Here is a 72,089-nt window from a genome sequence, read left to right on the forward strand (position 1 = left end):
CACAGCCTGGTGTCAGGCTCCAGGCCGTGCTGAAGGAGGCGACACCGTTCTGTAACCAGCACCTTGTTATATCAGATTTGTCAGGACCATCCACAGCCTGGTGTCAGGCTCCAGGCCGTGCTGAAGGAGGCGACACCGTTCTGTAAACAGCACCTTGTTATATCAGATTTGACAGGACCATCCACAGCCTGGTGTCAGGCTCCAGGCCGTGCTGAAGGAGGTGACACCGTTCTGTAACCAGCACCTTGTTATATCAGATTATGACAGGGCCATCCACAGCTTTGTGTCAGGCACCAGGCCGTGCTGAAGGAGGTGACACCGTTCTGTAACCAGCACCTTGTTATATCAGATTTGACAGGACCATCCACAGCCTGGTGTCAGGCTCCAGCCCGTGCTGAAGGAGGCGACACCGTTCTGTAACCAGCTCCGTGTTATATCAGATTTGACAGGACCATCCACAGCCTGGTGTCAGACTCCAGGACGCGCTGAAGGAGGCGACACCGTTCTGTACCAGCTCCTTGTTATATCAGATTTGACAGGACCATCCACAGCCTGGTGTCAGGCTCCAGGCCGTGCTGAAGGAGGCGACACCGTTCTGTAACCAGCACCGTGTTATATCAGATTTGACAGGACCATCCACAGCCTGGTGTCAGGCTCCAGGCCGTGCTGAAGGAGGTGACACCGTTCTGTAACCAGCTCCTTGTTATATCAGATTTGACAGGACCATCCACAGCCTAGTGTCAGGCTCCAGGCCGTGCTGAAGGAGGTGACACCGTTCTGTAACCAGCTCCTTGTTATATCAGATTTGACAGGACCATCCACAGCCTGGTGTCAGGCTCCAGGCCGTGCTGAAGGAGTCGACACTGTTCTGTAACCAGCTCCGTGTTATATCAGATTTGACAGGACCATCCACAGCCTGGTGTCAGGCTCCAGGCCGTGCTGAAGGAGGCGACACCGTTCTGTAACCAGCTCCTTGTTCTATCAGATTTGTCAGGACCATCCACAGCCTGGTGTCAGGCTCCAGGCCGTGCTGAAGGAGGCGACACCGTTCTGTAACCAGCTCTATGTTATATCAGATTTGACAGGACCATCCACAGCCTGGTGTCAGGCTCCAGGCCGTGCTGAAGGAGGCGACACCGTTCTGTAACCAGCTCCTTGTTATATCAGATTTGACAGGACCATCCACATCCTGGTGTCAGGCTCCAGGCCGTGCTGAAGGAGGCGACACCGTTCTGTAACCAGCTCCTTGTTATATCAGATTTGACAGGACCATCCACAGCCTGGTGTCAGGTTCCACGCCGTGTTGAAGGAGGCGACACCGTTCTGTAACCAGCTCCTTGTTATATCAGATTTGACAGGACCATCCACAGCCTGGTGTCAGGCTCCAGGCCGTGCTGAAGGAGGCGACACCGTTCTGTAACCAGCTCCTTGTTATATCAGATTTGACAGGACCATCCACAGCCTGGTGTCAGGCTCCAGGCCCTGCTGAAGGAGGCGTTTCCGTTCTGTAACCAGCTCCTTGTTCTATCAGATTTGTCAGGACCATCCACAGCCTGGTGTCAGGCTCCAGGCCGTGCTGAAGGAGGCGACACCGTTCTGTAACCAGCTCCTTGTTATATCAGATTTGACAGGGCCATCCACAGCCTGGTGTCAGGCTCCAGGCCGTGCTGAAGGAGGCGACACCATTCTGTAACCAGCTCCTTGTTATAACAGATTTGACAGGACCATCCACAGCCTGGTGTCAGGCTCCAGGCCGTGCTGAAGGAGGCGACACCGTTCTGTAACCAGCTCCTTGTTATATCAGATTTGACAGGACCATCCACAGCCTGGTGTCAGGCTCCAGGCCGTGCTGAAGGAGGCGACACCGTTCTGTAACCAGCTCCTTGTTATATCAGATTTGACAGGACCATCCACAGCCTGGTGTCAGGCTCCAGGCCGTGCTGAAGGAGGTGACACCGTTCTGTAACCAGCTCCTTGTTCTATCAGATTTGTCAGGACCATCCACAGCCTGGTGTCAGGCTCCAGGCCGTGCTGAAGGAGGCGACACCGTTCTGTAACCAGCTCCTTGTTATATCAGATTTGACAGGACCATCCACAGCCTGGTGTCAGGCTCCAGGCCGTGCTGAAGGAGGCGACACCGTTCTGTAACCAGCTCCTTGTTATATCAGATTTGACAGGACCATCCACAGCCTGGTGTCAGGCTCCAGGCCGTGCTGAAGGAGGGGACACCGTTCTGTAACCAGCTCCTTGTTACATCAGATTTGACAGGACCATCCACAGCCTGGTGTCAGGCTCCAGGCCGTGCTGAAGGAGGCGACACCGTTCTGTAACCAGCTCCTTGTTATATCAGATTTGACAGGACCATCCACAGCCTGGTGTCAGGCTCCAGGCCGTGCTGATGGAGGTGACACCGTTCTGTTACCAGCTCCTTGTTATATCAGATTTGACAGGACCATCCACAGCCTGGTGTCAGGCTCCAGGCCGTGCTGAAGGAGGTGACACCGTTCTGTAACCGGCTCCTTGTTATATCAGGTTTGACAGGACCATCTACAGCCTGGTGTCAGGCTCCAGGCCGTGCTGAAGGAGGCGACACCGTTCTGTAACCAGCTCCTTGTTATATCAGATTTGACAGGACCATCCACAGCCAGGTGTTAGGCTCCGGGCCGTGCTGAAGGAGGCAACACCGTTCTGTAACCAGCTCCTTGTTGATTCAAATTTGACAGGACCATCCACAGCCTGGTGTCAGGCACCAGGCCGTGCTGAAGGAGGCGACACCGTTCTGTAACCAGCTCCTTGTTATATCAGATTTGACAGGACCATCCACAGTCTGGTGTCAGGCTCCAGGCCGTGCTGAAGGAGGCGACACCGTTCTGTAACCAGCTCCTTGTTCTATCAGATTTGACAGGACCATCCACAGCCTGGTGTCAGGCTCCAGGCCGTGCTGAAGGAGGCGACACCGTTCTGTAACCAGCCCCTTGTTATATCAGATTTGACAGGACCATCCACAGCCTGGTGTCAGGCTCCAGGCCGTGCTGAAGGAGGCGACACCGTTCTGTAACCAGCCCCTTGTTATATCAGATTTGACAGGACCATCCACAGCCTGGTGTCAGGCTCCAGGCCGTGCTGAAGGAGGCGACACCGTTCTGTAACCAGCACCTTGTTGTATCAGATTTGACAGGACAATCCACAGCCTGGTCTCAGGCTGCAGGCCGTGGTGAAGGAGGCGACACCGTCCTGTAACCAGCTCCTTGTTATATCAGATTTGACAGGACCATCCACAGCCTGGTGTCAGGCTCCAGGCCGCGCTGAAGGAGGCGACACCGTTCTGTAACCAGCTCCTTGTTATATCAGATTTGACAGGCCCATCCACAGCCTGGTGTCAGGCTCCAGGCCGTGCTGAAGGAGGCGACACCGTTCTGTAACCAGCTCCTTGTTGTATCAGATTTGACAGGACCATCCACAGCCTTGTGTCAGGCTCCAGGCCGTGCTGAAGGAGGCGACACCGTTCTGTAACCAGCTCCTTGTTATATCAGATTTGACAGGACCATCCACAGCCTGGTGTCAGGCTCCAGGCCGTGCTGAAGGAGGTGACACCGTTCTGTAACCAGCTCCTTGTTCTATCAGATTTGACAGGACCATCCACAGCCTGGTGTCAGGCTCCAGGCCGTGCTGAAGGAGGCGACACCGTTCTGTAACCAGCTCCTTGTTATATCAGATTTGACAGGACCATCCCCAGCCTGGTGTCAGGCTCCAGGCCGTGCTGAAGGAGGCGACACCGTTCTGTAACCAGCTCCTTGTTATCTCAGATTTGACAGGACCATCCACAGCCTGGCTTCAGGCTCCAGGCCGTGCTGAAGGAGGCGACACCGTTCTGTAACCAGCTCCTTGTTATATCAGATTATGACAGGGCCATCCACAGCCTGGTGTCAGGCACCAGGCCGTGCTGAAGGAGGCGACACCGTTCTGTAACCAGCTCCTTGTTATCTCAGATTTGACAGGACCATCCACAGCCTGGTGTCAGGCTCCAGGCCGTGCTGAAGGAGGCGACACCGTTCTGTAACCAGCTCCTTGTTATATCAGATTTGACAGGACCATCCACAGCCTGGTGTCAGGCTCCAGGCCGTGCTGAAGGAGGCGACACCGTTCTGTAACCAGCACCTTGTTATATCAGATTTGACAGGACCATCCACAGCCTGGTGTCAGGCTCCAGGCCGTGCTGAAGGAGGCGACACCGTTCTGTAACCAGCTCCTTGTTATATCAGATTTGACAGGAACATCCACAGCCTGGTGTCAGGCTCCAGGCCGCGCTGAAGGAGGCGACACCGTCCTGTAAACAGCTCCTTGTTCTATCAGATTTGACAGGACCATCCACAGCCTGGTGTCAGGCTCCAGGCCGTACTGAAGGAGGTGACACCGTTCTGTAACCAGCACCTTGTTATATCAGATTTGACAGGACCACCCACAGCCTGGTGTCAGGCTCCAGGCCGTGCTGAAGGAGGTGACACCGTTCTGTAACCAGCACCTTGTTGTATCAGATTTGACAGGACCATCCACAGCCTGGTGTCAGGCTCCAGGCCGTGCTGAAGGAGGCGACACTTTTCTGTAACCAGCTCCTTGTTATATCAGATTTGACAGGACCATCCACAGCCTGGTGTCAGGCTCCAGGCCGTGCTGAAGGAGGCGACACCGTTCTGTAACCAGCACCTTGTTATATCAGATTTGACAGGACCAGCAACAGCCTGGTGTCAGGCTCCAGGCCGTGCTGAAGGAGGTGACACCGTTCTGTAACCAGCTCCTCGTTGTATCAGATTTGACAGGACCATCCACAGCTTGGTGTCAGGCTCCAGGCCGTGCTGAAGGAGGCGACACCGTTCTGTAACCAGCTCCTTGTTATATCAGATTTGACAGGAACATCCACAGCCTGGTGTCAGGCTCCAGGCCGCGCTGAAGGAGGCGACACCGTCCTGTAACCAGCTCCTTGTTCTATCAGATTTGACAGGACCATCCACAGCCTGGTGTCAGGCTCCAGGCCGTGCTGAAGGAGGTGACACCGTTCTGTAACCAGCATCTTGTTATATCAGATTTGACAGGACCACCCACAGCCTGGTGTCAGGCTCCAGGCCGTGCTGAAGGAGGTGACACCGTTCTGTAACCAGCACCTTGTTGTATCAGATTTGACAGGACCATCCACTGCCTGGTGTCAGGCTCGAGGCCGTGCTGAAGGAGGCGACACCTTTCTGTAACCAGCTCCTTGTTATATCAGATTTGACAGGACCATCCACAGCCTGGTGTCAGGCTCCAGGCCGTGCTGAAGGAGGCGACACCGTTCTGTAACCAGCTCCTTGTTATATCAGATTTGAAAGGACCATCCACAGCCTGGTGTCAGGGTCCAGGCCGTGCTGAAGGAGGCGACACCGTTCTGTAACCAGCTCCTTGTTATATCAGATTTGACAGGACCATTCACAGCCTGGTGTCAGGCTACAGGCCGTGCTGAAGGAGGTGACACCGTTCTGTAACCAGCTCCTTGTTACATCAGATTTGACAGGACCATCCACAGCCTGGTGTCAGGCTCCAGGCCGTGCTGAAGGAGGCGACACCGTTCTGTAACCAGCTCCTTGTTATATCAGATTTGACAGGACCATCCACAGCCTTGTGTCAGGCTCCAGGCCGTGCTGAAGGAGGCGACACCGTTCTGTAACCAGCTCCTTGTTATATCAGATTTGACAGGACCATCCACAGCCAGTTGTCAGGCTCCAGGCCGTGCTGAAGGAGGTGACACCGTTCTGTAACCATCTCCTTGTTATATCAGATTTGACAGGACCATCCACAGACTGGTGTCAGGCTCCAGGCCGTGCTGAAGGAGGCGACACCGTTCAGTAACCAGCTCCTTGTTATATCAGATTTGAAAGGACAATCCACAGCCTGGTGTCAGGCTCCAGGCCGTGCTGAAGGAGGCGACACCGTTCTGTAACCAGCTCCTTGTTATATCAGATTTGACAGGACCATCCACAGCCTGGTGTCAGGCTCCAGGAAGCGCTGAAGGAGGCGACACCGTTCTGTAACCAGCACCATGTTATATCAGATTTGACAGGACCATCCACAGCCTGGTGTTAGGCTCCAGTCCGTGCTGAAGGAGGCGACACTTTTCTGTAACCAGCACCTTGTTATATCAGATTTGACAGGACCATCCACAGCCTGGTGTTAGGCTCCAGGCCGTGCTGAAGGAGGCGACACCGTTCTGTAACCAGCACCTTGTTATATCAGATTTGACAGGACCACCCACAGCCTGGTGTCAGGCTCCAGGCCGCACTGAAGGAGGTGACACCGTTCTGTAACCAGCACCTTGTTATATCAGATTTGACAGGACCATCCACAGCCTGGTGTCAGGCTCCAGGCCGAGCTGAAGGAGGTGACACCGTTCTGTAACCAGCACCTTGTTATATCAGATTATGACAGGGCCATCCACAGCTTGGTGTCAGGCTCCAGGCCGTGCTGAAGGAGGCGACACCGTTCTGTAACCAGCTCCTTGTTATCTCAGATTTGACAGGACCATCCACAGCCTGGTGTCAGGCTCCAGGCCGTGCTGAAGGAGCCGACACCGTTCTGTAACCAGCTCCTAGTTATATCAGATTTGACAGGACCATCCACAGCCTGGTGTCAGGCTCCAGGCCGTGCTGAAGGAGGCGACACCGTTCTGTAACCAGCTCCTTGTTATATCAGATTTGACAGGACCACCCACAGCCTGGTGTCAGGCTCCAGGCCGCGCTGAAGGAGGCGACACTGTTCTGTAACCAGCTCCTTGTAATATCAGATTTGACAGGACCATCCACAGCCTGGTGTCAGGCTCCAGGCCGTGCTGAAGGAGGTGACACCGTTCTGTAACCAGCTCCTTGTTATATCAGGTTTGACAGGACCATCCACAGCCTGGTGTCAGGCTCCAGGCCGTGCTGAAGGAGGCGACACCGTTCTGTAACCAGCTCCTTGTTGTATCAGATTTGACAGGACCATCCACAGCCTGGTGTCAGGCTCCAGGCCGTGCTGAAGAAGGCGACAGCGTTCTGTAACCAGCTCCTTGCTACATCAGATTTGACAGGACCATCCACAGCCTGGTGTCAGGCTCCAGGCCGTGCTGAAGGAGGCGACTCCGTTCTGTAACCAGCGCCTTGTTATATCAGATTTGACAGGACCATCCACAGCCTGGTGTCAGGCTCCAGGCCGTGCTGAAGGAGGCGACACCGTTCTGTAACCAGCTCCTTGTTATCTCAGATTTGACAGGACCATCCACAGCCTGGTGTCAGGCTCCAGGCCGTGCTGAAGGAGGCGACACCGTTCTGTAACCAGCTCCTTGTTATATCATATTTGACAGGACCATCCACAGCCTGGTGTCAGGCTCCAGACCGTGCTGAAGGAGGCGACACCGTTCTGTAACCAGCTCCTTGTTATATCAGATTTGACAGGACCATCCACAGCCTGGTGTCAGGCTCCAGGCCGTGCTGAAGGAGGCAACACCGTTCTGTAACCAGCTCCTTGTTGTATCAGATTTGACAGGACCATCCACAGCCTGGTGTCAGTCTCCAGGCCGTGCTGAAGGAGGCGACACCGTTCTGTAACCAGCACCGTGTTATATCAGATTTGACAGGACCATCCACAGCCTGGTGTCAGGCTCCAGGCCGTGCTGATGGAGGTGACACCGTTCTGTAACCAGCTCCTTGTTATATCAGATTTGACAGGACCATCCACAACCTGGTGTCAGGCTCCAGGCCGTGCTGAAGGAGGCGACACCGTTCTGTAACCAGCATCTTGTAATATCAGATTTGACAGGACCATCCACAGCCTGGTGTCAGGCTCGAGGCCCTGCTGAAGGAGGCGACACCGTTCTGTAACCAGCTCCTTGTTATATCAGATTTGACAGGACCATCCACAGCCTGGTGTCAGGCTCCAGGCCGTGCTGAAGGAGGTGACACCGTTCTGTAACCACCTCCTTGTTATATCAGGTTTGTCAGGACCATCCACAGCCTGGTGTCAGGCTCCAGGCCGTGCTGAAGGAGGCGACACCGTTCTGTAACCAGCACCTTGTTGTATCAGATTTGACAGGACCATCCACAGCCTGGTGTCAGGCTCCAGGCCGTGCTGAAGGAGGCGACACCGTTCTGTAACCACCTCCTTGTTATATCAGGTTTGTCAGGACCATCCACAGCCTGGTGTCAGGCTCCAGGCCGGGCTAAAGGAGGCGACACCGTTCTGTAACCAGCACCTTGTTATATCAGATTTGTCAGGCAATTCCACAGCCTGGTGTCAGGCTCCAGGCCGTGCTGATGGAGGTGACACCGTTCTGTAACCAGCTCCTTGTTATATCAGATTTGACAGGACCATCCACAGCCTGGTGTCAGGCTCCAGGCCGTGCTCAAGGAGGCGACACCGTTCTGTAACCAGCTCCTTGTTATATCAGATTTGACAGGACCATCCACAGCCTGGTTTCAGGCTCCAGACCGTGCTGAAGGAGGCGACACCGTTCTGTAACCAGCTCCTTGTTATATCAGATTTGACAGGACCATCCACAGCCTGGTGTCAGGCTCCAGGCCGTGCTGAAGGAGGCGACACCGTTCTGTAACCAGCTCCTTGTTATATCAGATTTGACAGGACCATCCACAGCCTGGTGTCAGGCTCCAGGCCGTGCTGAAGGAGGCGACACCGTTCTGTAACCAGCTCCTTGTTATATCAGATTTGACAGGACCATCCACAGTCTGGTGTCAGGCTCCAGGCCGTGCTGACGGAGGCGACACCGTTCTGTAACCAGCACCTTGTTATATCAGATTATGACAGGGCCATCCACAGCTTGGTGTCAAGCTCCAGGCCGTGCTGAAGGAGGCGACACCGTTCTGTAACCAGCTCCTTGTTATCTCAGAATTGACAGGACCATCCACAGCCTGGTGTCAGGCTCCAGGCCGTGCTGAAGGAGGTGACACCATTCTGTAACCAGCTCCTTGTTCTATCAGATTTGACAGGACCATCCACAGCCTGGTGTCAGGCTCCAGGCCGTGCTGAAGGAGGTGACACCGTTCTGTAACCAGCACCTTGTTATCTCAGATTTGACAGGACCATCCACAGCCTGGTGTCAGGCTCCAGGCCGTGCTGAAGGAGGCGTCACCGTTCTGTAACCAGCACCTTGTTCTATCAGATTATGACAGGGCCATCCACAGCTTGTTGTCAGGCTCCAGGCCGCGCTGAAGGAGGTGACACCGTTCTGTAACCAGCTCCTTGTTATATCAGTTTTGACAGGACCATCCCCAGCCAGGTGTCAGGCTCCAGGCCGTGTTGAAGGAGGCGACACCGTTCTGTAACCAGCTCCTTGTTATATCAGATTTGACAGGACCATCCACAGCCTGGTGTCAGGCACCAGGCCGTGCTGAAGGAGGCGACACCGTTCTGTAACCAGCTCCTTGTTATATCAGATTTGACAGGACCATCCACAGCCTGGTGTCAGGCTCCAGGCCGTGCTGAAGGAGGCGACACCGTTCTGTAACCAACTCCTTGTTATATCTGATTTGACAGGACCATCCACAGCCTGGTGTCAGGCTCCAGGCCCTGCTGAAGGTGGTGACACCGTTCTGTAACCAGCTCCTTGTTATATCAGATTTGACAGGACCATCCACAGCCTGGTGTCAGGCTCAAGGCCGTGCTGAAGGAGGCGACACCGTTCTGTAACCAGCTCCTTGTTATATCAGATTTGACAGGACCACCCACAGACTGGTGTCAGGCTCCAGGTCGTGCTGAAGGAGGCGACACCGTTCTGTAACCAGCACCTTGTTATATCAGATTTGACAGGACCATCCACAGCCTGGTGTCAGGCTCCAGGCCGTGCTGAAGGAGGCGACACCGTTCTGTAACCAGCTCCTCGTTGTATCAGATTTGACAGGACCATCCACAGCCTGGTGTCAGGCTGCAGGCCGTGCTGAAGGAGGCGACACCGTTCTGTAACCAGCTCCTTGTTATATCAGATTTGACAGGAACATCCACAGCCTGGTGTCAGGCTCCAGGCCGTGCTGAAGGAGGTGACACCGTTCTGTAACCAGCTCCTTGTTATATCAGATTTGACAGGAACATCCACAGCCTGGTGTCAGGCTCCAGGCCGTGCTGAAGGAGGCGACACCGTCGTGTAAACAGCTCGTTGTTCTATCAGATTTGACAGGACCATCCACAGACTGGTGTCAGGCTCCAGGCCGTGCTGAAGGAGGTGACACCGTTCTGTAACCAGCACCTTGTTATATCAGATTTGACAGGACCGTCCATAGCCTGGTGTCAGCCTCCAGGCCGTGCTGAAGGAGGCGACACCATTCTGTAACCAGCACCTTGTTATATCAGATTTGACAGGACAATCCACAGCCTGGTGTCAGGCTCCAGGCCGTGTAGATGGAGGTGACACCGTTCTGTAACCAGCTCCTTGTTATATCAGATTTGACAGGACCATCCACAACATGGTGTCAGGCTCCAGGCCGTGCTGAAGGAGGCGACACCTTTCTGTAACCAGCTCCTTGTTATATCAGATTTGACAGGACCATCCACAGCCTGGTGTCAGGCTCCAGGCCGTGCTGAAGGAGGCGACACCGTTCTGTAACCAGCTCCTTGTTATATCAGATTTGAAAGGACCATCCACAGCCTGGTGTCAGGGTCCAGGCCGTGCTGAAGGAGGCGACACCGTTCTGTAACCAGCTCCTTGTTATATCAGATTTGACAGGACCATTCACAGCCTGGTGTCAGGCTACAGGCCGTGCTGAAGGAGGTGACACCGTTCTGTAACCAGCTCCTTGTTACATCAGATTTGACAGGACCATCCACAGCCTGGTGTCAGGCTCCAGGCCGTGCTGAAGGAGGCGACACCGTTCTGTAACCAGCTCCTTGTTATATCAGATTTGACAGGACCATCCACAGCCTTGTGTCAGGCTCCAGGCCGTGCTGAAGGAGGCGACACCGTTCTGTAACCAGCTCCTTGTTATATCAGATTTGACAGGACCATCCACAGCCAGTTGTCAGGCTCCAGGCCGTGCTGAAGGAGGTGACACCGTTCTGTAACCATCTCCTTGTTATATCAGATTTGACAGGACCATCCACAGACTGGTGTCAGGCTCCAGGCCGTGCTGAAGGAGGCGACACCGTTCTGTAACCAGCTCCTTGTTATATCAGATTTGAAAGGACAATCCACAGCCTGGTGTCAGGCTCCAGGCCGTGCTGAAGGAGGCGACACCGTTCTGTAACCAGCTCCTTGTTATATCAGATTTGACAGGACCATCCACAGCCTGGTGTCAGGCTCCAGGAAGCGCTGAAGGAGGCGACACCGTTCTGTAACCAGCACCATGTTATATCAGATTTGACAGGACCATCCACAGCCTGGTGTTAGGCTCCAGTCCGTGCTGAAGGAGGCGACACTTTTCTGTAACCAGCACCTTGTTATATCAGATTTGACAGGACCATCCACAGCCTGGTGTTAGGCTCCAGGCCGTGCTGAAGGAGGCGACACCGTTCTGTAACCAGCACCTTGTTATATCAGATTTGACAGGACCACCCACAGCCTGGTGTCAGGCTCCAGGCCGCACTGAAGGAGGTGACACCGTTCTGTAACCAGCACCTTGTTATATCAGATTTGACAGGACCATCCACAGCCTGGTGTCAGGCTCCAGGCCGAGCTGAAGGAGGTGACACCGTTCTGTAACCAGCACCTTGTTATATCAGATTATGACAGGGCCATCCACAGCTTGGTGTCAGGCTCCAGGCCGTGCTGAAGGAGGCGACACCGTTCTGTAACCAGCTCCTTGTTATCTCAGATTTGACAGGACCATCCACAGCCTGGTGTCAGGCTCCAGGCCGTGCTGAAGGAGCCGACACCGTTCTGTAACCAGCTCCTAGTTATATCAGATTTGACAGGACCATCCACAGCCTGGTGTCAGGCTCCAGGCCGTGCTGAAGGAGGCGACACCGTTCTGTAACCAGCTCCTTGTTATATCAGATTTGACAGGACCACCCACAGCCTGGTGTCAGGCTCCAGGCCGCGCTGAAGGAGGCGACACTGTTCTGTAACCAGCTCCTTGTAATATCAGATTTGACAGGACCATCCACAGCCTGGTGTCAGGCTCCAGGCCGTGCTGAAGGAGGTGACACCGTTCTGTAACCAGCTCCTTGTTATATCAGGTTTGACAGGACCATCCACAGCCTGGTGTCAGGCTCCAGGCCGTGCTGAAGGAGGCGACACCGTTCTGTAACCAGCTCCTTGTTGTATCAGATTTGACAGGACCATCCACAGCCTGGTGTCAGGCTCCAGGCCGTGCTGAAGAAGGCGACAGCGTTCTGTAACCAGCTCCTTGCTACATCAGATTTGACAGGACCATCCACAGCCTGGTGTCAGGCTCCAGGCCGTGCTGAAGGAGGCGACTCCGTTCTGTAACCAGCGCCTTGTTATATCAGATTTGACAGGACCATCCACAGCCTGGTGTCAGGCTCCAGGCCGTGCTGAAGGAGGCGACACCGTTCTGTAACCAGCTCCTTGTTATCTCAGATTTGACAGGACCATCCACAGCCTGGTGTCAGGCTCCAGGCCGTGCTGAAGGAGGCGACACCGTTCTGTAACCAGCTCCTTGTTATATCATATTTGACAGGACCATCCACAGCCTGGTGTCAGGCTCCAGACCGTGCTGAAGGAGGCGACACCGTTCTGTAACCAGCTCCTTGTTATATCAGATTTGACAGGACCATCCACAGCCTGGTGTCAGGCTCCAGGCCGTGCTGAAGGAGGCAACACCGTTCTGTAACCAGCTCCTTGTTGTATCAGATTTGACAGGACCATCCACAGCCTGGTGTCAGTCTCCAGGCCGTGCTGAAGGAGGCGACACCGTTCTGTAACCAGCACCGTGTTATATCAGATTTGACAGGACCATCCACAGCCTGGTGTCAGGCTCCAGGCCGTGCTGATGGAGGTGACACCGTTCTGTAACCAGCTCCTTGTTATATCAGATTTGACAGGACCATCCACAACCTGGTGTCAGGCTCCAGGCCGTGCTGAAGGAGGCGACACCGTTCTGTAACCAGCACCTTGTAATATCAGATTTGACAGGACCATCCACAGCCTGGTGTCAGGCTCGAGGCCCTGCTGAAGGAGGCGACACCGTTCTGTAACCAGCTCCTTGTTATATCAGATTTGACAGGACCATCCACAGCCTGGTGTCAGGCTCCAGGCCGTGCTGAAGGAGGTGACACCGTTCTGTAACCACCTCCTTGTTATATCAGGTTTGTCAGGACCATCCACAGCCTGGTGTCAGGCTCCAGGCCGTGCTGAAGGAGGCGACACCGTTCTGTAACCAGCACCTTGTTGTATCAGATTTGACAGGACCATCCACAGCCTGGTGTCAGGCTCCAGGCCGTGCTGAAGGAGGCGACACCGTTCTGTAACCACCTCCTTGTTATATCAGGTTTGTCAGGACCATCCACAGCCTGGTGTCAGGCTCCAGGCCGGGCTAAAGGAGGCGACACCGTTCTGTAACCAGCACCTTGTTATATCAGATTTGTCAGGCCCATCCACAGCCTGGTGTCAGGCTCCAGGCCGTGCTGATGGAGGTGACACCGTTCTGTAACCAGCTCCTTGTTATATCAGATTTGTCAGGACCATCCACAGCCTGGTGTCAGGCTCCAGGCCGTGCTGAAGGAGGCGACACCGTTCTGTAACAAGCTCCTTGTTATATCAGATTTGACAGGATTTTCCACAGCCTGGTGTCAGGCTCCAGGCCGTGCTGATGGAGGTGACACCATTCTGTAACCAGCTCCTTGTTATATCAGATTTGACAGGATTATCCACAGCCTGGTGTCAGGCTCCAGGCCGTGCTGAAGGAGGCGACACCGTTCTGTAACCAGCTCCTTGTTATATCAGATTTGACAGGACCTTCCATAGCCTGGTGTCAGGCTCCAGGCCGTGCTGAAGGAGGCGACACCGTTCTGTAACCAGCTCCTTGTTATATCAGATTTGACAGGACCATCCACAGCCTGGTGTCAGGCTCCAGGGTGCGCTGAAGGAGGCGACACCGTTCCGTAAACAGCACCTTGTTCTATCAGATTTGACAGGACCATCCACAGCGTGGTGTCAGGCTCCAGGCCGCGCTGAAGGAGGCGACACCGTTCTGTAACCAGCTCCTTGTTATATCAGATTTGACAGGACCATCCACAGCCTGGTGTCAGGCTCCAGGCCGTGCTGAATGAGGTGACACCGTTCTGTAACCAGCTCCTTGTTTTATCAGATTTGGCAGGACCATCCACAGCCTGGTGTCAGGCTCCAGGCCGTGCTGAAGGAGGCGACACCGTTCTGTAACCAGCTCCTTGTTATCTCAGATTTGACAGGACCATCCACAGCCTGGTGTCAGGCTCCAGGCCGTGCTGAAGGAGGCGACACCGTTCTGTAACCAGCTCCTTGTTATATCAGATTTGACAGGACCATCCACAGCCTGGTGTCAGGCTCCAGGCCGTGCTGAAGGAGGCGACACCGTTCTGTAACCAGCTCCTTGTTATCTCAGATTTGACACGGCCATCCACAGCCTGGTGTCAGGCTCCAGGCCGTGCTGAAGGAGGTGACACCGTTCTGTAACCAGCTCCTTGTTATATCAGGTTTGACAGGACCATCCACAGCCTGGTGTCAGGCTCCAGGCCGTGCTGAAGGAGGCGACACCGTTCTGTAACCAGCTCCTTGTTATATCAGATTTGACAGGACCATCCACAGCCTGGTGTCAGGCTCCAAGCCGTGCTGAAGGAGGCGACACCGTTCTGTAACCAGCTCCTTGTTGTATCAGATTTGACAGGACCATCCACAGCCTGGTGTCAGGCTCCAGGCCGTGCTGAAGGAGGCGACACCGTTCTGTAACCAGCTCCTTGTTATATCAGATTTGACAGGACCATCCACAGCCTGGTGTCAGGATCCAGGCCGTGCTGAAGGAGGCGACACCGTTCTGTAACCAGCCCCTTGTTATATCAGATTTGACAGGACCATCCACAGACTGGTGTCAGGCTCCAGGCCGTGCTGAAGGAGGCGACACCGTTCTGTAACCAGCTCCTTGTCATATCAGGTTTGACAGGACCATCCACAGCCTGGTGTCAGGCTCCAGGCCGTGCTGAAGGAGGCGACACCGTTCTGTAACCAGCTCCTTGTTATATCAGATTTGACAGGACCATCCACAGCCTGGTGTCAGGCTCCAGGCCGTGCTGAAGGAGGCTACACCGTTCTGTAACCAGCACCTTGTTGTATCAGATTTGACAGGACCATCCACCGCCTGCTGTCAGGCTTCAGGCCGTGCTGAAGGAGGCGCCACCGTTCTGTAACCAGCTCCTTGTTATATCAGATTTGACAGGACCATCCACAGCCTGGTGTCAGGGTCCAGGCCGTGCTGAAGGAGGCGACACCGTTCTGTAACCAGCTCCTTGTTATATCAGATTTGACAGGGCCATCCACAGCCTGGTGTCAGGCTCCAGGCCGTGGTGAAGGAGGCGACACCGTTCTGTAACCAGCTCCTTGTTATATCAGATTTGACAGGACCATCCACAGCCTGGTGTCAGGCTCCAGGCCGTGCTGAAGGAGGCGACACCGTTCTGTAACCAGCTCCTTGTTGTATCAGATTTGACAGGACCATCCACAGCCTGGTGTCAGTCTCCAGGCCGTGCTGAAGGAGGCGACACCGTTCTGTAACCAGCTCCTTGTTATATCAGATTTGACAGGACCATCCACAGCCTGGTGTCAGGCTCCAGGCCGTGCTCAAGGAGGCGACACCGTTCTGTAACCAGCTCCTTGTTATATCAGATTTGACAGGACCATCCACAGCCTGGTTTCAGGCTCCAGACCGTGCTGAAGGAGGCGACACCGTTCTGTAACCAGCTCCTTGTTATATCAGATTTGACAGGACCATCCACAGCCTGGTGTCAGGCTCCAGGCCGTGCTGAAGGAGGCGACACCGTTCTGTAACCAGCTCCTTGTTATATCAGATTTGACAGGACCATCCACAGCCTGGTGTCAGGCTCCAGGCCGTGCTGAAGGAGGCGACACCGTTCTGTAACCAGCTCCTTGTTATATCAGATTTGACAGGACCATCCACAGTCTGGTGTCAGGCTCCAGGCCGTGCTGACGGAGGCGACACCGTTCTGTAACCAGCACCTTGTTATATCAGATTATGACAGGGCCATCCACAGCTTGGTGTCAAGCTCCAGGCCGTGCTGAAGGAGGCGACACCGTTCTGTAACCAGCTCCTTGTTATCTCAGAATTGACAGGACCATCCACAGCCTGGTGTCAGGCTCCAGGCCGTGCTGAAGGAGGTGACACCATTCTGTAACCAGCTCCTTGTTCTATCAGATTTGACAGGACCATCCACAGCCTGGTGTCAGGCTCCAGGCCGTGCTGAAGGAGGTGACACCGTTCTGTAACCAGCACCTTGTTATCTCAGATTTGACAGGACCATCCACAGCCTGGTGTCAGGCTCCAGGCCGTGCTGAAGGAGGCGTCACCGTTCTGTAACCAGCACCTTGTTCTATCAGATTATGACAGGGCCATCCACAGCTTGTTGTCAGGCTCCAGGCCGCGCTGAAGGAGGTGACACCGTTCTGTAACCAGCTCCTTGTTATATCAGTTTTGACAGGACCATCCCCAGCCAGGTGTCAGGCTCCAGGCCGTGTTGAAGGAGGCGACACCGTTCTGTAACCAGCTCCTTGTTATATCAGATTTGACAGGACCATCCACAGCCTGGTGTCAGGCACCAGGCCGTGCTGAAGGAGGCGACACCGTTCTGTAACCAGCTCCTTGTTATATCAGATTTGACAGGACCATCCACAGCCTGGTGTCAGGCTCCAGGCCGTGCTGAAGGAGGCGACACCGTTCTGTAACCAACTCCTTGTTATATCTGATTTGACAGGACCATCCACAGCCTGGTGTCAGGCTCCAGGCCCTGCTGAAGGTGGTGACACCGTTCTGTAACCAGCTCCTTGTTATATCAGATTTGACAGGACCATCCACAGCCTGGTGTCAGGCTCAAGGCCGTGCTGAAGGAGGCGACACCGTTCTGTAACCAGCTCCTTGTTATATCAGATTTGACAGGACCACCCACAGACTGGTGTCAGGCTCCAGGTCGTGCTGAAGGAGGCGACACCGTTCTGTAACCAGCACCTTGTTATATCAGATTTGACAGGACCATCCACAGCCTGGTGTCAGGCTCCAGGCCGTGCTGAAGGAGGCGACACCGTTCTGTAACCAGCTCCTCGTTGTATCAGATTTGACAGGACCATCCACAGCCTGGTGTCAGGCTGCAGGCCGTGCTGAAGGAGGCGACACCGTTCTGTAACCAGCTCCTTGTTATATCAGATTTGACAGGAACATCCACAGCCTGGTGTCAGGCTCCAGGCCGTGCTGAAGGAGGTGACACCGTTCTGTAACCAGCTCCTTGTTATATCAGATTTGACAGGAACATCCACAGCCTGGTGTCAGGCTCCAGGCCGTGCTGAAGGAGGCGACACCGTCGTGTAAACAGCTCGTTGTTCTATCAGATTTGACAGGACCATCCACAGACTGGTGTCAGGCTCCAGGCCGTGCTGAAGGAGGTGACACCGTTCTGTAACCAGCACCTTGTTATATCAGATTTGACAGGACCGTCCATAGCCTGGTGTCAGCCTCCAGGCCGTGCTGAAGGAGGCGACACCGTTCTGTAACCAGCACCTTGTTATATCAGATTTGACAGGACAATCCACAGCCTGGTGTCAGGCTCCAGGCCGTGTAGATGGAGGTGACACCGTTCTGTAACCAGCTCCTTGTTATATCAGATTTGACAGGACCATCCACAACATGGTGTCAGGCTCCAGGCCGTGCTGAAGGAGGCGAAACCGTTCTGTAACCAGCACCTTGTAATATCAGATTTGACAGGACCATCCACAGCCTGGTGTCAGGCTCCAGGCCCTGCTGAAGGAGGCGACAATGTTCTGTAACCAGCTCCTTGTTATATCAGATTTGACAGGACCATCCAGAGCCTGGTGTCAGGCTCCAGGCCGTGCTGAAGGAGGTGACACCGTTCTGTAACCAGCTCCTTGTTATATCAGGTTTGACAGGACCATCCACAGCCTGGTGTCAGGCTCCAGGCCGTGCTGAAGGAGGGGACACCGTTCTGTAACCAGCACCTTGTTGTATCGGATTTGACAGGACCATCCACAGTCTGGTGTCAGGCTCCAGGCCCTGCTGAAGGAGGCGACACCGTTCTGTAACCAGCTCCTTGTTATCTCAGATTTGACAGGACCATCCACAGCCTGGTGTCAGGCTCCAGGCCGTGCTGAAGGAGGCGACACCGTTCTGTAACCAGCTCCTTGTTATATCATATTTGACAGGACCATCCACAGCCTGGTGTCAGGCTCCAGACCGTGCTGAAGGAGGCGACACCGTTCTGTAACCAGCTCCTTGTTAAATCAGATTTGACAGGACCATCCACAGCCTGGTGTCAGGCTCCAGGCTGCGCTGAAGGAGGCGACACCGTTCTGTAAACAGCACCTTGTTCTATCAGATTTGACAGGACCACCCACAGCCTGGTGTCAGGCTCCAGGCCGTGCTGAAGGAGGTGACACCGTTCTGTAACCAGCTCCTTGTTATATCAGATTTGACAGTACCATCCACAGCCTGGTGTCAGGCTCCAGGCTGCGCTGAAGGAGGCGACACCGTTCTGTAAACTGCACCTTGTTCTATCAGATTTGACAGGACCACCCACAGCCTGGTGTCATGCTCCAGGCCATGCTGAAGGAGGCGACACCGTTCTGTAACCAGCTCCTTGTTATATCAGATTTGACAGGACCATCCACAGCCTGGTGTCAGGCTCCAGGCCGTGCTGAAGGAGGCGACACCGTTCTGTAACCAGCTCCTTGTTATATCAGATTTGACAGGACCATCCACAGCCTGGTGTCAGGCTCCAGGCCGTGCTGAAGGAGGCGACACCGTTCTGGAACCAGCTCCTTGTTATATTAGATTTGACAGGGCCATCCACAGCCTGGTGTCAGGCTCCAGGCCGTGCTGAAGGAGGTGACACCGTTCTGTAACCAGCACCTTGTTATATCGGGTTATGACAGGGCCATCCACAGCTTGGTGTCAGGCTCCAGGCCGTGCTGAAGGAGGCGACTCCGTTCTGTAACCAGCTCCTTGCTATCTCAGATTTGACAGGACCATCCACAGCCTGGTGTCAGGCTCCAGGCCGTGCTGAAGGAGGCGACACCGTTCTGTAACCAGCTCCTTGTTATATCAGATTTGACAGGACCATCCACAGCCTGGTGTCCGGCTCCAGGCCGTGCTGACGGAGGCGACACCGTTCTGTAACCAGCTCCTTGTTATATCAGAATTGACAGGACCATCCACAGCCTGGTGTCAGGCTCCAGGCCGTGCTGAAGGAGGCGACACCGTTCTGTAACCAGCTCTTTGTTATATCAGATTTGACAGGACCACCCACAGCCTGGTGTCAGGCTCCAGGCCGTGCTGAAGGAGGTGACACCGTTCTGTAACCAGCTCCTTGTTATATAAGATTTGACAGGACCATCCACAGCCTGGTGTCAGGCTCCAGGCTGCGCTGAAGGAGGCGACACCGTTCTGTAAACTGCACCTTGTTCTATCAGATTTGACAGGACCACCCACAGCCTGGTGTCAGGCTCCAGGCCGCGCTGAAGGAGGAGACACCGTTCTGTAACCAGCTCCTTGTTATATCAGATTTGACAGGACCATCCACAGCCTGGTGTCAGGCTCCAGGCCGTGCTGAAGGAGGCGACACCGTTCTGTAACCAGCTCCTTGTTATATCAGATTTGACAGGACCATCCACAGCCTGGTGTCAGGCTCCAGGCCGTGCTGAAGGAGGCGACACCGTTCTGTAACCAGCTCCTTGTTATATCAGATTTGACAGGGCCATCCACAGTCTGGTGTCAGGCTCCAGGCCGTGCTGACGGAGGCGACACCGTTCTGTAACCAGCACCTTGTTATATCAGATTATGACAGGGCCATCCACAGCTTGGTGTCAAGCTCCAGGCCGTGCTGAAGGAGGCGACACCGTTCTGTAACCAGCTCCTTGTTATCTCAGAATTGACAGGACCATCCACAGCCTGGTGTCAGGCTCCAGGCCGTGCTGAAGGAGGTGACACCATTCTGTAACCAGCTCCTTGTTCTATCAGATTTGACAGGACCATCCACAGCCTGGTGTCAGGCTCCAGGCCGTGCTGAAGGAGGTGACACCGTTCTGTAACCAGCACCTTGTTATCTCAGATTTGACAGGACCATCCACAGCCTGGTGTCAGGCTCCAGGCCGTGCTGAAGGAGGCGTCACCGTTCTGTAACCAGCACCTTGTTCTATCAGATTATGACAGGGCCATCCACAGCTTGTTGTCAGGCTCCAGGCCGCGCTGAAGGAGGTGACACCGTTCTGTAACCAGCTCCTTGTTATATCAGTTTTGACAGGACCATCCCCAGCCAGGTGTCAGGCTCCAGGCCGTGTTGAAGGAGGCGACACCGTTCTGTAACCAGCTCCTTGTTATATCAGATTTGACAGGACCATCCACAGCCTGGTGTCAGGCACCAGGCCGTGCTGAAGGAGGCGACACCGTTCTGTAACCAGCTCCTTGTTATATCAGATTTGACAGGACCATCCACAGCCTGGTGTCAGGCTCCAGGCCGTGCTGAAGGAGGCGACACCGTTCTGTAACCAACTCCTTGTTATATCTGATTTGACAGGACCATCCACAGCCTGGTGTCAGGCTCCAGGCCCTGCTGAAGGTGGTGACACCGTTCTGTAACCAGCTCCTTGTTATATCAGATTTGACAGGACCATCCACAGCCTGGTGTCAGGCTCAAGGCCGTGCTGAAGGAGGCGACACCGTTCTGTAACCAGCTCCTTGTTATATCAGATTTGACAGGACCACCCACAGACTGGTGTCAGGCTCCAGGTCGTGCTGAAGGAGGCGACACCGTTCTGTAACCAGCACCTTGTTATATCAGATTTGACAGGACCATCCACAGCCTGGTGTCAGGCTCCAGGCCGTGCTGAAGGAGGCGACACCGTTCTGTAACCAGCTCCTCGTTGTATCAGATTTGACAGGACCATCCACAGCCTGGTGTCAGGCTGCAGGCCGTGCTGAAGGAGGCGACACCGTTCTGTAACCAGCTCCTTGTTATATCAGATTTGACAGGAACATCCACAGCCTGGTGTCAGGCTCCAGGCCGTGCTGAAGGAGGTGACACCGTTCTGTAACCAGCTCCTTGTTATATCAGATTTGACAGGACCATCCACAGCCTGGTGTCAGGCTCAAGGCCGTGCTGAAGGAGGCGACACCGTTCTGTAACCAGCTCCTTGTTATATCAGATTTGACAGGACCACCCACAGACTGGTGTCAGGCTCCAGGTCGTGCTGAAGGAGGCGACACCGTTCTGTAACCAGCACCTTGTTATATCAGATTTGACAGGACCATCCACAGCCTGGTGTCAGGCTCCAGGCCGTGCTGAAGGAGGCGACACCGTTCTGTAACCAGCTCCTCGTTGTATCAGATTTGACAGGACCATCCACAGCCTGGTGTCAGGCTGCAGGCCGTGCTGAAGGAGGCGACACCGTTCTGTAACCAGCTCCTTGTTATATCAGATTTGACAGGAACATCCACAGCCTGGTGTCAGGCTCCAGGCCGTGCTGAAGGAGGCGACACCGTCGTGTAAACAGCTCGTTGTTCTATCAGATTTGACAGGACCATCCACAGACTGGTGTCAGGCTCCAGGCCGTGCTGAAGGAGGTGACACCGTTCTGTAACCAGCACCTTGTTATATCAGATTTGACAGGACCGTCCATAGCCTGGTGTCAGCCTCCAGGCCGTGCTGAAGGAGGCGACACCGTTCTGTAACCAGCACCTTGTTATATCAGATTTGACAGGACAATCCACAGCCTGGTGTCAGGCTCCAGGCCGTGTAGATGGAGGTGACACCGTTCTGTAACCAGCTCCTTGTTATATCAGATTTGACAGGACCATCCACAACATGGTGTCAGGCTCCAGGCCGTGCTGAAGGAGGCGAAACCGTTCTGTAACCAGCACCTTGTAATATCAGATTTGACAGGACCATCCACAGCCTGGTGTCAGGCTCCAGGCCCTGCTGAAGGAGGCGACAATGTTCTGTAACCAGCTCCTTGTTATATCAGATTTGACAGGACCATCCAGAGCCTGGTGTCAGGCTCCAGGCCGTGCTGAAGGAGGTGACACCGTTCTGTAACCAGCTCCTTGTTATATCAGGTTTGACAGGACCATCCACAGCCTGGTGTCAGGCTCCAGGCCGTGCTGAAGGAGGGGACACCGTTCTGTAACCAGCACCTTGTTGTATCGGATTTGACAGGACCATCCACAGTCTTGTGTCAGGCTCCAGGCCCTGCTGAAGGAGGCGACACCGTTCTGTAACCAGCTCCTTGTTATCTCAGATTTGACAGGACCATCCACAGCCTGGTGTCAGGCTCCAGGCCGTGCTGAAGGAGGCGACACCGTTCTGTAACCAGCTCCTTGTTATATCATATTTGACAGGACCATCCACAGCCTGGTGTCAGGCTCCAGACCGTGCTGAAGGAGGCGACACCGTTCTGTAACCAGCTCCTTGTTAAATCAGATTTGACAGGACCATCCACAGCCTGGTGTCAGGCTCCAGGCTGCGCTGAAGGAGGCGACACCGTTCTGTAAACAGCACCTTGTTCTATCAGATTTGACAGGACCACCCACAGCCTGGTGTCAGGCTCCAGGCCGTGCTGAAGGAGGTGACACCGTTCTGTAACCAGCTCCTTGTTATATCAGATTTGACAGTACCATCCACAGCCTGGTGTCAGGCTCCAGGCTGCGCTGAAGGAGGCGACACCGTTCTGTAAACTGCACCTTGTTCTATCAGATTTGAAAGGACCACCCACAGCCTGGTGTCATGCTCCAGGCCATGCTGAAGGAGGCGACACCGTTCTGTAACCAGCTCCTTGTTATATCAGATTTGACAGGACCATCCACAGCCTGGTGTCAGGCTCCAGGCCGTGCTGAAGGAGGCGACACCGTTCTGTAACCAGCTCCTTGTTATATCAGATTTGACAGGACCATCCACAGCCTGGTGTCAAGCTCCAGGCCGTGCTGAAGGAGGCGACACCGTTCTGGAACCAGCTCCTTGTTATATTAGATTTGACAGGGCCATCCACAGCCTGGTGTCAGGCTCCAGGCCGTGCTGAAGGAGGTGACACCGTTCTGTAACCAGCACCTTGTTATATCGGGTTATGACAGGGCCATCCACAGCTTGGTGTCAGGCTCCAGGCCGTGCTGAAGGAGGCGACTCCGTTCTGTAACCAGCTCCTTGCTATCTCAGATTTGACAGGACCATCCACAGCCTGGTGTCAGGCTCCAGGCCGTGCTGAAGGAGGCGACACCGTTCTGTAACCAGCTCCTTGTTATATCAGATTTGACAGGACCATCCACAGCCTGGTGTCCGGCTCCAGGCCGTGCTGACGGAGGCGACACCGTTCTGTAACCAGCTCCTTGTTATATCAGAATTGACAGGACCATCCACAGCCTGGTGTCAGGCTCCAGGCCGTGCTGAAGGAGGCGACACCGTTCTGTAACCAGCTCTTTGTTATATCAGATTTGACAGGACCACCCACAGCCTGGTGTCAGGCTCCAGGCCGTGCTGAAGGAGGTGACACCGTTCTGTAACCAGCTCCTTGTTATATAAGATTTGACAGGACCATCCACAGCCTGGTGTCAGGCTCCAGGCTGCGCTGAAGGAGGCGACACCGTTCTGTAAACTGCACCTTGTTCTATCAGATTTGACAGGACCACCCACAGCCTGGTGTCAGGCTCCAGGCCGCGCTGAAGGAGGAGACACCGTTCTGTAACCAGCTCCTTGTTATATCAGATTTGACAGGACCATCCACAGCCTGGTGTCAGGCTCCAGGCCGTGCTGAAGGAGGCGACACCGTTCTGTAACCAGCTCCTTGTTATATCAGATTTGACAGGACCATCCACAGCCTGGTGTCAGGCTCCAGGCCGTGCTGAAGGAGGCGACACCGTTCTGTAACCAGCTCCTTGTTATATTAGATTTGACAGGGCCATCCACAGCCTGGTGTCAGGCTCCAGGCCGTGCTGAAGGAGGCGACACCGTTCTGTAACCAGCTCCTTGTTATATCAGATTTGACAGGACCATCCACAGCCTGGTGTCAGGCTCCAGGCCGTGCTGAAGGAGGTGACACCGTTCTGTAACCAGCACCTTGTTATATCGGATTATGACAGGGCCATCCACAGCTTGGTGTCAGGCTCCAGGCCGTGCTGAAGGAGGCGACTCCGTTCTGTAACCAGCTCCTTGTTATCTCAGATTTGACAGGACCATCCACAGCCTGGTGTCAGGCTCCAGGCCGTGCTGAAGGAGGCGACACCGTTCTGTAACCAGCTCCTTGTTATATCAGATTTGACAGGACCATCCACAGCCTGGTGTCAGGCTCCAGGCCGTGCTGACGGAGGCGACACCGTTCTGTAACCAGCTCCTTGTTATATCAGATTTGACATGACCATCCACAGCCTGGTGTCAGGCTCCAGGCCGTGCTGAAGGAGGCGACACCGTTCTGTAACCAGCTCTTTGTTATATCAGATTTGACAGGACCACCCACAGCCTGGTGTCAGGCTCCAGGCCGTGCTGAAGGAGGCGACACCGTTCTGTAACCAGCACCTTGTAATATCAGATTTGACAGGACCATCCACAGCCTGCTGTCAGGCTCCAGGCCCTGCTGAAGGAGGCGACACCGTTCTGTAACCAGCTCCTTGTTATATCAGATTTGACAGGACCATCCACAGCCTGGTGTCAGGCTCCAGGCCGTGCTGAAGGAGGTGACACCGTTCTGTAACCAGCTCCTTGTTATATCAGGTTTGACAGGACCATCCACAGCCTGGTGTCAGGCTCCAGGCCGTGCTGAAGGAGGCGACACCGTTCTGTAACCAGCACCTTGTTGTATCAGATTTGACAGGACCATCCACAGCCTGGTGTCAGGCTCCAGGCCGTGCTGAAGGAGGCGACACCGTTCTGTAACCAGCTCCTTGTTATCTCAGATTTGACAGCACCATCCACAGCCTGGTGTCAGGCTCCAGACCGTGCTGAAGGAGGCGACACCGTTCTGTAACCAGCTCCTTGTTATATCAGATTTGACAGGACCATCCACAGCCTGGTGTCAGGCTCCAGGCCGCGCTGAAGGAGGTGACACCGTTCTGTAACCAGCTCCTTGTTATATCAGATTTGACAGGACCATCCACAGCCTGGTGTCAGGCTCCAGGCCGTGCTGAAGGAGGTGACACCGTTCTGTAACCAGCTCCTTGTTATATCAGATTTGACAGGACCATCCACAGCCTGGTGTCAGGCCCCAGGCCGTGCTGAAGGAGGCGACACCGTTCTGTAACCAGCACCTTGTTATATCAGATTTGACAGGATCATCCACAGCCTGGTGTCAGTCTCCAGGCCGTGCTGAAGGAGGCGAAACCGTTCTGTAACCAGCACCTTGTTCTATCAGATTTGACAGGACCATCCACAGCCTGGTGTCAGGCTCCAGGCCGTGCTGATGGAGGTGACACCGTTCTGTAACCAGCTCCTTGTTATATCAGATTTGACAGGACCATCCACAGCCTGGTGTCAGGCTCCAGGCCATGCTGAAGGAGGTGACACCGTTCTGTAACCAGCTCCTTGTTATATCAGGTTTGACAGGACCATCCAGAGCCTGGTGTCAGGCTCCAGGCCGTGCTGAAGGAGGCGACACCGTTCTGTAACCAGCTCCTTGTTATATCAGATTTGACAGGACCATCCACAGCCTGGTGTCAGGCTCCAGGCCGTGCTGAAGGAGGCGACACCGTTCTGTAACCAGCTCCTTGTTATATCAGATTTGACAGGACCATCCACAGCCTGGTGTCAGGCTCCAGGCTGCGCTGAAGGAGGCGACACCGTTCTGTAAACTGCACCTTGTTCTATCAGATTTGACAGGACCACCCACAGCCTGGTGTCAGGCTCCAGGCCGTGCTGAAGGAGGCGACACCGTTCTGTAACCAGCAACTTGTTATATCAGATTTGACAGGACCATCCACAGCCTGGTGTCAGGCTCCAGGCCGTGCTGAAGGAGGCGACACCGTTCTGTAACCAGCTCCTTGTTATATCAGATTTGACAGGACCATCCACAGCCTGGTGTCAGGCTCCAGGCCGTGCTGAAGGAGGCGACACCGTTCTGTAACCAGCACCTTGTAATATCAGATTTGACAGGACCATCCACAGCCTGCTGTCAGGCTCCAGGCCCTGCTGAAGGAGGCGACACCGTTCTGTAACCAGCTCCTTGTTATATCAGATTTGACAGGACCATCCACAGCCTGGTGTCAGGCTCCAGGCCGTGCTGAAGGAGGTGACACCGTTCTGTAACCAGCTCCTTGTTATATCAAGTTTGACAGGACCATCCACAGCCTGGTGTCAGGCTCCAGGCCGTGCTGAAGGAGGCGACACCGTTCTGTAACCAGCACCTTGTTGTATCAGATTTGACAGGACCATCCACAGCCTGGTGTCAGGCTCCAGGCCGTGCTGAAGGAGGCGACACCGTTCTGTAACCAGCTCCTTGTTATCTCAGATTTGACAGCACCATCCACAGCCTGGTGTCAGGCTCCAGACCGTGCTGAAGGAGGCGACACCGTTCTGTAACCAGCTCCTTGTTATATCAGATTTGACAGGACCATCCACAGCCTGGTGTCAGGCTCCAGGCCGCGCTGAAGGAGGTGACACCGTTCTGTAACCAGCTCCTTGTTATATCAGATTTGACAGGACCATCCACAGCCTGGTGTCAGGCTCCAGGCCTTGCTGAAGGAGGTGACACCGTTCTGTAACCAGCTCCTTGTTATATCAGATTTGACAGGACCATCCACAGCCTGGTGTCAGGCCCCAGGCCGTGCTGAAGGAGGCGACACCGTTCTGTAACCAGCACCTTGTTATATCAGATTTGACAGGATCATCCACAGCCTGGTGTCAGTCTCCAGGCCGTGCTGAAGGAGGCGAAACCGTTCTGTAACCAGCACCTTGTTCTATCAGATTTGACAGGACCATCCACAGCCTGGTGTCAGGCTCCAGGCCGTGCTGATGGAGGTGACACCGTTCTGTAACCAGCTCCTTGTTATATCAGATTTGACAGGACCATCCACAGCCTGGTGTCAGGCTCCAGGCCATGCTGAAGGAGGTGACACCGTTCTGTAACCAGCTCCTTGTTATATCAGGTTTGACAGGACCATCCAGAGCCTGGTGTCAGGCTCCAGGCCGTGCTGAAGGAGGCGACACCGTTCTGTAACCAGCTCCTTGTTATATCAGATTTGACAGGACCATCCACAGCCTGGTGTCAGGCTCCAGGCCGTGCTGAAGGAGGCGACACCGTTCTGTAACCAGCTCCTTGTTATATCAGATTTGACAGGACCATCCACAGCCTGGTGTCAGGCTCCAGGCCGTGCTGACGGAGGGGACACCGTTCTGTAACCAGCTCCTTGTTATATCAGATTTGACAGGACCATCCACAGCCTGGTGTCAGGCTCCAGGCCGTGCTGAAGGAGGCGACACCGTTCTGTAACCAGCTCTTTGTTATATCAGATTTGACAGGACCACCCACAGCCTGGTGTCAGGCTCCAGGCCGTGCTGAAGGAGGCGACACCGTTCTGTAACCAGCACCTTGTAATATCAGATTTGACAGGACCATCCACAGCCTGGTGTCAGGCTCCAGGCCCTGCTGAAGGAGGCGACACCGTTCTGTAACCAGCTCCTTGTTATATCAGATTTGACAGGGCCATCCACAGCCTGGTGTCAGGCTCCAGGCCGTGCTGAAGGAGGTGACACCGTTCTGTAACCAGCTCCTTGTTATATCAGGTTTGACAGGACCATCCACAGCCTGGTGTCAGGCTCCAGGCCGTGCTGAAGGAGGCGACACCGTTCTGTAACCAGCACCTTGTTGTATCAGATTTGACAGGACCATGCACAGCCTGGTGTCAGGCTCCAGGCCGTGCTGAAGGAGGCGACACCGTTCTGTAACCAGCTCCTTGTTATCTCAGATTTGACAGGACCATCCACAGCCTGGTGTCAGGCTCCAGACCGTGTTGAAGGAGGCGACACCGTTCTGTAACCAGCTCCTTGTTATATCAGATTTGACAGGACCATCCACAGCCTGGTGTCAGGCTCCAGGCCGCGCTGAAGGAGGTGACACCGTTCTGTAACCAGCTCCTTGTTATATCAGATTTGACAGGACCACCCACAGCCTGGTGTCAGGCTCCAGGCCGTGCTGAAGGAGGTGACACCGTTCTGTAACCAGCTCCTTGTTATATCAGATTTGACAGGACCATCCACAGCCTGGTGTCAGGCTCCAGGCCGCGCTGAAGGAGGTGACACCGTTCTGTAACCAGCTCCTTGTTATATCAGATTTGACAGGACCACCCACAGCCTGGTGTCAGGCTCCAGGCCGTGCTGAAGGAGGTGACACCGTTCTGTAACCAGCTCCTTGTTATATCAGATTTGACAGGACCATCCACAGCCTGGTGTCAGGCTCCAGGCCGTGCTGAAGGAGGCGACACCGTTCTGTAACCAGCTCCTTGTTATATCAGATTTGACAGGACCATCCACAGCCTGGTGTCAGGCTCCAGGCCGTGCTGAAGGAGGCGACACCGTTCTGTAACCAGCTCCTTGTTATATTAGATTTGACAGGGCCATCCACAGCCTGGTGTCAGGCTCCAGGCCGTGCTGAAGGAGGCGACACCGTTCTGTAACCAGCTCCTTGTTATATCAGATTTGACAGGACCATCCACAGCCTGGTGTCAGGCTCCAGGCCGTGCTGAAGGAGGTGACACCGTTCTGTAACCAGCACCTTGTTATATCGGATTATGACAGGGCCATCCACAGCTTGGTGTCAGGCTCCAGGCCGTGCTGAAGGAGGCGACTCCGTTCTGTAACCAGCTCCTTGTTATCTCAGATTTGACAGGACCATCCACAGCCTGGTGTCAGGCTCCAGGCCGTGCTGAAGGAGGCGACACCGTTCTGTAACCAGCTCCTTGTTATATCAGATTTGACAGGACCATCCACAGCCTGGTGTCAGGCTCCAGGCCGTGCTGACGGAGGCGACACCGTTCTGTAACCAGCTCCTTGTTATATCAGATTTGACATGACCATCCACAGCCTGGTGTCAGGCTCCAGGCCGTGCTGAAGGAGGCGACACCGTTCTGTAACCAGCTCTTTGTTATATCAGATTTGACAAGACCACCCACAGCCTGGTGTCAGGCTCCAGGCCGTGCTGAAGGAGGCGACACCGTTCTGTAACCAGCACCTTGTAATATCAGATTTGACAGGACCATCCACAGCCTGGTGTCAGGCTCCAGGCCCTGCTGAAGGAGGCGACACCGTTCTGTAACCAGCTCCTTGTTATATCAGATTTGACAGGACCATCCACAGCCTGGTGTCAGGCTCCAGGCCGTGCTGAAGGAGGTGACACCGTTCTGTAACCAGCTCCTTGTTATATCAGGTTTGACAGGACCATCCACAGCCTGGTGTCAGGCTCCAGGCCGTGCTGAAGGAGGCGACACCGTTCTGTAACCAGCACCTTGTTGTATCAGATTTGACAGGACCATCCACAGCCTGGTGTCAGGATTCAGGCCGTGCTGAAGGAGGCGACACCGTTCTGTAACCAGCTCCTTGTTATCTCAGATTTGACAGCACCATCCACAGCCTGGTGTCAGGCTCCAGACCGTGCTGAAGGAGGCGACACCGTTCTGTAACCAGCTCCTTGTTATATCAGATTTGACAGGACCATCCACAGCCTGGTGTCAGGCTCCAGGCCGCGCTGAAGGAGGTGACACCGTTCTGTAACCAGCTCCTTGTTATATCAGATTTGACAGGACCATCCACAGCCTGGTGTCAGGCTCCAGGCCGTGCTGAAGGAGGTGACACCGTTCTGTAACCAGCTCCTTGTTATATCAGATTTGACAGGACCATCCACAGCCTGGTGTCAGGCCCCAGGCCGTGCTGAAGGAGGCGACACCGTTCTGTAACCAGCACCTTGTTATATCAGATTTGACAGGATCATCCACAGCCTGGTGTCAGTCTCCAGGCCGTGCTGAAGGAGGCGAAACCGTTCTGTAACCAGCACCTTGTTCTATCAGATTTGACAGGACCATCCACAGCCTGGTGTCAGGCTCAAGGCCGTGCTGAAGGAGGCGACACCGTTCTGTAACCAGCTCCTTGTTATATCAGATTTGACAGGACCATCCACAGACTGGTGTCAGGCTCCAGGTCGTGCTGAAGGAGGCGACGCCGTTCTGTAACCAGCACCTTGTTATATCAGATTTGACAGGACCATCCACAGCCTGGTGTCAGGCTCCAGGCCGTGCTGAAGGAGGCGACGCCGTTCTGTAACCAGCTCCTCGTTGTATCAGATTTGACAGGACCATCCACAGCCTGGTGTCAGGCTGCAGGCCGTGCTGAAGGAGGCGACACCGTTCTGTAACCAGCACCTTGTTATATCAGATTTGACAGGACCATCCACAGCCTGGTGTCAGGCTCCAGGCCGTGCTGAAGGAGGCGACACCGTTCTGTAACCAGCTCCTCGTTGTATCAGATTTGACAGGAACATCCACAGCCTGGTGTCAGGCTCCAGGCCGTGCTGAAGGAGGCGATACCGTCGTGTAAACAGCTCGTTGTTCTATCAGATTTGACAGGACCATCCACAGACTGGTGTCAGGCTCCAGGCCGTGCTGAAGGTGGTGACACCGTTCTGTAACCAGCACCTTGTTATATCAGATTTGACAGGACCGTCCACAGCCTGGTGTCAGGCTCCAGGCCGTGCTGAAGGAGGCGACACCGTTCTGTAACCAGCACCTTGTTATATCAGATTTGACAGGACAATCCACAGCCTGGTGTCAGGCTCCAGGCCGTGCTGAAGGAGGCGACACCGTTCTGTAACCAGCTCCTTGTTATATCAGATTTGACAGGACCATCCACAGCCTGGTGTCAGGCTCCAGCCTGCGCTGAAGGAGGCGACACCGTTCTGTAAACTGCACCTTGTTCTATCAGATTTGACAGGACCACCCACAGCCTGGTGTCAGGCTCCAGGCCGTGCTGAAGGAGGCGACACCGTTCTGTAACCAGCTCCTTGTTATATCAGATTTGACAGGACCATCCACAGCCTGGTGTCAGGCTCCAGGCCGTGCTGAAGGAGGCGACACCGTTCTGTAACCAGCTCCTTGTTATATCAGATTTGACAGGACCATCCACAGCCTGGTGTCAGGCTCCAGGCCGTGCTGAAGGAGGCGACACCGTTCTGGAACCAGCTCCTTGTTATATTAGATTTGACAGGGCCATCCACAGCCTGGTGTCAGGCTCCAGGCCGTGCTGAAGGAGGTGACACCGTTCTGTAACCAGCACCTTGTTATATCGGATTATGACAGGGCCATCCACAGCTTGGTGTCAGGCTCCAGGCCGTGCTGAAGGAGGCGACTCCGTTCTGTAACCAGCTCCTTGTTATCTCAGATTTGACAGGACCATCCACAGCCTGGTGTCAGGCTCCAGGCCGTGCTGAAGGAGGCGACACCGTTCTGTAACCAGCTCCTTGTTATATCAGATTTGACAGGGCCATCCACAGCCTGGTGTCAGGCTCCAGGCCGTGCTGACGGAGGCGACACCGTTCTGTAACCAGCTCCTTGTTATATCAGATTTGACAGGACCATCCACAGCCTGGTGTCAGGCTCCAGGCCGTGCTGAAGGAGGCGACACCGTTCTGTAACCAGCTCTTTGTTATATCAGATTTGACAGGACCACCCACAGCCTGGTGTCAGGCTCCAGGCCCTGCTGAAGGAGGCGACACCGTTCTGTAACCAGCTCCTTGTTATATCAGATTTGACAGGGCCATCCACAGCCTGGTGTCAGGCTCCAGGCCGTGCTGAAGGAGGTGACACCGTTCTGTAACCAGCTCCTTGTTATATCAGGTTTGACAGGACCATCCACAGCCTGGTGTCAGGCTCCAGGCCGTGCTGAAGGAGGCGACACCGTTCTGTAACCAGCACCTTGTTGTATCAGATTTGACAGGACCATGCACAGCCTGGTGTCAGGCTCCAGGCCGTGCTGAAGGAGGCGACACCGTTCTGTAACCAGCTCCTTGTTATCTCAGATTTGACAGGACCATCCACAGCCTGGTGTCAGGCTCCAGACCGTGCTGAAGGAGGCGACACCGTTCTGTAACCAGCTCCTTGTTATATCAGATTTGACAGGACCATCCACAGCCTGGTGTCAGGCTCCAGGCCGCGCTGAAGGAGGTGACACCGTTCTGTAACCAGCTCCTTGTTATATCAGATTTGACAGGACCACCCACAGCCTGGTGTCAGGCTCCAGGCCGTGCTGAAGGAGGTGACACCGTTCTGTAACCAGCTCCTTGTTATATCAGATTTGACAGGACCATCCACAGCCTGGTGTCAGGCTCCAGGCTGCGCTGAAGGAGGCGACACCGTTCTGTAAACTGCACCTTGTTCTATCAGATTTGACAGGACCACCCACAGCCTGGTGTCAGGCTCCAGGCCGCGCTGAAGGAGGCGACACCGTTCTGTAACCAGCTCCTTGTTATATCAGATTTGACAGGACCATCCACAGCCTGGTGTCAGGCTCCAGGCCGTGCTGAAGGAGGCGACACCGTTCTGTAACCAGCTCCTTGTTATATCAGATTTGACAGGACCATCCACAGCCTGGTGTCAGGCTCCAGGCCGTGCTGAAGGAGGCGACACCGTTCTGTAACCAGCTCCTTGTTATATTAGATTTGACAGGGCCATCCACAGCCTGGTGTCAGGCTCCAGGCCGTGCTGAAGGAGGCGACACCGTTCTGTAACCAGCTCCTTCTTATATCAGATTTGACAGGACCATCCACAGCCTGGTGTCAGGCTCCAGGCCGTGCTGAAGGAGGTGACACCGTTCTGTAACCAGCACCTTGTTATATCGGATTATGACAGGGCCATCCACAGCTTGGTGTCAGGCTCCATGCCGTGCTGAAGGAGGCGACTCCGTTCTGTAACCAGCTTCTTGTTATCTCAGATTTGACAGGACCATCCACAGCCTGGTGTCAGGCTCCAGGCCGTGCTGAAGGAGGCGACACCGTTCTGTAACCATCTCCTTGTTATATCAGATTTGACAGGACCATCCACAGCCTGGTGTCAGGCTCCAGGCCGTGCTGACGGAGGCGACACCGTTCTGTAACCAGCTCCTTGTTATATCAGATTTGACATGACCATCCACAGCCTGGTGTCAGGCTCCAGGCCGTGCTGAAGGAGGCGACACCGTTCTGTAACCAGCTCTTTGTTATATCAGATTTGACAGGACCACCCACAGCCTGGTGTCAGGCTCCAGGCCGTGCTGAAGGAGGCGACACCGTTCTGTAACCAGCACCTTGTAATATCAGATTTGACAGGACCATCCACAGCCTGGTGTCAGGCTCCAGGCCCTGCTGAAGGAGGCGACACCGTTCTGTAACCAGCTCCTTGTTATATCAGGTTTGACAGGACCATCCACAGCCTGGTGTCAGGCTCCAGGCCGTGCTGAAGGAGGTGACACCGTTCTGTAACCAGCTCCTTGTTATATCAGGTTTGACAGGACCATCCACAGCCTGGTGTCAGGCTCCAGGCCGTGCTGAAGGAGGCGACACCGTTCTGTAACCAGCACCTTGTTGTATCAGATTTGACAGGACCATCCACAGCCTGGTGTCAGGCTCCAGGCCGTGCTGAAGGAGGCGACACCGTTCTGTAACCAGCTCCTTGTTATCTCAGATTTGACAGCACCATCCACAGCCTGGTGTCAGGATCCAGACCGTGCTGAAGGAGGCGACACCGTTCTGTAACCAGCTCCTTGTTATATCAGATTTGACAGGACCATCCACAGCCTGGTGTCAGGCTCCAGGCCGCGCTGAAGGAGGTGACACCGTTCTGTAACCAGCTCCTTGTTATATCAGATTTGACAGGACCATCCACAGCCTGGTGTCAGGCTCCAGGCCGTGCTGAAGGAGGTGACACCGTTCTGTAACCAGCTCCTTGTTATATCAGATTTGACAGGACCATCCACAGCCTGGTGTCAGGCCCCAGGCCGTGCTGAAGGAGGCGACACCGTTCTGTAACCAGCACCTTGTTATATCAGATTTGACAGGATCATCCACAGCCTGGTGTCAGTCTCCAGGCCGTGCTGAAGGAGGCGAAACCGTTCTGTAACCAGCACCTTGTTCTATCAGATTTGACAGGACCATCCACAGCCTGGTGTCAGGCTCAAGGCCGTGCTGAAGGAGGCGACACCGTTCTGTAACCAGCTCCTTGTTATATCAGATTTGACAGGACCATCCACAGACTGGTGTCAGGCTCCAGGTCGTGCTGAAGGAGGCGACACCGTTCTGTAACCAGCACCTTGTTATATCAGATTTGACAGGACCATCCACAGCCTGGTGTCAGGCTCCAGGCCGTGCTGAAGGAGGCGACACCGTTCTGTAACCAGCTCCTCGTTGTATCAGATTTGACAGGACCATCCACAGCCTGGTGTCAGGCTGCAGGCCGTGCTGAAGGAGGCGACACCGTTCTGTAACCAGCACCTTGTTATATCAGATTTGACAGGACCATCCACAGCCTGGTGTCAGGCTCCAGGCCGTGCTGAAGGAGGCGACACCGTTCTGTAATCAGCTCCTCGTTGTATCAGATTTGACAGGACCATCCACAGCCTGGTGTCAGGCTCCAGGCCGTGCTGAAGGAGGCGACACCGTTCTGTAACCAGCTCCTTGTTATATCAGATTTAACAGGAACATCCACAGCCTGGTGTCAGGCTCCAGGCCGTGCTGAAGGAGGTGACACCGTTCTGTAACCAGCTCCTTGTTATATCAGATTTGACAGGAACATCCACAGCCTGGTGTCAGGCTCCAGGCCGTGCTGAAGGAGGCGACACCGTCGTGTAAACAGCTCGTTGTTCTATCAGATTTGACAGGACCATCCACAGACTGGTGTCAGGCTCCAGGCCGTGCTGAAGGAGGTGACACCGTTCTGTAACCAGCACCTTGTTATATCAGATTTGACAGGACCGTCCACAGCCTGGTGTCAGGCTCCAGGCCGTGCTGAAGGAGGCGACACCGTTCTGTAACCAGCACCTTGTTATATCAGATTTGACAGGACAATCCACAGCCTGGTGTCAGGCTCCAGGCCGTGTAGATGGAGGTGACACCGTTCTGTAACCAGCTCCTTGTTATATCAGATTTGACAGGACCATCCACAACCTGGTGTCAGGCTCCAGGCCGTGCTGAAGGAGGCGAAACCGTTCTGTAACCAGCACCTTGTAATATCAGATTTGACAGGACCATCCACAGCCTGGTGTCAGGCTCCAGGCCCTGCTGAAGGAGGCGACAATGTTCTGTAACCAGCTCCTTGTTATATCAGATTTGACAGGACCATCCAGAGCCTGGTGTCAGGCTCCAGGCCGTGCTGAAGGAGGTGACACCGTTCTGTAACCAGCTCCTTGTTATATCAGGTTTGACAGGACCATCCACAGCCTGGTGTCAGGCTCCAGGACGTGCTGAAGGAGGGGACACCGTTCTGTAACCAGCACCTTGTTGTATCGGATTTGACAGGACCATCCACAGTCTGGTGTCAGGCTCCAGGCCGTGCTGAAGGAGGCGACACCGTTCTGTAACCAGCTCCTTGTTATCTCAGATTTGACAGGACCATCCACAGCCTGGTGTCAGGCTCCAGGCCGTGCTGAAGGAGGCGACACCGTTCTGTAACCAGCTCCTTGTTATATCATATTTGACAGGACCATCCACAGCCTGGTGTCAGGCTCCAGACCGTGCTGAAGGAGGCGACACCGTTCTGTAACCAGCTCCTTGTTTTATCAGATTTGACAGGACCATCCACAGCCTGGTGTCAGGCTCCAGGCCGTGCTGAAGGAGGCGACACCGTTCTGTAACCAGCTCCTTGTTATATCAGATTTGACAGGACCATCCACAGGCTGGTGTCAGGCTCCAGGCCGTGCTGAAGGAGGCGACACCGTTCTGTAACCAGCTCCTTGTTAAATCAGATTTGACAGGACCATCCACAGCCTGGTGTCAGGCTCCAGGCTGCGCTGAAGGAGGCGACACCGTTCTGTAAACAGCACCTTGTTCTATCAGATTTGACAGGACCACCCACAGCCTGGTGTCAGGCTCCAGGCCGTGCTGAAGGAGGTGACACCGTTCTGTAACCAGCTCCTTGTTATATCAGATTTGACAGGACCATCCACAGCCTGGTGTCAGGCTCCAGGCCGTGCTGAAGGAGGCGACACCGTTCTGTAACCAGCTCCTTGTTATATCAGATTTGACAGGACCATCCACAGCCTGGTGTCAGGCTCCAGGCCGTGCTGAAGGAGGCGACACCGTTCTGGAACCAGCTCCTTGTTATATTAGATTTGACAGGGCCATCCACAGCCTGGTGTCAGGCTCCAGGCCGTGCTGAAGGAGGTGACACCGTTCTGTAACCAGCACCTTGTTATATCGGATTATGACAGGGCCATCCACAGCTTGGTGTCAGGCTCCAGGCCGTGCTGAAGGAGGCGACTCCGTTCTGTAACCAGCTCCTTGTTATCTCAGATTTGACAGGACCATCCACAGCCTGGTGTCAGGCTCCAGGCCGTGCTGAAGGAGGCGACACCGTTCTGTAACCAGCTCCTTGTTATATCAGATTTGACAGGACCATCCACAGCCTGGTGTCAGGCTCCAGGCCGTGCTGACGGAGGCGACACCGTTCTGTAACCAGCTCCTTGTGATATCAGATTTGACAGGACCATCCACAGCCTGGTGTCAGGCTCCAGGCCGTGCTGAAGGAGGCGACACCGTTCTGTAACCAGCTCTTTGTTATATCAGATTTGACAGGACCACCCACAGCCTGGTGTCAGGCTCCAGGCCGTGCTGAAGGAGGCGACACCGTTCTGTAACCAGCACCTTGTAATATCAGATTTGACAGGACCATCCACAGCCTGGTGTCAGGCTCCAGGCCCTGCTGAAGGAGGCGACACCGTTCTGTAACCAGCTCCTTGTTATATCAGATTTGACAGGGCCATCCACAGCCTGGTGTCAGGCTCCAGGCCGTGCTGAAGGAGGTGACACCGTTCTGTAACCAGCTCCTTGTTATATCAGGTTTGACAGGACCATCCACAGCCTGGTGTCAGGCTCCAGGCCGTGCTGAAGGAGGCGACACCGTTCTGTAACCAGCACCTTGTTGTATCAGATTTGACAGGACCATGCACAGCCTGGTGTCAGGCTCCAGGCCGTGCTGAAGGAGGCGACACCGTTCTGTAACCAGCTCCTTGTTATCTCAGATTTGACAGGACCATCCACAGCCTGGTGTCAGGCTCCAGACCGCGCTGAAGGAGGTGACACCGTTCTGTAAACAGCTCGTTGTTATATCAGATTTGACAGGACCACCCACAGCCTGGTGTCAGGCTCCAGGCCGTGCTGAAGGAGGTGACACCGTTCTGTAACCAGCTCCTTGTTATATCAGATTTGACAGGACCATCCACAGCCTGGTGTCAGGCTCCAGGCTGCGCTGAAGGAGGCGACACCGTTCTGTAAACTGCACCTTGTTCTATCAGATTTGACAGGACCACCCACAGCCTGGTGTCAGGCTCCAGGCCGCGCTGAAGGAGGCGCCACCGTTCTGTAACCAGCTCCTTGTTATATCAGATTTGACAGGACCATCCACAGCCTGGTGTCAGGCTCCAGGCCGTGCTGAAGGAGGCGACACCGTTCTGTAACCAGGTCCTTGTTATATCAGATTTGACAGGACCATCCACAGCCTGGACTCAGGCTCCAGGCCGTGCTGAAGGAGGCGACACCGTTCTGTAACCAGCTCCTTGTTATATTAGATTTGACAGGGCCATCCACAGCCTGGTGTCAGGCTCCAGGCCGTGCTGAAGGAGGCGACACCGTTCTGTAACCAGCTCCTTGTTATATCAGATTTGACAGGACCATCCACAGCCTGGTGTCAGGCTCCAGGCCGTGCTGAAGGAGGTGACACCGTTCTGTAACCAGCACCTTGTTATATCGGATTATGACAGGGCCATCCACAGCTTGGTGTCAGGCTCCAGGCCGTGCTGAAGGAGGCGACTCCGTTCTGTAACCAGCTCCTTGTTATATCAGGTTTGACAGGACCATCCACAGCCTGGTGTCAGGCTCCAGGCCGTGCTGAAGGAGGCGACTCCGTTCTGTAACCAGCTCCTTGTTATCTCAGATTTGACAGGACCATCCACAGCCTGGTGTCAGGCTCCAGGCCGTGCTGAAGGAGGCGACACCGTTCTGTAACCAGCTCCTTGTTATATCAGATTTGACAGGACCATCCACAGCCTGGTGTCAGGCTCCAGGCCGTGCTGACGGAGGCGACACCGTTCTGTAACCAGCTCCTTGTTATATCAGATTTGACATGACCATCCACAGCCTGGTGTCAGGCTCCAGGCCGTGCTGAAGGAGGCGACACCGTTCTGTAACCAGCTCTTTGTTATATCAGATTTGACAGGACCACCCACAGCCTGGTGTCAGGCTCCAGGCCGTGCTGAAGGAGGCGACACCGTTCTGTAACCAGCACCTTGTAATATCAGATTTGACAGGACCATCCACAGCCTGCTGTCAGGCTCCAGGCCCTGCTGAAGGAGGCGACACCGTTCTGTAACCAGCTCCTTGTTATATCAGATTTGACAGGACCATCCACAGCCTGGTGTCAGGCTCCAGGCCGTGCTGAAGGAGGTGACACCGTTCTGTAACCAGCTCCTTGTTATATCAGGTTTGACAGGACCATCCACAGCCTGGTGTCAGGCTCCAGGCCGTGCTGAAGGAGGCGACACCGTTCTGTAACCAGCACCTTGTTGTATCAGATTTGACAGGACCATCCACAGCCTGGTGTCAGGCTCCAGGCCGTGCTGAAGGAGGCGACACCGTTCTGTAACCAGCTCCTTGTTATCTCAGATTTGACAGCACCATCCACAGCCTGGTGTCAGGCTCCAGACCGTGCTGAAGGAGGCGACACCGTTCTGTAACCAGCTCCTTGTTATATCAGATTTGACAGGACCATCCACAGCCTGGTGTCAGGCTCCAGGCCGCGCTGAAGGAGGTGACACCGTTCTGTAACCAGATCCTTGTTATATCAGATTTGACAGGACCATCCACAGCCTGGTGTCAGGCTCCAGGCCGTGCTGAAGGAGGTGACACCGTTCTGTAACCAGCTCCTTGTTATATCAGATTTGACAGGACCATCCACAGCCTGGTGTCAGGCCCCAGGCCGTGCTGAAGGAGGCGACACCGTTCTGTAACCAGCACCTTGTTATATCAGATTTGACAGGATCATCCACAGCCTGGTGTCAGTCTCCAGGCCGTGCTGAAGGAGGCGAAACCGTTCTGTAACCAGCACCTTGTTCTATCAGATTTGACAGGAGCATCCACAGCCTGGTGTCAGGCTCCAGGCCGTGCTGATGGAGGTGACACCGTTCTGTAACCAGCTCCTTGTTATATCAGATTTGACAGGACCATCCACAGCCTGGTGTCAGGCTCCAGGCCATGCTGAAGGAGGTGACACCGTTCTGTAACCAGCTCCTTGTTATATCAGGTTTGACAGGACCATCCAGACCCTGGTGTCAGGCTCCAGGCCGTGCTGAAGGAGGCGACACCGTTCTGTAACCAGCTCCTTGTTATATCAGATTTGACAGGACCATCCACAGCCTGGTGTCAGGCTCCAGGCCGTGCTGAAGGAGGCGACACCGTTCTGTAACCAGCTCCTTGTTACATCAGATTTGACAGGACCATCCACAGCCTGGTGTCAGGCTCCAGGCTGCGCTGAAGGAGGCGACACCGTTCTGTAAACTGCACCTTGTTCTATCAGATTTGACAGGACCACCCACAGCCTGGGGTCAGGCTCCAGGCCGTGCTGAAGGAGGCGACACCGTTCTGTAACGAGCTCCTTGTTATATCAGATTTGACAGGACCATCCACAGCCTGGTGTCAGGCTCCAGGCCGTGCTGAAGGAGGCGACACCGTTCTGTAACCAGCTCCTTGTTATATCAGATTTGACAGGACCATCCACAGCCTGGTGTCAGGCTCCAGGCATTGCTGAAGGAGGCGACACCGTTCTGGAACCAGCTCCTTGTTATATTAGATTTGACAGGGCCATCCACAGCCTGGTGTCAGGCTCCAGGCCGTGCTGAAGGAGGTGACACCGTTCTGTAACCAGCACCTTGTTATATCGGATTATGACAGGGCCATCCACAGCTTGGTGTCAGGCTCCAGGCCGTGCTGAAGGAGGCGACTCCGTTCTGTAACCAGCTCCTTGTTATCTCAGATTTGACAGGACCATCCACAGCCTGGTGTCAGGCTCCAGGCCGTGCTGAAGGAGGCGACACCGTTCTGTAACCAGCTCCTTGTTATATCAGATTTGACAGGACCATCCACAGCCTGGTGTCAGGCTCCAGGCCGTGCTGACGGAGGCGACACCGTTCTGTAACCAGCTCCTTGTTATATCAGATTTGACAGGACCATCCACAGCCTGGTGTCAGGCTCCAGGCCGTGCTGAAGGAGGCGACACCGTTCTGTAACCAGCTCTTTGTTATATCAGATTTGACAGGACCACCCACAGCCTGGTGTCAGGCTCCAGGCCGTGCTGAAGGAGGCGACACCGTTCTGTAACCAGCACCTTGTAATATCAGATTTGACAGGACCATCCACAGCCTGGTGTCAGGCTCCAGGCCCTGCTGAAGGAGGCGACACCGTTCTGTAACCAGCTCCTTGTTATATCAGATTTGACAGGGCCATCCACAGCCTGGTGTCAGGCTCCAGGCCGTGCTGAAGGAGGTGACACCGTTCTGTAACCAGCTCCTTGTTATATCAGGTTTGACAGGACCATCCACAGCCTGGTGTCAGGCTCCAGGCCGTGCTGAAGGAGGCGACACCGTTCTGTAACCAGCACCTTGTTGTATCAGATTTGACAGGACCATGCACAGCCTGGTGTCAGGCTCCAGGCCGTGCTGAAGGAGGCGACACCGTTCTGTAACCAGCTCCTTGTTATCTCAGATTTGACAGGACCATCCACAGCCTGGTGTCAGGCTCCAGACCGTGCTGAAGGAGGCGACACCGTTCTGTAACCAGCTCCTTGTTATATCAGATTTGACAGGACCATCCACAGCCTGGTGTCAGGCTCCAGGCCGCGCTGAAGGAGGTGACACTGTTCTGTAACCAGCTCCTTGTTATATCAGATTTGACAGGACCACCCACAGCCTGGTGTCAGGCTCCAGGCCGTGCTGAAGGAGGTGACACCGTTCTGTAACCAGCTCCTTGTTATATCAGATTTGACAGGACCATCCACAGCCTGGTGTCAGGCTCCAGGCCGTGCTGAAGGAGGCGACACCGTTCTGTAAACTGCACCTTGTTCTATCAGATTTGACAGGACCACCCACAGCCTGGTGTCAGGCTCCAGGCCGCGCTGAAGGAGGCGACACCGTTCTGTAACCAGCTCCTTGTTATATCAGATTTGACAGGACCATCCACAGCCTGGTGTCAGGCTCCAGGCCGTGCTGAAGGAGGCGACACCGTTCTGTAACCAGCTCCTTGTTATATCAGATTTGACAGGACCATCCACAGCCTGGTGTCAGGCTCCAGGCCGTGCTGAAGGAGGCGACACCGTTCTGAAACCAGCTCCTTGTTATATTAGATTTGACAGGGCCATCCACAGCCTGGTGTCAGGCTCCAGGCCGTGCTGAAGGAGGCGACACCGTTCTGTAACCAGCTCCTTGTTATATCAGATTTGACAGGACCATCCACAGCCTGGTGTCAGGCTCCAGGCCGTGCTGAAGGAGGTGACACCGTTCTGTAACCAGCACCTTGTTATATCGGATTATGACAGGGCCATCCACAGCTTGGTGTCAGGCTCCAGGCCGTGCTGAAGGAGGCGACTCCGTTCTGTAACCAGCTCCTTGTTATCTCAGATTTGACAGGACCATCCACAGCCTGGTGTCAGGCTCCAGGCCGTGCTGAAGGAGGCGACACCGTTCTGTAACCAGCTCCTTGTTACATCAGATTTGACAGGACCATCCACAGCCTGGTGTCAGGCTCCAGGCTGCGCTGAAGGAGGCGACACCGTTCTGTAAACTGCACCTTGTTCTATCAGATTTGACAGGACCACCCACAGCCTGGTGTCAGGCTCCAGGCCGTGCTGAAGGAGGCGACACCGTTCTGTAACGAGCTCCTTGTTATATCAGATTTGACAGGACCATCCACAGCCTGGTGTCAGGCTCCAGGCCGTGCTGAAGGAGGCGACACCGTTCTGTAAACAGCTCCTTGTTATATCAGATTTGACAGGACCATCCACAGCCTGGTGTCAGGCTCCAGGCCGTGCTGAAGGAGGCGACACCGTTCTGGAACCAGCTCCTTGTTATATTAGATTTGACAGGGCCATCCACAGCCTGGTGTCAGGCTCCAGGCCGTGCTGAAGGAGGTGACACCGTTCTGTAACCAGCACCTTGTTATATCGGATTATGACAGGGCCATCCACAGCTTGGTGTCAGGCTCCAGGCCGTGCTGAAGGAGGCGACTCCGTTCTGTAACCAGCTCCTTGTTATCTCAGATTTGACAGGACCATCCACAGCCTGGTGTCAGGCTCCAGGCCGTGCTGAAGGAGGCGACACCGTTCTGTAACCAGCTCCTTGTTATATCAGATTTGACAGGACCATCCACAGCCTGGTGTCAGGCTCCAGGCCGTGCTGACGGAGGCGACACCGTTCTGTAACCAGCTCCTTGTTATATCAGATTTGACAGGACCATCCACAGCCTGGTGTCAGGCTCCAGGCCGTGCTGAAGGAGGCGACACCGTTCTGTAACCAGCTCTTTGTTATATCAGATTTGACAGGACCACCCACAGCCTGGTGTCAGGCTCCAGGCCGTGCTGAAGGAGGCGACACCGTTCTGTAACCAGCTCCTTGTAATATCAGATTTGACAGGACCATCCACAGCCTGGTGTGAGGCTCCAGGCCCTGCTGAAGGAGGCGACACCGTTCTGTAACCAGCTCCTTGTTATATCAGATTTGACAGGGCCATCCACAGCCTGGTGTCAGGCTCCAGGCCGTGCTGAAGGAGGTGACACCGTTCTGTAACCAGCTCCTTGTTATATCAGGTTTGACAGGACCATCCACAGCCTGGTGTCAGGCTCCAGGCCGTGCTGAAGGAGGCGACACCGTTCTGTAACCAGCACCTTGTTGTATCAGATTTGACAGGACCATGCACAGCCTGGTGTCAGGCTCCAGGCCGTGCTGAAGGAGGCGACACCGTTCTGTAACCAGCTCCTTGTTATCTCAGATTTGACAGGACCATCCACAGCCTGGTGTCAGGCTCCAGACCGTGCTGAAGGAGGCGACACCGTTCTGTAACCAGCTCCTTGTTATATCAGATTTGACAGGACCATCCACAGCCTGGTGTCAGGCTCCAGGCCGCGCTGAAGGAGGTGACACTGTTCTGTAACCAGCTCCTTGTTATATCAGATTTGACAGGACCACCCACAGCCTGGTGTCAGGCTCCAGGCCGTGCTGAAGGAGGTGACACCGTTCTGTAACCAGCTCCTTGTTATATCAGATTTGACAGGACCATCCACAGCCTGGTGTCAGGCTCCAGGCCGTGCTGAAGGAGGCGACACCGTTCTGTAAACTGCACCTTGTTCTATCAGATTTCACAGGACCACCCACAGCCTGGTGTCAGGCTCCAGGCCGCGCTGAAGGAGGCGACACCGTTCTGTAACCAGCTCCTTGTTATATCAGATTTGACAGGACCATCCACAGCCTGGTGTCAGGCTCCAGGCCGTGCTGAAGGAGGCGACACCGTTCTGTAACCAGCTCCTTGTTATATCAGATTTGACAGGACCATCCACAGCCTGGTGTCAGGCTCCAGGCCGTGCTGAAGGAGGCGACACCGTTCTGTAACCAGCTCCTTGTTATATTAGATTTGACAGGGCCATCCACAGCCTGGTGTCAGGCTCCAGGCCGTGCTGAAGGAGGCGACACCGTTCTGTAACCAGCTCCTTGTTATATCAGATTTGACAGGACCATCCACAGCCTGGTGTCAGGCTCCAGGCCGTGCTGAAGGAGGTGACACCGTTCTGTAACCAGCACCTTGTTATATCGGATTATGACAGGGCCATCCACAGCTTGGTGTCAGGCTCCAGGCCGTGCTGAAGGAGGCGACTCCGTTCTGTAACCAGCTCCTTGTTATCTCAGATTTGACAGGACCATCCACAGCCTGGTGTCAGGCTCCAGGCCGTGCTGAAGGAGGCGACACCGTTCTGTAACCAGCTCCTTGTTATATCAGATTTGACAGGACCATCCACAGCCTGGTGTCAGGCTCCAGGCCGTGCTGACGGAGGCGACACCGTTCTGTAACCAGCTCCTTGTTATATCAGATTTGACATGACCATCCACAGCCTGGTGTCAGGCTCCAGGCCGTGCTGAAGGAGGCGACACCGTTCTGTAACCAGCTCTTTGTTATATCAGATTTGACAGGACCACCCACAGCCTGGTGTCAGGCTCCAGGCCGTGCTGAAGGAGGCGACACCGTTCTGTAACCAGCACCTTGTAATATCAGATTTGACAGGACCATCCACAGCCTGGTGTCAGGCTCCAGGCCCTGCTGAAGGAGGCGACACCGTTCTGTAACCAGCTCCTTGTTATATCAGATTTGACAGGACCATCCACAGCCTGGTGTCAGGCTCCAGGCCGTGCTGAAGGAGGTGACACCGTTCTGTAACCAGCTCCTTGTTATATCAGGTTTGACAGGACCATCCACAGCCTGGTGTCAGGCTCCAGGCCGTGCTGAAGGAGGCGACACCGTTCTGTAACCAGCACCTTGTTGTATCAGATTTGACAGGACCATCCACAGCCTGGTGTCAGGCTCCAGGCCGTGCTGAAGGAGGCGACACCGTTCTGTAACCAGCTCCTTGTTATCTCAGATTTGACAGCACCATCCACAGCCTGGTGTCAGGCTCCAGACCGTGCTGAAGGAGGCGACACCGTTCTGTAACCAGCTCCTTGTTATATCAGATTTGACAGGACCATCCACAGCCTGGTGTCAGGCTCCAGGCCGTGCTGAAGGAGGCGACACCGTTCTGTTACCAGCTCCTTGTTATATCAGATTTGACAGGACCATCCACAGCCTGGTGTCAGGCTCCAGACCGCGCTGAAGGAGGTGACACCGTTCTGTAACCAGCTCCTTGTTATATCAGATTTGACAGGACCATCCACAGCCTGGTGTCAGGCTCCAGGCCGTGCTGAAGGAGGTGACACCGTTCTGTAACCAGCTCCTTGTTATATCAGATTTGACAGGACCATCCACAGCCTGGTGTCAGGCCCCAGGCCGTGCTGAAGGAGGCGACACCGTTCTGTAACCAGCACCTTGTTATATCAGATTTGACAGGATCATCCACAGCCTGGTGTCAGTCTCCAGGCCGTGCTGAAGGAGGCGAAACCGTTCTGTAACCAGCACCTTGTTCTATCAGATTTGACAGGACCATCCACAGCCTGGTGTCAGGCTCCAGGCCGTGCTGATGGAGGTGACACCGTTCTGTAACCAGCTCCTTGTTATATCAGATTTGACAGGACCATCCACAGCCTGGTGTCAGGCTCCAGGCCATGCTGAAGGAGGTGACACCGTTCTGTAACCAGCTCCTTGTTATATCAGGTTTGACAGGACCATCCAGAGCCTGGTGTCAGGCTCCAGGACGTGCTGAAGGAGGCGACACCGTTCTGTAACCAGCTCCTTGTTATATCAGATTTGACAGGACCATCCACAGCCTGGTGTCAGGCTCCAGGCCGTGCTGAAGGAGGCGACACCGTTCTGTAACCAGCTCATTGTTGTATCAGATTTGACAGGACCATCCACAGCCTGGTGTCAGGCTCCAGGCCATGCTGAAGGAGGCGACACCGTTCTGTAACCAGCTCCTTGTTATATCAGATTTGACAGGACCATCCACAGCCTGGTGTCAGGCTCCAGGCTGCGCTGAAGGAGGCGACACCGTTCTGTAAACTGCACCTTGTTCTATCAGATTTGACAGGACCACCCACAGCCTGGTGTCAGGCTCCAGGCCGCGCTGAAGGAGGCGACACCGTTCTGTAACCAGCTCCTTGTTATATCAGATTTGACAGGACCATCCACAGCCTGGTGTCAGGCTCCAGGCCGTGCTGAAGGAGGCGACACCGTTCTGTAACCAGCTCCTTGTTATATCAGATTTGACAGGGCCATCCACAGCTTGGTGTCAGACTCCAGGCCGTGCTGAAGGAGGCGACACCGTTCTGTAACCAGCTCCTTGTTATATTAGATTTGACAGGGCCATCCACAGTCTGGTGTCAGGCTCCAGGCCGTGCTGAAGGAGGCGACACCGTTCTGTAACCAGCTCTTTGTTATATCAGATTTGACAGGACCACCCACAGCCTGGTGTCAGGCTCCAGGCCGTGCTGAAGGAGGCGACACCGTTCTGTAACCAGCACCTTGTAATATCAGATTTGACAGGACCATCCACAGCCTGGTGTCAGGCTCCAGGCCCTGCTGAAGGAGGCGACACCGTTCTGTAACCAGCTCCTTGTTATATCAGATTTGACAGGACCATCCACAGCCTGGTGTCAGGCTCCAGGCCGTGCTGAAGGAGGTGACACCGTTCTGTAACCAGCTCCTTGTTATATCAGGTTTGACAGGACCATCCACAGCCTGGTGTCAGGCTCCAGGCCGTGCTGAAGGAGGCGACACCGTTCTGTAACCAGCACCTTGTTGTATCAGATTTGACAGGACCATCCACAGCCTGGTGTCAGGCTCCAGGACGTGCTGAAGGAGGTGACACCGTTCTGTAACCAGCTCCTTGTTATATCAGATTTGACAGGACCATCCACAGCCTGGTGTCAGGCCCCAGGCCGTGCTGAAGGAGGCGACACCGTTCTGTAACCAGCACCTTGTTATATCAGATTTGACAGGATCATCCACAGCCTGGTGTCACTCTCCAGGCCGTGCTGAAGGAGGCGAAACCGTTCTGTAACCAGCACCTTGTTCCATCAGATTTGACAGGACCATCCACAGCCTGGTGTCAGGCTCCAGGCCATGCTGAAGGAGGTGACACCGTTCTGTAACCAGCTCCATGTTATATCAGGTTTGACAGGACCATCCACAGCCTGGTGTCAGGCTCCAGGCCGTGCTGAAGGAGGCGACACCGTTCTGTAACCAGCTCCTTGTTATATCAGATTTGACAGGACCATCCACAGCCTGGTGTCAGGCTCCAGGCCGTGCTGAAGGAGGCGACACCGTTCTGTAACCAGCTCCTTGTTGTATCAGATTTGACAGGACCATCCACAGCCTGGTGTCAGGCTCCAGGCCGTGCTGAAGGAGGCGACACCGTTCTGTAACCAGCTCCTTGTTATATCAGATTTGACAGGACCATCCACAGCCTGGTGTCAGGATCCAGGCCGTGCTGAAGGAGGCGACACCGTTCTGTAACCAGCCCCTTGTTATATCAGATTTGACAGGACCATCCACAGCCTGGTGTCAGGCTCCAGGCCGTGCTGAAGGAGGTGACACAGTTCTGTAACCAGCACCTTGTTGTATCAGATTTGACAGGACAATCCGCAGCCTGGTGTCAGGCTCCAGGCCGTGCTGAAGGAGGCGACACCGTTCTCTAACCAGCTCCTTGTTATATCAGATTTGACAGGACCATCCACAACCTGGTGTCAGGCTCCAGGCCGTGCTGAAGGAGGCGAAACCGTTCTGTAACCAGCACCTTGTTATATCAGATTTGACAGGACCATCCACAGCCTGGTGTCAGGCTCCAGGCCGTGCTGAAGGAGGCGACACCGTTCTGTAACCAGCTCCTTGTTATATCAGGTTTGACAGGACCATCCACAGCCTGGTGTCAGGCTCCAGGCCGTGCTGAAGGAGGCGACACCGTTCTGTAACCAGCTCCTTGTTATATCAGGTTTGACAGGACCATCCACAGCCTGGTGTCAGGCTCCAGGCCGTGCTGAAGGAGGCGACACCATTCTGTAACCAGCTCCTTGTTATCTCAGATTTGACAGGACCATCCACAGCCTGGTGTCAGGCTCCAGGCCGTGCTAAAGGAGGCGACACCTTTCTGTAACCAGCTCCTTGTTATATCAGATTTGACAGGACCATCCACAGCCTGGTATCAGGCTTCAGGCCGTGCTGAAGGAGGCGACATCGTTCTGTAACCGGCTCCTTGTTATATCAGGTTTGACAGGACCATCCACAGCCTGGTGTCAGGCTCCAGGCCGTGCTGAAGGAGGCGAAACCGTTCTGTAACCAGCTCCTTGTTATATCAGATTTGACAGGACCATCCACAGCCTGGTGTCAGGCTCCGGGCCGTTCTAAAGGAGGCAACACCGTTCTGTAACCAGCTCCTTGTTGTATCAAATTTGACAGGACCATCCACAGCCTGGTGTAAGGCACCAGGCCGTGCTGAAGGAGGCGACACCGTTCTGTAACCAGCTCCTTGTTATATCAGATTTGACAGGACCATCCACAGTCTGGTGTCAGGCTCCAGGCCGTGCTGAAGGAGGCGACACCGTTCTGTAACCAGCTCCTTGTTATATCAGATTTGACAGGACCATCCACAGCCTGGTGTCAGGCTCCAGGCCGTGCTGAAGGAGGCGATACCGTTCTGTAACCAGCCCCTTGTTATATCAGATTTGACAGGACCATCCACAGCCTGGTGTCAGGCTCCAGGCCGTGCTGAAGGAGGCGACACCGTTCTGTAACCAGCCCCTTGTTATATCAGATTTGACAGGACCATCCACAGCCTGGTGTCAGGCTCCAGGCCGTGCTGAAGGATGCGACACCGTTGTGCAACCAGCACCTTGTTGTATCAGATTTGACAGGACAATCCACAGCCTGGTGTCAGGCTCCAGGCCGTGCTGAAGGAGGCGACACCGTTCTGTAACCAGCTCCTTGTTATATCAGATTTGACAGGACCATCCACATACTGGTGTCAGGCTCCAGGCCGTGCTGAAGGAGGCGACACCGTTCTGTAACCAGCTCCTTGTTATATCAGATTTGACAGGACCATCCACAGCCTGGAGTCAGGCTCCAGGCCGCGCTGAAGGAGGCGACACCGTTCTGTAACCAGCTCCTTGTTATATCAGATTTGACAGGACCATCCACAGCCTGGTGTCAGGCTCCAGGCCGTGCTGAAGGAGGCGACACCGTTCTGTAACCAGCTCCTTGTTGTATCAGATTTGACAGGACCATCCACAGCCTTGTGTCAGGCTCCAGGCCGTGCTGAAGGAGGCGACACCGTTCTGTAACCAGCTCCTTGTTATATCAGATTTGACAGGACCATCCACAGCCTGGTGTCAGGCTCCAGGCCACGCTGAAGGAGGCGACACCGTTCTGTAACCAGCTCCTTGTTATTTCAGATTTGACAGGACCATCCACAGCCTGGTGTCAGGCTCCAGGCCGTGCTGAAGGAGGCGACACCGTTCTGTAACCAGCTCCTTGTTATATCAGATTTGACAGGACCATCCACAGCCTGGTGTGAGGCTCCAGGCCCTGCTGAAGGAGGCGACACCGTTCTGTAACCAGCTCCTTGTTATATCAGATTTGACAGGGCCATCCACAGCCTGGTGTCAGGCTCCAGGCCGTGCTGAAGGAGGTGACACCGTTCTGTAACCAGCTCCTTGTTATATCAGGTTTGACAGGACCATCCACAGCCTGGTGTCAGGCTCCAGGCCGTGCTGAAGGAGGCGACACCGTTCTGTAACCAGCACCTTGTTGTATCAGATTTGACAGGACCATGCACAGCCTGGTGTCAGGCTCCAGGCCGTGCTGAAGGAGGCGACACCGTTCTGTAACCAGCTCCTTGTTATCTCAGATTTGACAGGACCATCCACAGCCTGGTGTCAGGCTCCAGACCGTGCTGAAGGAGGCGACACCGTTCTGTAACCAGCTCCTTGTTATATCAGATTTGACAGGACCATCCACAGCCTGGTGTCAGGCTCCAGGCCGCGCTGAAGGAGGTGACACTGTTCTGTAACCAGCTCCTTGTTATATCAGATTTGACAGGACCACCCACAGCCTGGTGTCAGGCTCCAGGCCGTGCTGAAGGAGGTGACACCGTTCTGTAACCAGCTCCTTGTTATATCAGATTTGACAGGACCATCCACAGCCTGGTGTCAGGCTCCAGGCCGTGCTGAAGGAGGCGACACCGTTCTGTAAACTGCACCTTGTTCTATCAGATTTCACAGGACCACCCACAGCCTGGTGTCAGGCTCCAGGCCGCGCTGAAGGAGGCGACACCGTTCTGTAACCAGCTCCTTGTTATATCAGATTTGACAGGACCATCCACAGCCTGGTGTCAGGCTCCAGGCCGTGCTGAAGGAGGCGACACCGTTCTGTAACCAGCTCCTTGTTATATCAGATTTGACAGGACCATCCACAGCCTGGTGTCAGGCTCCAGGCCGTGCTGAAGGAGGCGACACCGTTCTGTAACCAGCTCCTTGTTATATTAGATTTGACAGGGCCATCCACAGCCTGGTGTCAGGCTCCAGGCCGTGCTGAAGGAGGCGACACCGTTCTGTAACCAGCTCCTTGTTATATCAGATTTGACAGGACCATCCACAGCCTGGTGTCAGGCTCCAGGCCGTGCTGAAGGAGGTGACACCGTTCTGTAACCAGCACCTTGTTATATCGGATTATGACAGGGCCATCCACAGCTTGGTGTCAGGCTCCAGGCCGTGCTGAAGGAGGCGACTCCGTTCTGTAACCAGCTCCTTGTTATCTCAGATTTGACAGGACCATCCACAGCCTGGTGTCAGGCTCCAGGCCGTGCTGAAGGAGGCGACACCGTTCTGTAACCAGCTCCTTGTTATATCAGATTTGACAGGACCATCCACAGCCTGGTGTCAGGCTCCAGGCCGTGCTGACGGAGGCGACACCGTTCTGTAACCAGCTCCTTGTTATATCAGATTTGACATGACCATCCACAGCCTGGTGTCAGGCTCCAGGCCGTGCTGAAGGAGGCGACACCGTTCTGTAACCAGCTCTTTGTTATATCAGATTTGACAGGACCACCCACAGCCTGGTGTCAGGCTCCAGGCCGTGCTGAAGGAGGCGACACCGTTCTGTAACCAGCACCTTGTAATATCAGATTTGACAGGACCATCCACAGCCTGGTGTCAGGCTCCAGGCCCTGCTGAAGGAGGCGACACCGTTCTGTAACCAGCTCCTTGTTATATCAGATTTGACAGGACCATCCACAGCCTGGTGTCAGGCTCCAGGCCGTGCTGAAGGAGGTGACACCGTTCTGTAACCAGCTCCTTGTTATATCAGGTTTGACAGGACCATCCACAGCCTGGTGTCAGGCTCCAGGCCGTGCTGAAGGAGGCGACACCGTTCTGTAACCAGCACCTTGTTGTATCAGATTTGACAGGACCATCCACAGCCTGGTGTCAGGCTCCAGGCCGTGCTGAAGGAGGCGACACCGTTCTGTAACCAGCTCCTTGTTATCTCAGATTTGACAGCACCATCCACAGCCTGGTGTCAGGCTCCAGACCGTGCTGAAGGAGGCGACACCGTTCTGTAACCAGCTCCTTGTTATATCAGATTTGACAGGACCATCCACAGCCTGGTGTCAGGCTCCAGGCCGTGCTGAAGGAGGCGACACCGTTCTGTTACCAGCTCCTTGTTATATCAGATTTGACAGGACCATCCACAGCCTGGTGTCAGGCTCCAGACCGCGCTGAAGGAGGTGACACCGTTCTGTAACCAGCTCCTTGTTATATCAGATTTGACAGGACCATCCACAGCCTGGTGTCAGGCTCCAGGCCGTGCTGAAGGAGGTGACACCGTTCTGTAACCAGCTCCTTGTTATATCAGATTTGACAGGACCATCCACAGCCTGGTGTCAGGCCCCAGGCCGTGCTGAAGGAGGCGACACCGTTCTGTAACCAGCACCTTGTTATATCAGATTTGACAGGATCATCCACAGCCTGGTGTCAGTCTCCAGGCCGTGCTGAAGGAGGCGAAACCGTTCTGTAACCAGCACCTTGTTCTATCAGATTTGACAGGACCATCCACAGCCTGGTGTCAGGCTCCAGGCCGTGCTGATGGAGGTGACACCGTTCTGTAACCAGCTCCTTGTTATATCAGATTTGACAGGACCATCCACAGCCTGGTGTCAGGCTCCAGGCCATGCTGAAGGAGGTGACACCGTTCTGTAACCAGCTCCTTGTTATATCAGGTTTGACAGGACCATCCAGAGCCTGGTGTCAGGCTCCAGGACGTGCTGAAGGAGGCGACACCGTTCTGTAACCAGCTCCTTGTTATATCAGATTTGACAGGACCATCCACAGCCTGGTGTCAGGCTCCAGGCCGTGCTGAAGGAGGCGACACCGTTCTGTAACCAGCTCATTGTTGTATCAGATTTGACAGGACCATCCACAGCCTGGTGTCAGGCTCCAGGCCATGCTGAAGGAGGCGACACCGTTCTGTAACCAGCTCCTTGTTATATCAGATTTGACAGGACCATCCACAGCCTGGTGTCAGGCTCCAGGCTGCGCTGAAGGAGGCGACACCGTTCTGTAAACTGCACCTTGTTCTATCAGATTTGACAGGACCACCCACAGCCTGGTGTCAGGCTCCAGGCCGCGCTGAAGGAGGCGACACCGTTCTGTAACCAGCTCCTTGTTATATCAGATTTGACAGGACCATCCACAGCCTGGTGTCAGGCTCCAGGCCGTGCTGAAGGAGGCGACACCGTTCTGTAACCAGCTCCTTGTTATATCAGATTTGACAGGGCCATCCACAGCTTGGTGTCAGACTCCAGGCCGTGCTGAAGGAGGCGACACCGTTCTGTAACCAGCTCCTTGTTATATTAGATTTGACAGGGCCATCCACAGTCTGGTGTCAGGCTCCAGGCCGTGCTGAAGGAGGCGACACCGTTCTGTAACCAGCTCTTTGTTATATCAGATTTGACAGGACCACCCACAGCCTGGTGTCAGGCTCCAGGCCGTGCTGAAGGAGGCGACACCGTTCTGTAACCAGCACCTTGTAATATCAGATTTGACAGGACCATCCACAGCCTGGTGTCAGGCTCCAGGCCCTGCTGAAGGAGGCGACACCGTTCTGTAACCAGCTCCTTGTTATATCAGATTTGACAGGACCATCCACAGCCTGGTGTCAGGCTCCAGGCCGTGCTGAAGGAGGTGACACCGTTCTGTAACCAGCTCCTTGTTATATCAGGTTTGACAGGACCATCCACAGCCTGGTGTCAGGCTCCAGGCCGTGCTGAAGGAGGCGACACCGTTCTGTAACCAGCACCTTGTTGTATCAGATTTGACAGGACCATCCACAGCCTGGTGTCAGGCTCCAGGACGTGCTGAAGGAGGTGACACCGTTCTGTAACCAGCTCCTTGTTATATCAGATTTGACAGGACCATCCACAGCCTGGTGTCAGGCCCCAGGCCGTGCTGAAGGAGGCGACACCGTTCTGTAACCAGCACCTTGTTATATCAGATTTGACAGGATCATCCACAGCCTGGTGTCACTCTCCAGGCCGTGCTGAAGGAGGCGAAACCGTTCTGTAACCAGCACCTTGTTCCATCAGATTTGACAGGACCATCCACAGCCTGGTGTCAGGCTCCAGGCCATGCTGAAGGAGGTGACACCGTTCTGTAACCAGCTCCATGTTATATCAGGTTTGACAGGACCATCCACAGCCTGGTGTCAGGCTCCAGGCCGTGCTGAAGGAGGCGACACCGTTCTGTAACCAGCTCCTTGTTATATCAGATTTGACAGGACCATCCACAGCCTGGTGTCAGGCTCCAGGCCGTGCTGAAGGAGGCGACACCGTTCTGTAACCAGCTCCTTGTTGTATCAGATTTGACAGGACCATCCACAGCCTGGTGTCAGGCTCCAGGCCGTGCTGAAGGAGGCGACACCGTTCTGTAACCAGCTCCTTGTTATATCAGATTTGACAGGACCATCCACAGCCTGGTGTCAGGATCCAGGCCGTGCTGAAGGAGGCGACACCGTTCTGTAACCAGCCCCTTGTTATATCAGATTTGACAGGACCATCCACAGCCTGGTGTCAGGCTCCAGGCCGTGCTGAAGGAGGTGACACAGTTCTGTAACCAGCACCTTGTTGTATCAGATTTGACAGGACAATCCGCAGCCTGGTGTCAGGCTCCAGGCCGTGCTGAAGGAGGCGACACCGTTCTCTAACCAGCTCCTTGTTATATCAGATTTGACAGGACCATCCACAACCTGGTGTCAGGCTCCAGGCCGTGCTGAAGGAGGCGAAACCGTTCTGTAACCAGCACCTTGTTATATCAGATTTGACAGGACCATCCACAGCCTGGTGTCAGGCTCCAGGCCGTGCTGAAGGAGGCGACACCGTTCTGTAACCAGCTCCTTGTTATATCAGGTTTGACAGGACCATCCACAGCCTGGTGTCAGGCTCCAGGCCGTGCTGAAGGAGGCGACACCGTTCTGTAACCAGCTCCTTGTTATATCAGGTTTGACAGGACCATCCACAGCCTGGTGTCAGGCTCCAGGCCGTGCTGAAGGAGGCGACACCATTCTGTAACCAGCTCCTTGTTATCTCAGATTTGACAGGACCATCCACAGCCTGGTGTCAGGCTCCAGGCCGTGCTAAAGGAGGCGACACCTTTCTGTAACCAGCTCCTTGTTATATCAGATTTGACAGGACCATCCACAGCCTGGTATCAGGCTTCAGGCCGTGCTGAAGGAGGCGACATCGTTCTGTAACCGGCTCCTTGTTATATCAGGTTTGACAGGACCATCCACAGCCTGGTGTCAGGCTCCAGGCCGTGCTGAAGGAGGCGAAACCGTTCTGTAACCAGCTCCTTGTTATATCAGATTTGACAGGACCATCCACAGCCTGGTGTCAGGCTCCGGGCCGTTCTAAAGGAGGCAACACCGTTCTGTAACCAGCTCCTTGTTGTATCAAATTTGACAGGACCATCCACAGCCTGGTGTAAGGCACCAGGCCGTGCTGAAGGAGGCGACACCGTTCTGTAACCAGCTCCTTGTTATATCAGATTTGACAGGACCATCCACAGTCTGGTGTCAGGCTCCAGGCCGTGCTGAAGGAGGCGACACCGTTCTGTAACCAGCTCCTTGTTATATCAGATTTGACAGGACCATCCACAGCCTGGTGTCAGGCTCCAGGCCGTGCTGAAGGAGGCGATACCGTTCTGTAACCAGCCCCTTGTTATATCAGATTTGACAGGACCATCCACAGCCTGGTGTCAGGCTCCAGGCCGTGCTGAAGGAGGCGACACCGTTCTGTAACCAGCCCCTTGTTATATCAGATTTGACAGGACCATCCACAGCCTGGTGTCAGGCTCCAGGCCGTGCTGAAGGATGCGACACCGTTGTGCAACCAGCACCTTGTTGTATCAGATTTGACAGGACAATCCACAGCCTGGTGTCAGGCTCCAGGCCGTGCTGAAGGAGGCGACACCGTTCTGTAACCAGCTCCTTGTTATATCAGATTTGACAGGACCATCCACATACTGGTGTCAGGCTCCAGGCCGTGCTGAAGGAGGCGACACCGTTCTGTAACCAGCTCCTTGTTATATCAGATTTGACAGGACCATCCACAGCCTGGAGTCAGGCTCCAGGCCGCGCTGAAGGAGGCGACACCGTTCTGTAACCAGCTCCTTGTTATATCAGATTTGACAGGACCATCCACAGCCTGGTGTCAGGCTCCAGGCCGTGCTGAAGGAGGCGACACCGTTCTGTAACCAGCTCCTTGTTGTATCAGATTTGACAGGACCATCCACAGCCTTGTGTCAGGCTCCAGGCCGTGCTGAAGGAGGCGACACCGTTCTGTAACCAGCTCCTTGTTATATCAGATTTGACAGGACCATCCACAGCCTGGTGTCAGGCTCCAGGCCACGCTGAAGGAGGCGACACCGTTCTGTAACCAGCTCCTTGTTATTTCAGATTTGACAGGACCATCCACAGCCTGGTGTCAGGCTCCAGGCCGTGCTGAAGGAGGCGACACCGTTCTGTAACCAGCTCCTTGTTATATCAGATTTGACAGGACCATCCACAGCCTGGTGTCAGGCTCCAGGCCGTGCTGAAGGAGGCGACACCGTTCTGTAACCAGCTCCGTGTTATATCAGATTTGACAGGACCATCCACAGCCTGGTGTAAGGCTCCAGGCCGTGCTGAAGGAGGCGACACCGTTCTGTAACCAGCACCTTGTTATATCAGATTTGACAGGACCATCCACCGCCTGGTGTCAGGCTCCAGGCCGTGTTCACGGAGGCGACACCGTTCTGTAACCAGCTCCTTGTTATCTCAGATTCGACAGGACCATCCACAGCCTGGTGTCAGGCTCCAGGCCGTGCTGAAGGAGGCGACACCTTTCTGTAACCAGCTCCTTGTTATATCAGATTTGACAGGACCATTCACAGCCTGGTGTCAGGCTCCAGGCCGTGCTGAAGGAGGCGACACCGTTCTGTAACCAGCTCCTTGTTATATCAGATTTGACAGGGCCATCCACAGCCTGGTGTCAGGCTCCAGGCCGTGGTGAAGGAGGCGACACCGTTCTGTAACCAGCTCCTTGTTATATCAGATTTGACAGGACCATCCACAGCCTGGTGTCAGGCTCCAGGCCGTGCTGAAGGAGGCGTCACCGTTCTGTAACCAGCTCCTTGTTATATCAGATTTGACAGGACAATCCACAGCCTGGTGTCAGGCTCCAGGCCGTGCTGAAGGAGGGGACACCGTTCTGTAACCAGCACCTTGTTATATCAGATTTGACAGGACCATCCACAGCCTGGTGTCAGGCTCCAGTCCGTGCTGAAGGAGGCGACACCGTTCTGTAACCAGCTCCTTGTTGTATCAGATATGACAGGACCATCCACAGCCTGGTGTCAGGCTCCAGGCCGTGCTGACGGAGGTGACACCGTGCTGTAACCAGCTCCTTGTTATATCAGATTTGACAGGACCATTCACAGCCTGGTGTCAGGCTCCAGGCCGTGCTGAAGGAGGCGACACCGTTCTGTAACCTGCTCCATGTTATATCAGATTTGACAGGACCATCCACAGCCTGGTGTCAGGCTCCAGGCCGTGCTGAAGGAGGCGACACCGTTCTGTAACCAGCACCTTGTTGTAGCAGATTTGACAGGACCATCCACAGCCTGGTGTCAGGCTCCAGGCCGTGCTGAAGGAGGCGTCACCGTTCTGTAACCCGCTCCTTGTTATATCAGATTTGACAGGACCATCCACAGCCTGGTGTCAGGCTCCAGGCCGTGCTGAAGGAGGCGACACCGTTCTGTAACCAGCTCCTTGTTATATCAGATTTGACAGGACCATCCACAGCCTGGTGTCAGGCTCAAGGCCGTGCTGAAGGAGGCGACACCGTTCTGTAACCAGCTCCTTGTTATATCAGATTTGACAGGACCATCCACAGCCTAGTGTCAGGCTCCAGGCCGTGCTGAAGGAGGCGACACCGTTCTGTAACCAGCACCTTGTTGTATCAGATTTGACAGGATGATCCACAGCCTGGTGTCAGGCTCCAGGCCGTGCTGAAGGAGGCGACACCGTTCTGTAACCAGCTCCTTGTTGTATCAGATTTGACAGGACCATCCACAGCCTGGTGTCAGGCTCCAAGCCGTGCTGAAGGAGGCGACACCGTTCTGTAACCAGCTCCTTGTTATATCAGATTTGACAGGACCATCCACAGCCTGGTGTCAGGCTCCAGGCCGTGCTGAAGGAGGTGACACCGTTCTGTAACCAGCACCTTGTTATATCAGATTTGACAGGACCATCCACAGCCTGGTGTCAGGCTCCAGGCCGTGCTGAAGGAGGTGACACCGTTCTGTAACCAGCTCCTTGTTGTATCAGATTTGACAGGACCATCCACAGCCTGGTGTCAGGCTCCAGGCCGTGCTGAAGGAGGTGACACCGTTCTGTAACCAGCTCCTTGTTGTATCAGATTTGACAGGACCATCCACAGCCTGGTGTCAGTCTCCAGGCCGTGCTGAAGGAGGCGACACCGTTCTGCAACCAGCACCTTGTTATATCAGATTTGACAGGACCATCCACAGACTGGTGTCAGGCTCCAGGCCGTGCTGAAGGAGGCGACACCGTTCTGTAACCAGATCCTTGTTCTATCAGATTTGACAGGACCATCCACAGCCTGGTGTCAGGCTCCAGGCCGTGCTGAAGGAGGCGACACCGTTCTGTAACCAGCTCCGTGTTATATCAGATTTGACAGGACCATCCACAGCCTGGTGTCAGGCTTCAGGCCGTGCTGAAGGAGGCGACACCGTTCTGTAACCAGCTCCTTGTTATATCAGGTTTGACAGGACCATCCACAGCCTGGTGTCAGGCTCCAGGCCGTGCTGAAGGAGGCGACACCGTTCTGTAACCAGCACCTTGTTATATCAGATTTGACAGGACCATCCACCGCCTGGTGTCAGGCTCCAGGCCGTGCTGACGGAGGCGACACCGTTCTGTAACCAGCTCCTTGTTATCTCAGATTCGACAGGACCATCCACAGCCTGGTGTCAGGCTCCAGGCCGTGCTGAAGGAGGCGACACCTTTCTGTAACCAGCTCCTTGTTATATCAGATTTGACAGGACCATTCACAGCCTGGTGTCAGGCTCCAGGCCGTGCTGAAGGAGGCGACACCGTTCTGTAACCAGCTCCTTGTTATATCAGAGTTGACAGGGCCATCCACAGCCTGGTGTCAGGCTCCAGGCCGTGGTAAAGGAGGCGACACCGTTCTGTAACCAGCTCCTTGTTATATCAGATTTGACAGGACCATCCACAGCCTGGTGTCAGGCTCCAGGCCGTGCTGAAGGAGGCGACACCGTTCTGTAACCAGCTCCTTGTTATATCAGATTTGACAGGACAATCCACAGCCTGGTGTCAGGCTCCAGGCCGTGCTGAAGGAGGGGACACCGTTCTGTAACCAGCACCTTGTTATATCAGATTTGACAGGACCATCCACAGCCTGGTGTCAGGCTCCAGTCCGTGCTGAAGGAGGCGACACCGTTCTGTAACCAGCTCCTTGTTGTATCAGATATGACAGGACCATCCACAGCCTGGTGTCAGGCTCCAGGCCGTGCTGACGGAGGTGACACCGTTCTGTAACCAGCTCCTTGTTATATCAGATTTGACAGGACCATTCACAGCCTGGTGTCAGGCTCCAGGCCGTGCTGAAGGAGGCGACACCGTTCTGTAACCTGTTCCATGTTATATCAGATTTGACAGGACCATCCACAGACTGGTGTCAGGCTCCAGGCCGTGCTGAAGGAGGCGACACCGTTCTGTAACCAGGTCCTTGTTATATCAGATTTGACAGGACCATCCACAGCCTGGTGTCAGGCTCCAGGCCGTGCTGAAGGAGGCGACACCGTTCTGTAACCAGCTCCTTGTTATATCAGATTTGACAGGACCATCCACAGCCTGGTGTCAGGCTCCAGGCCGTGCTGAAGGAGGCGAGACCGTTCTGTAACCAGCACCGTGTTATATCAGATTTGACAGGACCATCCACAGCCTGGTGTCAGGCTCCAGGCCGTGCTGAAGGAGGTGACACCGTTCTGTAACCAGCTCCTTGTTATATCAGATTTGACAGGACAATCCACAGCCTGGTGTCAGGCTCCAAGCCGTGCTGAAGGAGGCGACACTGTTCTGTAACCAGCACCTTGTTGTATCAGATTTGACAGGACCATGCACAGCCTGGTGTCAGGCTCCAGGCCGTGCTGAAGGAGGCGACACCGTTCTGTAACCAGCTCCTTGTTATCTCAGATTTGACAGGACCATCCACAGCCTTGTGTCAGGCTCCAGACCGTGCTGAAGGAGGCGACACCGTTCTGTAACCAGCTCCTTGTTATATCAGATTTGACAGGACCATCCACAGCCTGGTGTCAGGCTCCAGGCCGCGTTGAAGGAGGTGACACCTTTCTGTAACCAGCTCCTTGTTATATCAGATTTGACAGGACCATCCACAGCCTGGTGTCAGGCTCCAGGCCGTGCTGAAGGAGGTGACACCGTTCTGTAACCAGCTCCTTGTTATATCAGATTTGACAGGACCATCCACAGCCTGGTGTCAGGCCCCAGGCCGTGCTGAAGGAGGCGACACCGTTCTGTAACCAGCACCTTGTTATATCAGGTTTGACAGGATCATCCACAGCCTGGTGTCAGTCTCCAGTCCGTGCTGAAGGAGGCGAAACCGTTCTGTAACCAGCACCTTGTTGTATCAGATTTGTCAGGACAATCCACAGCCTGGTGTCAGGCTCCAGGACGTGCTGAAGGAGGCGACACCGTTCTGTAACCAGCTCCTTGTTCTATCAGATTTGACAGGACCATCCACAACCTGGTGTCAGGCTCCAGGCCGTGCTGAAGGAGGCGACACCGTTCTGTAACCAGCACCTTGTTATATCAGATTTGACAGGACCATCCACAGCCTGGTGTCAGGCTCCAGGCCCTGCTGAAGGAGGCGACACCGTTTTGTAACCAGCTCCTTGTTATATCAGATTTGACAGGACCATCCACAGCCTGGTGTCAGGCTCCAGGCCGTGCTGAAGGAGGCGACACCGTTCTGTAACCAGCTCCTTGTTATCTCAGATTTGACAGGACCATCCACAGCCTGGTGTCAGGCTCCAGGCCTTGCTGAAGGAGGCGACACCTTTCTGTAACCAGCTCCTTGTTATATCAGATTTGACAGGACCATCCACAGCCTGGTATCAGGCTGCAGGCCGTGCTGAAGGAGGCGACACCGTTCTGTAACCGGCTCCTTGTTATATCAGATTTGACAGGACCATCCAAAGCCTGGTGTCAGGCTCCGGGCCGTGCTGAAGGAGGCAACACCGTTCTGTAACCAGCTCCTTGTTGTATCAAATTTGACAGGACCATCCACAGCCTGGGGTCAGGCTCCAGGCCGTGCTGAAGGAGGTGACACCGTTCTGTAACCAGCTCCTTGTTATATCAGATTTGACAGGACCATCCACAGCCTGGTGTCAGGCTCCAGGCCGTGCTGAAGGAGGCGACACCGTTCTGTAACCAGCTCCTTGTTCTATCAGATTTGACAGGACCATCCACAGCCTGCTGTCAGGCTCCAGGCCGTGCTGATGGAGTCGACACCGTTCTGTAACCAGCTCCGTGTTATATCAGATTTGACAGGACCATCCACAGACTGGTGTCAGGCTCCAGGCCGTGCTGAAGGAGGCGACACCGTTCTGTAACCAGCTCCTTGTTCTATCAGATTTGTCAGGACCATCCACAGCCTGGTGTCAGGCTCCAGGCCGTGCTGAAGGAGGCGACACCGTTCTGTAACCAGCTCCTTGTTATAACAGATTTGACAGGACCATCCACAGCCTGGTGTCAGGCTCCAGGCCGTGCTGAAGGAGGCGACACCGTTCTGTAACCAGCTCCTTGTTATATCAGATTTGACAGGACCATCCACAGCCTGGTGTCAGGCTCCAGGCCGTGCTGAAGGAGGCGACACCGTTCTGTAACCAGCTCCTTGTTATATCAGATTTGACAGGACCATCCACAGCCTGGTGTCAGGCTCCAGGCCGTGTTGAAGGAGGCGACACCGTTCTGTAACCAGCTCCTTGTTATATCAGATTTGACAGGACCATCCACAGCCTGGTGTCAGGCTCCAGGCCGTGCTGAAGGAGGCGACACCGTTCTGTAACCAGCTCCTTGTTATATCAGATTTGACAGGACCATCCACAGCCTGGTGTCAGGCTCCAGGCCGTGCTGAAGGAGGCGACTCCGTTCTGTAACCAGCTCCGTGTTATATCAGATTTGACAGGACCATCCACAGCCTGGTGTCAGGCTCCAGGCCGTGCTGAAGGAGGCGACACCGTTCTGTAACCAGCTCCTTGTTATATCAGATTTGACAGGACCATCCACAGCTTGGTGTCAGGCTCCAGGCCGTGCTGAAGGAGGCGACACCGTTCTGTAACCAGCTCCTTGTTATATCAGATTTGACAGGACCATCCACAGCCTGGTGTCAGGCTCCAGGCCGTGCTGAAGGAGGCGACACCGTTCTGTAACCAGCTCCTTGTTATATCAGATTTGACAGGACAATCCACAGCCTGGTGTCAGGCTCCAGCCCGTGCTGAATGAGGCGACACCGTTCTGTAACCAGCTCCTTGTTATATCAGATTTGACAGGACCATCCACAGCCTGGTGTCAGGCTCCAGGCCGTGCTGAAGGAGGCGACACCGTTCTGTAACCAGCTCCTTGTTCTATCAGATTTGACAGGACCATCCACAGCCTGGTGTCAGGCTCCAGGCCGTGCTGAAGGAGGCGACACCGTTCTGTAACCAGCTCCTTGTTGTATCAGATTTGACAGGACCATCCACAGCCTGGTGTCAGGCTCCAGGCCGTGCTGAAGGAGGCGACACCGTTCTGTAACCAGCTCCTTGTTATATCAGATTTGACAGGACCATCCACAGCCTGGTGTCAGGCTCCAGGCCGTGCTGAAGGAGGCGACACCGTTCTGTAACCAGCTCTTTGTTATATCAGATTTGACAGGACCATCCACAGCCTGGTGTCAGGATCCAGGCCGTGCTGAAGGAGGCGACACCGTTCTGAAACCAGCCCCTTGTTATATCAGATTTGACAGGACCATCCACAGCCTGGTGTCAGGCTCCAGGCCGTGCTGAAGGAGGTGACACAGTTCTGTAACCAGCACCTTGTTGTATCAGATTTGACAGGACAATCCACAGCCTGGTGTCAGGCTCCAGGCCGTGCTGAATGAGGCGACACCGTTCTCTAACCAGCTCCTTGTTATATCAGATTTGACAGGACCATCCACAACCTGGTGTCAGGCTCCAGGCCGTGCTGAAGGAGGCGACACCGTTCTGTAACCAGCACCTTGTTATATCAGATTTGACAGGACCATCCACAGCCTGGTGTCAGGCTGCAGGCCGTGCTGAAGGAGGCGACACCGTTCTGTAATCAGCTCCTTGTTATATCAGGTTTGACAGGACCATCCACAGCCTGGTGTCAGGCTCCAGGCCGTGCTGAAGGAGGCGACACCATTCTGTAACCAGCTCCTTGTTATCTCAGATTTGACAGGACCATCCACAGCCTGGTGTCAGGCTCCAGGCCGTGCTAAAGGAGGCGACACCTTTCTGTAACCAGCTCCTTGTTATATCAGATTTGACAGGACCATCCACAGCCTGGTATCAGGCTTCAGGCCGTGCTGAAGGAGGCGACATCGTTCTGTAACCGGCTCCTTGTTATATCAGGTTTGACAGGACCATCCACAGCCTGGTGTCAGGCTCCAGGCCGTGCTGAAGGAGGCGACACCGTTCTGTAACCAGCTCCTTGTTATATCAGATTTGACAGGACCATCCACAGCCTGGTGTCAGGCTCCGGGCCGTGCTGAAGGAGGCAACACCGTTCTGTAACCAGCTCCTTGTTGTATCAAATTTGACAGGACCATCCACAGCCTGGTGTAAGGCACCAGGCCGTGCTGAAGTAGGCGACACCGTTCTGTAACCAGCTCCTTGTTATATCAGATTTGACAGGACCATCCACAGTCTGGTGTCAGGCTCCAGGCCGTGCTGAAGGAGGCGACACCGTTCTGTAACCAGCTCCTTGTTATATCAGATTTGACAGGACCATCCACAGCCTGGTGTCAGGCTCCAGGCCGTGCTGAAGGAGGCGATACCGTTCTGTAACCAGCCCCTTGTTATATCAGATTTGACAGGACCATCCACAGCCTGGTGTCAGGCTCCAGGCCGTGCTGAAGGAGGCGACACCGTTCTGTAACCAGCCCCTTGTTATATCAGATTTGACAGGACCATCCACAGCCTGGTGTCAGGCTCCAGGCCGTGCTGAAGGAGGCGACACCGTTCTGTAACCAGCACCTTGTTGTATCAGATTTGACAGGACAATCCACAGCCTGGTGTCAGGCTCCAGGCCGTGCTGAAGGAGGCGACACCGTTCTGTAACCAGCTCCTTGTTTTATCAGATTTGACAGGACCATCCACATCCTGGTGTCAGGCTCCAGGCCGTGCTGAAGGAGGCGACACCGTTCTGTAACCAGCTCCTTGTTATATCAGATTTGACAGGACCATCCACAGCCTGGAGTCAGGCTCCAGGCCGCGCTGAAGGAGGCGACACCGTTCTGTAACCAGCTCCTTGTTATATCAGATTTGACAGGACCATCCACAGCCTGGTGTCAGGCTCCAGGCCGTGCTGAAGGAGGCGACACCGTTCTGTAACCAGCTCCTTGTTGTATCAGATTTGACAGGACCATCCACAGCCTTGTGTCAGGCTCCAGGCCGTGCTGAAGGAGGCGACACCGTTCTGTAACCAGCTCCTTGTTATATCAGATTTGACAGGACCATCCACAGCCTGGTGTCAGGCTCCAGGCCACGCTGAAGGAGGCGACACCGTTCTGTAACCAGCTCCTTGTTATATCAGATTTGACAGGACCATCCACAGCCTGGTGTCAGGCTCCAGGCCGTGCTGAAGGAGGCGACACCGTTCTGTAACCAGCTCCTTGTTATATCAGATTTGACAGGACCATCCACAGCCTGGTGTCAGGCTCCAGGCCGTGCTGAAGGAGGTGACACCGTTCTGTAACCAGCACCTTGTTATATCAGATTTGACAGGACCATCCACAGCCTGGTGTCAGGCTCCAGGCCGTGCTGAAGGAGGTGACACCGTTCTGTAACCAGCTCCTTGTTGTATCAGATTTGACAGGACCATCCACAGCCTGGTGTCAGGCTCCAGGCCGTGCTGAAGGAGGTTACTCCGTTCTGTAACCAGCTCCTTGTTGTATCAGATTTGACAGGACCATCCACAGCCTGGTGTCAGTCTCCAAGCCGTGCTGAAGGAGGCGACACCGTTCTGCAACCAGCACCTTGTTATATCAGATTTGACAGGACCATCCACAGCCTGGTGTCAGGCTCCAGGCCGTGCTGAAGGAGGCGACACCGTTCTGTAACCAGATCCTTGTTCTATCAGATTTGACAGGACCATCCACAGCCTGGTGTCAGGCTCCAGGCCGTGCTGAAAGAGGCGACACCGTTCTGTAACCAGCTCCGTGTTATATCAGATTTGACAGGACCATCCACAGCCTGGTGTCAGGCTCCAGGCCGTGCTGAAGGAGGCGACACCGTTCTGTAACCAGCACCTTGTTATATCAGATTTGACAGGACCATCCACCGCCTGGTGTCAGGCTCCAGGCCGTGCTGACGGAGGCGACACCGTTCTGTAACCAGCTCCTTGTTATCTCAGATTTGACAGGACCATTCACAGCCTGGTGTCAGGCTCCAGGCCGTGCTGAAGGAGGCGACACCGTTCTGTAACCAGCTCCTTGTTATATCAGATTTGACAGGGCCATCCACAGCCTGGTGTCAGGCTCCAGGCCGTGGTGAAGGAGGCGACACCGTTCTGTAACCAGCTCCTTGTTATATCAGATTTGACAGGACCATCCACAGCCTGGTGTCAGGCTCCAGGCCGTGCTGAAGGAGGCGACACCGTTCTGTAACCAGCTCCTTGTTATATCAGATTTGACAGCACAATCCACAGCCTGGTGTCAGGCTCCAGGCCGTGCTGAAGGAGGGGACACCGTTCTGTAACCAGCACCTTGTTATATCAGATTTGACAGGACCATCCACAGCCTGGTGTCAGGCTCCAGTCCGTGCTGAAGGAGGCGACACCGTTCTGTAACCAGCTCCTTGTTGTATCAGATATGACAGGACCATCCACAGCCTGGTGTCAGGCTCCAGGCCGTGCTGACGGAGGTGACACCGTGCTGTAACCAGCTCCTTGTTATATCAGATTTGACAGGACCATCCACAGCCTGGTGTCAGGCTCCAGGCCCTGCTGAAGGAGGCGACACCGTTTTGTAACCAGCTCCTTGTTATATCAGATTTGACTGGACCATCCACAGCCTGGTGTCAGGCTCCAGGCCGTGCTGAAGGAGGCGACACCGTTCTGTAACCAGCTCCTTGTTATATCAGGTTTGACAGGACCATCCACAGCCTGGTGTCAGGCTCCAGGCCGTGCTGAAGGAGGCGACACCGTTCTGTAACCAGCTCCTTGTTATCTCAGATTTGACAGGACCATCCACAGCCTGGTGTCAGGCTCCAGGCCTTGCTGAAGGAGGCGACACCTTTCTGTAACCAGCTCCTTGTTATATCAGATTTGACAGGACCATCCACAGCCTGGTATCAGGCTGCAGGCCGTGCTGAAGGAGGCGACACCGTTCTGTAACCGGCTCCTTGTTATATCAGATTTGACAGGACCATCCACAGCCTGGTGTCAGGCTCCGGGCCGTGCTGAAGGAGGCAACACCGTTCTGTAACCAGCTCCTTGTTGTATCAAATTTGACAGGACCATCCACAGCCTGGGGTCAGGCTCCAGGCCGTGCTGAAGGAGGTGACACCGTTCTGTAAGCAGCTCCTTGTTATATCAGATTTGACAGGACCATCCACAGCCTGGTGTCAGGCTCCAGGCCGTGCTGAAGGAGGCGACACCGTTCTGTAACCAGCTCCTTGTTCTATCAGATTTGACAGGACCATCCACAGCCTGCTGTCAGGCTCCAGGCCGTGCTGATGGAGTCGACACCGTTCTGTAACCAGCTCCGTGTTATATCAGATTTGACAGGACCATCCACAGACTGGTGTCAGGCTCCAGGCCGTGCTGAAGGAGGCGACACCGTTCTGTAACCAGCTCCTTGTTCTATCAGATTTGTCAGGACCATCCACAGCCTGGTGTCAGGCTCCAGGCCGTGCTGAAGGAGGCGACACCGTTCTGTAACCAGCTCCTTGTTATAACAGATTTGACAGGACCATCCACAGCCTGGTGTCAGGCTCCAGGCCGTGCTGAAGGAGGCGACACCGTTCTGTAACCAGCTCCTTGTTATATCAGATTTGACAGGACCATCCACAGCCTGGTGTCAGGCTCCAGGCCGTGCTGAAGGAGGCGACACCGTTCTGTAACCAGCTCCTTGTTATATCAGATTTGACAGGACCATCCACAGCCTGGTGTCAGGCTCCAGGCCGTGTTGAAGGAGGCGACACCGTTCTGTAACCAGCTCCTTGTTATATCAGATTTGACAGGACCATCCACAGCCTGGTGTCAGGCTCCAGGCCGTGCTGAAGGAGGCGACACCGTTCTGTAACCAGCTCCTTGTTATATCAGATTTGACAGGACCATCCACAGCCTGGTGTCAGGCTCCAGGCCGTGCTGAAGGAGGCGACTCCGTTCTGTAACCAGCTCCGTGTTATATCAGATTTGACAAGACCATCCACAGCCTGGTGTCAGGCTCCAGGCCGTGCTGAAGGAGGCGACACCGTTCTGTAACCAGCTCCTTGTTATATCAGATTTGACAGGACCATCCACAGCCTGGTGTCAGGCTCCAGGCCGTGCTGAAGGAGGCGACACCGTTCTGTAACCAGCTCCTTGTTATATCAGATTTGACAGGACAATCCACAGCCTGGTGTCAGGCTCCAGGCCGTGCTGAATGAGGCGACACCGTTCTGTAACCAGCTCCTTGTTATATCAGATTTGACAGGACCATCCACAGCCTGGTGTCAGGCTCCAGGCCGTGCTGAAGGAGGCGACACCGTTCTGTAACCAGCTCCTTGTTCTATCAGATTTGACAGGACCATCCACAGCCTGGTGTCAGGCTCCAGGCCGTGCTGAAGGAGGCGACACCGTTCTGTAACCAGCTCCTTGTTGTATCAGATTTGACAGGACCATCCACAGCCTGGTGTCAGGCTCCAGGCCGTGCTGAAGGAGGCGACACCGTTCTGTAACCAGCTCCTTGTTATATCAGATTTGACAGGACCATCCACAGCCTAGTGTCAGGATCCAGGCCGTGCTGAAGGAGGCGACACCGTTCTGTAACCAGCCCCTTGTTATATCAGATTTGACAGGACCATCCACAGCCTGGTGTCAGGCTCCAGGCCGTGCTGAAGGAGGTGACACAGTTCTGTAACCAGCACCTTGTTGTATCAGATTTGACAGGACAATCCACAGCCTGGTGTCAGGCTCCAGGCCGTGCTGAAGGAGGCGACACCGTTCTCTAACCAGCTCCTTGTTATATCAGATTTGACAGGACCATCCACAACCTGGTGTCAGGCTCCAGGCCGTGCTGAAGGAGGCGACACCGTTCTGTAACCAGCACCTTGTTATATCAGATTTGACAGGACCATCCACAGCCTGGTGTCAGGCTCCAGGCCGTGCTGAAGGAGGCGACACCGTTCTGTAACCAGCTCCTTGTTATATCAGGTTTGACAGGACCATCCACAGCCTGGTGTCAGGCTCCAGGCCGTGCTGAAGGAGGCGACACCATTCTGTAACCAGCTCCTTGTTATCTCAGATTTGACAGGACCATCCACAGCCTGGTGTCAGGCTCCAGGCCGTGCTAAAGGAGGCGACACCTTTCTGTAACCAGCTCCTTGTTATATCAGATTTGACAGGACCATCCACAGCCTGGTATCAGGCTTCAGGCCGTGCTGAAGGAGGCGACATCGTTCTGTAACCGGCTCCTTGTTATATCAGGTTTGACAGGACCATCCACAGCCTGGTGTCAGGCTCCAGGCCGTGCTGAAGGAGGCGACACCGTTCTGTAACCATCTCCTTGTTATATCAGATTTGACAGGACCATCCACAGCCTGGTGTCAGGCTCCGGGCCGTGCTGAAGGAGGCAACACCGTTCTGTAACCAGCTCCTTGTTGTATCAAATTTGACAGGACCATCCACAGCCTGGTGTAAGGCACCAGGCCGTGCTGAAGGAGGCGACACCGTTCTGTAACCAGCTCCTTGTTATATCAGATTTGACAGGACCATCCACAGTCTGGTGTCAGGCTCCAGGCCGTGCTGAAGGAGGCGACACCGTTCTGTAACCAGCTCCTTGTTATATCAGATTTGACAGGACCATCCACAGCCTGGTGTCAGGCTCCAGGCCGTGCTGAAGGAGGCGATACCGTTCTGTAACCAGCCCCTTGTTATATCAGATTTGACAGGACCATCCACAGCCTGGTGTCAGGCTCCAGGCCGTGCTGAAGGAGGCGACACCGTTCTGTAACCAGCCCCTTGTTATATCAGATTTGACAGGACCATCCACAGCCTGGTGTCAGGCTCCAGGCCGTGCTGAAGGAGGCGACACCGTTCTGTAACCAGCACCTTGTTGTATCAGATTTGACAGGACAATCCACAGCCTGGTGTCAGGCTCCAGGCCGTGCTGAAGGAGGCGACACCGTTCTGTAACCAGCTCCTTGTTATATCAGATTTGACAGGACCATCCACATCCTGGTGTCAGGCTCCAGGCCGTGCTGAAGGAGGCGACACCGTTCTGTAACCAGCTCCTTGTTATATCAGATTTGACAGGACCATCCACAGCCTGGAGTCAGGCTCCAGGCCGCGCTGAAGGAGGCGACACCGTTCTGTAACCAGCTCCTTGTTATATCAGATTTGACAGGACCATCCACAGCCTGGTGTCAGGCTCCAGGCCGTGCTGAAGGAGGCGACACCGTTCTGTAACCAGCTCCTTGTTGTATCAGATTTGACAGGACCATCCACAGCCTGGTGTCAGGCTCCAGGCCGTGCTGAAGGAGGCGACACCGTTCTGTAACCAGCTCCTTGTTATATCAGATTTGACAGGACCATCCACAGCCTGGTGTCAGGCTCCAGGCCGTGCTGAAGGAGGTGACACCGTTCTGTAACCAGCACCTTGTTATATCAGATTTGACAGGACCATCCACAGCCTGGTGTCAGGCTCCAGGCCGTGCTGAAGGAGGTGACACCGTTCTGTAACCAGCTCCTTGTTGTATCAGATTTGACAGGACCATCCACAGCCTGGTGTCAGGCTCCAGGCCGTGCTGAAGGAGGTGACACCGTTCTGTAACCAGCTCCTTGTTGTATCAGATTTGACAGGACCATCCACAGCCTGGTGTCAGTCTCCAGGCCGTGCTGAAGGAGGCGACACCGTTCTGCAACCAGCACCTTGTTATATCAGATTTGACAGGACCATCCACAGTCTGGTGTCAGGCTCCAGGCCGAGCTGAAGGAGGCGACACCGTTCTGTAACCAGATCCTTGTTCTATCAGATTTGACAGGACCATCCACAGCCTGGTGTCAGGCTCCAGGCCGTGCTGAAGGAGGCGACACCGTTCTGTAACCAGCTCCGTGTTATATCAGATTTGACAGGACCATCCACAGCCTGGTGTCAGGCTGCAGGCCGTGCTGAAGGAGGCGACACCGTTCTGTAACCGGCTCCTTGTTATATCAGATTTGACAGGACCATCCACAGCCTGGTGTCAGGCTCCGGGCCGTGCTGAAGGAGGCAACACCGTTCTGTAACCAGCTCCTTGTTGTATCAAATTTGACAGGACCATCCACAGCCTGGGGTCAGGCTCCAGGCCGTGCTGAAGGAGGTGACACCGTTCTGTAAGCAGCTCCTTGTTATATCAGATTTGACAGGACCATCCACAGCCTGGTGTCAGGCTCCAGGCCGTGCTGAAGGAGGCGACACCTTTCTGTAACCAGCTCCTTGTTCTATCAGATTTGACAGGACCATCCACAGCCTGCTGTCAGGCTCCAGGCCGTGCTGATGGAGTCGACACCGTTCTGTAACCAGCTCCGTGTTATATCAGATTTGACAGGACCATCCACAGACTGGTGTCAGGCTCCAGGCCGTGCTGAAGGAGGCGACACCGTTCTGTAACCAGCTCCTTGTTCTATCAGATTTGTCAGGACCATCCACAGCCTGGTGTCAGGCTCCAGGCCGTGCTGAAGGAGGCGACACCGTTCTGTAACCAGCTCCTTGTTATAACAGATTTGACAGGACCATCCACAGCCTGGTGTCAGGCTCCAGGCCGTGCTGAAGGAGGCGACACCGTTCTGTAACCAGCTCCTTGTTATATCAGATTTGACAGGACCATCCACAGCCTGGTGTCAGGCTCCAGGCCGTGCTGAAGGAGGCGACACCGTTCTGTAACCAGCTCCTTGTTATATCAGATTTGACAGGACCATCCACAGCCTGGTGTCAGGCTCCAGGCCGTGTTGAAGGAGGCGACACCGTTCTGTAACCAGCTCCTTGTTATATCAGATTTGACAGGACCATCCACAGCCTGGTGTCAGGCTCCAGGCCGTGCTGAAGGAGGCGACACCGTTCTGTAACCAGCTCCTTGTTATATCAGATTTGACAGGACCATCCACAGCCTGGTGTCAGGCTCCAGGCCGTGCTGAAGGAGGCGACTCCGTTCTGTAACCAGCTCCGTGTTATATCAGATTTGACAAGACCATCCACAGCCTGGTGTCAGGCTCCAGGCCGTGCTGAAGGAGGCGACACCGTTCTGTAACCAGCTCCTTGTTATATCAGATTTGACAGGACCATCCACAGCCTGGTGTCAGGCTCCAGGCCGTGCTGAAGGAGGCGACACCGTTCTGTAACCAGCTCCTTGTTATATCAGATTTGACAGGACAATCCACAGCCTGGTGTCAGGCTCCAGGCCGTGCTGAATGAGGCGACACCGTTCTGTAACCAGCTCCTTGTTATATCAGATTTGACAGGACCATCCACAGCCTGGTGTCAGGCTCCAGGCCGTGCTGAAGGAGGCGACACCGTTCTGTAACCAGCTCCTTGTTCTATCAGATTTGACAGGACCATCCACAGCCTGGTGTCAGGCTCCAGGCCGTGCTGAAGGAGGCGACACCGTTCTGTAACCAGCTCCTTGTTGTATCAGATTTGACAGGACCATCCACAGCCTGGTGTCAGGCTCCAGGCCGTGCTGAAGGAGGCGACACCGTTCTGTAACCAGCTCCTTGTTATATCAGATTTGACAGGACCATCCACAGCCTAGTGTCAGGATCCAGGCCGTGCTGAAGGAGGCGACACCGTTCTGTAACCAGCCCCTTGTTATATCAGATTTGACAGGACCATCCACAGCCTGGTGTCAGGCTCCAGGCCGTGCTGAAGGAGGTGACACAGTTCTGTAACCAGCACCTTGTTGTATCAGATTTGACAGGA

The sequence above is a fragment of the Scyliorhinus torazame genome, chromosome 5 (genome assembly GCF_047496885.1).
Source record: "Scyliorhinus torazame isolate Kashiwa2021f chromosome 5, sScyTor2.1, whole genome shotgun sequence".
NCBI classification, from domain to species: Eukaryota; Metazoa; Chordata; class Chondrichthyes; order Carcharhiniformes; family Scyliorhinidae; genus Scyliorhinus; species Scyliorhinus torazame.